This window comes from Melanostigma gelatinosum (assembly GCF_949748355.1).
Source record: "Melanostigma gelatinosum genome assembly, chromosome: 14".
Taxonomy (NCBI): domain Eukaryota; kingdom Metazoa; phylum Chordata; class Actinopteri; order Perciformes; family Zoarcidae; genus Melanostigma; species Melanostigma gelatinosum.
Window position 1 is genome coordinate 8,895,390 of NC_136647.1, and position 63,718 is coordinate 8,959,107.

The following is a 63,718-nucleotide window of genomic DNA, read 5'->3' on the forward strand; positions in this document are numbered from 1 at the left end:
AGCTTGGAGGATTCAAAGATATAAAATGCGATCACAGTTTCACGTTTTTGAATGAAATGTTACAAATAGGTTTAGTAGGTTCAGAAGGTTCCTGAGACATTTATGTCCTTTCAGAATATAACAACCTTTTTTTTCCACGTTGCTCTCTCTCATTGCTGTTTGGCATATTGCACATGCCATTTTTAGTTTCAGTTTTTTGCCATTTGCAGGCAAGCCTTATACTGTACTGTATGTTTGTGGGAGAAAGGGCAGTGGCACTCTGTGCACAGCAGAGGGAGCCACACATTAACCGTAAGAGGTTAAGTTAACACTGTCTGCCGCAATGAACAGAAATCCATATAAGTCGAATATTTGGATTTTTTTTTATTGTGTTGCCGGTAAATATTGCCATTCTTCAGGTTATGATATACCTACAAGCTTGGTGGTTTTTACCTCCACTGGCAATTTATGTCCTTTGACCCTGACGCCTCTTACACATGAGAGTCGATGCCCAATTCCCCCACAACGATCATTCAAGTTGAATCTTATCTGACAGCCTTGTTGTTTACGTGCAGCTTGAGATTGTAAAGGGAAAGCAACGAGCAGCGTGAAAAAAAGAAACGGGTCATTTAGATACTTATAACCACTTGGAGGCAAAATGAGATTACAAATTTAAAGTGTTGGCACCAGAGAACAACCCACGGAGCATTCAAATGTCTTTAAGTGGTTTGTTTAATAACAAGGAAACAAAACTAACTGAAAATATATTGGAATAAAAAAGAATAAATCGAGTTTGAGGACTGAGTGGCTGCGAGATAAAAGGTGTTGAGATGGCTTATTATTCTGTCCCCTGTGGACGAATTCGTTTTCTCTGTAACCTTCTCCAGCCTAGTTACTGTGCCAAATTTAGGAGGGGGGGGGAAAGACACCTTAAATTGTACCGCTATTGTTAAATTAGATGTGAGAACGAAAGCAGGCAAACGGAAATTGAAAATTGTTTTATATTTTTAAAAATCAGCAAAACTGATAATATATATTACGACAAAACATGCATCATACCAAAAGCAAGTGATTGTCTATATTTTGAATCTTTAAATCCTCCATAATGCATAGTTTTCAAGTAAATAGGAGAAAACAGCTATGATTAACAAATGCACATTTTGAAGGCTTAGTTTCATATACATTGAATGTTCAAATGATGCATTCATAACAGTATCGGCAATGTGATAAAGCTGTCATCCAGCCGTCACACAAACAGCATCTGTTCACATTTTACCGTCAAAACATCCAGATTCTGTCTTCATTTTGAGCTTCACACAGAAACGGCGAAGCAGCTGTTCACATTTTAAAGCACGACACAGCTAAACTAAGCTAACAAAACATCTACAGTATATAAACTATGACGCTTTCTCCGAACATGCAGTTATCACACTACCCTGATGAGGTTTTTAAGAGATATCATCATCAGGTAACTAACCATCCATCAGTCCAAATGAAGCATGCAGTCCTGTCTACGCAGCTTTTTTTCCTGTAGGGGAGAACTTTGTTTTTGATGGAGCACAAGCTACATTTTGAATGTCCCTCGATAACAGGCTTTCTGTGTCTTTTTTCATTTTTCACAATGAGGAGGAGACTAAGGCACGATTTAGCCTCAGAAGACGAAACATTAAGCCTCTTTGTGTTCTCAGTCGCTGTAGTCTTTCTTTCTTTTTTTTTTGGCTTGGTCCACCTCGACAAGACGATTCGTTTTAAAGTGCGTCAACGAAAAACATGCATTCCTGTTCAAGTCCAGAGCATTCCTACTCGTAGTCTGGCATTCATTTTCCACACTTAACTATCCTAACAACAGGGAGGACTTCCAGCACTTAATGGTTTTACACATCTGTTGAGTATTTGATCATGCAGCAGCAAACATTGCCCATTACATCAAAGTTTAGTAGAATGCATATTTCCCTCAAGTCGTTCAATCTATTCTCGCTGTAAATTCAACACAAGTCTCGTTCGCCTTGAGCACAGCTAAAGCTTGTGTGGGCCGGTTCTATCGACAACATGCACTATGCTATCACTCTGTTTCTCTATGTAGGTCTATCCGTCATAGTGCAGAGACATAAAATACAACAACAACAACAAAAAGATGTTGGTCACTGTCCCAGCCAGCACATAGTCTGTCCTAATGGACATTCAGACTTTGAACTTTGAGCGCTGTAATGTCCCTAAAGGAGGCTGGTGGTTTGTAAAGCGGGGCCATGCTAATCATTAGAAGTCAAATGAAAGAAAAAAACTGTACTAGACAATGTTTGTTTTCATAAACCAAAGAAGGGTTAAAAGAATTTAAGTTTGATGGAGAAAGTAACATTTCTTTTCAGTGTGTGTGTGCACGTGCGTGTGTGTGTGTGTGTGTGTGGGGTTCCTAAGCGATTGGGTTAGTTTGCTGTAGTTGTTTTTTTCTTTGTTTTTCTTGTCATTGCCGGGTGCTTGTGAAAATGCATCTTTGTTTTTGTCACTTGTTCAGTTGTTTATAGTTTTGTGGTTGTGTTCCTTTGCCTATTGTAGACCAAAATAGATTTTTTTTTTTTTATGAGAAATGCAACAAAACATAAAAATGAATCTGACACAGTAGCTGTGATGTAAACTATCGCACGTTAAAACATGTGTAAGATTGTAAGTGTTGCATCGTTCCTCTGACAAAACATAATAATCATTAGTTATGTCTTCTATACACACATTTAGCCAATCAGTGTAGACCTGTTTTCACCTTCACATTGGATTATTATCGAAATAGTTTTGTGATAGCAGTTTTCTTCAAATATTGGCACTGTCTAATATTTCAAGGCTGTCCCTAAAATACTAATCTGACATTGTGACTTTGAGTACATTTGTAGTACAAGTTGTTAAGTTTGCACATATTTGTAGGTTGTTTATGAAGCCAAAAAAAAGAAAGGAAAGAGAACAATGATACCTTCAGTCAAATCTAGCTGAGGTGTTCATGATCTCCAAGCAAATATTACAGTCGTTCATGTTCACTGAAAAAAAGCATCAGAGCCAGCCATCACTACATGGAAAAAAAATTAATTCAAAACCAAACTGTAAAACGCATTTTAATATCACAACGTGGTCCAAATATTAATGAAAGTGATGAGATATATTTTTGTAAGGACAACGCATCACTTGCGAGCGGAATGTAAACCATTTGGCTAAAATCTGACGATATTTTATTACTGTAAGGTCGAATTCAAGGTGAATCTGCTGTATATTTTTCATCTTGTGTGTTCAAAATAGAAAAACTTAATTACTGTAATTCGGGCGATTTTTTGTACCCGGGGTGGGGGTGGGGGGGGGGGGGGGGGGCGAAGACAGAACTTCTCAAACATTGGCATTAGAGATCAGAGATGACATGCGCCCTATTAAAAAAGCAGCGTAGGTTTGTTCCTTCATCCGGCTTTCAGGCTTTTTGCTGCCACATCTTGTTTGTAGATGCTTTTTGTAAACATGCACTTGAGTTGAACTATAAGATGTGCTTATAAATATGTGTATATTTTTTTAGGCTTTCCTTTGCCTAAGTTAGCTTGATATTTTATTATTTCCCTAAAAAAAAAAAAAAATTCTTCTCCTGTATAGTTATGAACTTGGCAGAAGTGGAGCTGTGTAGTAAAGGTAGTTAACATCACAACTAAGCAACCCTGAAATATATGCTGCAGTAATGTGTTTTCAGTTTGTTTTTGATAATTTATGCTCCAAGTTGGTTTGTGTTTTGTTTTTATTGTTATGAAACAAGCTTGTTTGAAATGTATTGACTGCTGTTTTGAAAGAGGGGATAAAGTTTGTTTGTTTTTTAATGTATGTGCAAGGACGTTTTTATCGTATGATTTGTCAAACACTGGACTGGAGTGAGTTTTCCAACATTTCCAAGTTGAGAGATGTATTTGACAGACATAACTGCACAGACAACACCCGTTAGCACAGATGTGAGCTGACAGAGAAGCACATCCTCCCAGCTGTACAGGGCAGGGGGACTTAACATGGCCGCCATCCTCCCGTTCAAAATAGGAGTCATTCAGATGTAAGAAGTTATGACATTTCCTTCGTGCTACTTAATTGCATTCATTGGGTGATGGGTTATATATAATAGGAAATATGTATTAGGGGTTTCCTTCCAAATTGCTGCACGGCATCAACTGGTGACAGTTTTTTTTGTTTTGTTTCCTTCTGAAAAAGAAAGAGTTGCTCTCTTAAGTATTCAGAAAAATCGTAAAGGGATTCCACTTGACAGCTATGGAGTTATCAGAATCACCCGGTATGTTCTTGCTGTGGTGGAGCAGATATGACAGCTGAGTCTCATTAACCCAAACGCCACTTCTCAAACCAGAAAAGAGATTTGCACTAGACTTATTTTGGTCGTCTTCTATCTAAAGCAATATAAATCACTCAACACATTTTTGAACCATAGTTGTCGCCCATGCTGAGTAAATGATGATATTTGACACGTTTTGATTTGTTTTTGTTTTCGAAGGTACAGAAATCAGTCGCTTTTTAAAGAAATGCACATCCACATGTTGTTGGTAGAAGGGTTTCACTTCTCCCCCGAGTATTGGTGTCCAGATTTGAGCGGCATTACAACTTGTTGTTTCCTCCTGTGATTGTTTTGGACAAATCAAGCAGCTTTGAAAGCCAGAGAAGGAAGCATTTTCCACCAGTCAAATGTTGATTGTTTTCATCACGTTTGAAGATAAACACAAATACCAAAAGTTAAACCCAGCTGTCCACTGTCGTGCACACCTTTCCCGTAAAAAAACCACTCGTCTTCTCTGCATATTTGGTCACTTTGAGTGCTTTTTTTACTGGGATGTTACAAAAAAAAAAAACAATGCTTTAAAGTGAAATAATAATACTTATCAGACGGAAGAAGAAAAAAAAATCCAAATGCACCTTTTTGTCCTATCAAACACAGCATCATTGGCTTCGTATGTAGAGAATCTGTGGCCACCAAAATGTACCATACTTCATCCTTTTTCAACGAGGTCATTCACAACAGCAGTAACCATTGACCTGAACGTCATTGTTTTGTTGATGGATACGTGTACATTTTTTGAATAATTCACAAACAGCAAAACTTCACCATTTTATCTGGATGTAGTCGCTTTCCTGTTTTCACCGCTTTGTGGTGTTGTTGAAAGACGTGGCGGTTTGTCTAAATATGTTGCGTGTTAGAGGAAGCATAAGTATGTGCCTTCTTGTAATCTCCTTGGTGAGCTTGTTATTATTGAGAAGCTGAAGCCAGCCAATTGTGTTTGCACTAAAACCAAATTGCTTTTGTGATGTAGACTATTTAAGCAAGCTTGTTGCGTCACTTTAACCGTACAGTATGCATGAGGGTGAAATTGGTAAGTCTACGGCTAGAGCTCTCATCTGTTGACCTGTAAACCAGTGCGGCTTAGAGGATCTTGTGAATATATCTTGGCTTAGTTTTGCATTCAGTTTTCAATTCCATCTCCTTACTCATCAAGTTTGTCACAGTTTCTACAGTTTAAAAAAAATGAAAAAAAAAACAGCAAATAACACATACCATGAATACAATACAGCTTTTACTTTCACATGCCACAGTCAGAGAGTTACACAACTGCAGTAGAGATATTCATTTCTCTGAATCCAGGGGAATGCATGAGTACACGAGGTCGCCTCAAGACTATTGGTCAAATTCATTTAGGTTGTTTTTGAAAACTTGTATTTATTACATATTTTGTCGACATCTAAGAAAGGCCTACATGCTTCGAGTCTTACAAATGCACCTTATTCATGTCAGTCCATGTGGGGGAGGGGGGGGGGGAAAGGCTGGCAATGTAATATCTCTGATTTAGCACCTTACTACACAGCATGTTTTCACTTTATGCCAGTTTAGCTATTCTTCCATATTTATGATTTCAAAAAGAAATCTCAGACTTTGTGAAATTGTTTCATGGGATGTGCCAAAGTTTGGAGGCGATCTCCCAAGTGTTTATGCTTATCATTTTATTTTCCTCCTCCTTCAGTTATAGCAATGGTATGTCAAAACTTTCCTATAACAGTGTGTGGAATCAATTTATCTCAGCAAACAGTATCATTACTTGCCATTTTACAATAAGCCCTGTATTTCACATATATTTACCAGTGATGTGTATTTGTTATTATAAAGAAAATAGCCGTAAAAGCTTCATTATGTTACATAATATTGTGACTTTTTTCGAAAAACTGTGAAGACTTATCTTGCATATACTTTATACAGAAGTATTAAGCCTTAATACAAAAGACTAAAAAAAGTGTGGAAGAATAAACTGATTGTTGCTAAGTAAGGATGATTTTTGTAAATGTTACCAGCACTTTTTTTGTAATTTTCACTCTCTGAGGTATTGTACAAGTTCAAGCTGTTTGTGAAGTTTGATTATGAAGGAATAAAAACTAGTACTTTCCTGTACTTCACAGAAAGGCTTGTTGCTGTTTTATTTTCCTGTTCTTTCTCCTGCTATACTGCCTTTTGTGAAGTTACCTTTTGTCTTTAACAGGTTAACGTTTGAAAGATGGGTGGATGTTGTCATTGAAGTCAATATAGTCAAATAAAATAGCTGCATTCGCTAAAATTAAGCCTGTGGATAATATTAGCCTGCTGGTGTGTTGATTCCAAATACAGTTGGAAGTGACAACAACAGGCTGGATTGTCTCCCAGAATGCACTGGGCAGAAGGCAGGAAACACCCTGAACAAGCTGCCAGTCCATTACAAATCTAACAATGATTAATAAACAATCACAGTCACACTTCACACCCTACAGGCAATTCAACAGTGAAGTCCACTTCAATCACAAGTGTTTGGACTGTGGGAGGAAACTGATGCAGCAAACGCGTAAAACTCAAACACGCACAGAATACATTTTCCAGGCAGCAAAGACTTGGTTGTCCTGCTGTGAGGTGTCTGTGTTAACATCTGAGCTGCTGCACAGAGCTACACACAGTATATGTGTGTCGCCCAAATGGTTTTCACACTCTGATCAGCCGGCTGTGTCTTATCTACCAGCACGCAGTCAGTATTAGCTTTTTACTGATACCGGTACTCAGATTGTGAGTGTGCGCTGCAAGATTAGCCAACCACAGAGTGTTTAACTGCACTGTTACTTCTACAAATAAAAAATAATGATCACCATCATGACAAAAAGAGATAAAAAGTATTAGAATTCATTATGCATATCAAAGTCAAACTCATTTCTCATTACCTTACGAGTGAGAATAAATGAATATCCTTCAGTGTTGGCAAGACATACTCACCGTCATCAAATGTTAATATTAAATAGTTTGTGTTAATGTTACAGTTATGGCTCCTCATACTTGGGTTGTAAGGCAGGAAGCAGATAAATGAGATGTATTGTATTCCAACACCAGATTCAGATTGGTTTGAAAGATGTATCTGCTGCAATAAATGGTACATGTTTAGGAATTCAGAATGAGCCTCTCTGAGAAAAAAAGATGGCTTTTTATTTCCTGATTATTTATTTGACTCTGGAGCGTTTCATTTTTCTTAGCTTTCTAATTTGGCTAAAACCACAATATAAATGACAAAATGCAGTGGCAGCCCAAATAACAAGATGATTTGTCATTTCAATAAAATACATAATACATATTTCGTTGTATGTAAACTTAATCAGTCTGTTACCTGAACATTAATTGGGGCCATACCAGTAACAAAAATAAAGTATGCTCTTTGAATAATGTCTGTGACACTCAAGTGTGATCATGTGATCCTGTACCCATGTATATTAGCTGCATTACAGCTACTTTAACAACCAGTTTGCTTATTCATTCATGCTGTTTATGACTACATGTTCCTTTATCTTGAGATACATTGCTGGATTTCATTAAATGTATATTTACATAAAACACCTTTATAATGTACAATACAGACTAATGCAACACACCAACATAATATATATTACTATATGTATTAACATATGTCATTCATAAAGTTAGCTCTTCCTACAGTATTTAAGTGAACTGTGTAGCAGTTTACTGCCCAGGTGACTGTACTGTGTCCACCTTTATACTCTGTCACAGTATCCTGATAACCTCATGGAGTAACATGGGCACGCGGGAGGTTCACTTACTTGCCACGGCCGCCCCCTGCTGTCGGTCTGTGATATCACACACTAAGTAGAGGATTTAAACGACGGAGTAGCGTACTTTGAAACTTCCGCTTGTATGTCACCGCCTAAAATGTTTTACCGACGGTTCCTCCTCCGTAGGATGTTTGTCTTTCACTGGACTATAAACGCTGAGGCCTGTAGGAAGTAATAAACACGCGGTGTCCCCGTGAGGCGGAAGCTGTTTCTCTACATGACAGCCGATAGGGGCTGCTAAAGTACCAAGTATGAAGGGAGTACGATCGGCTAAATTGTAATAATGGCTGCAGATTTGACTTGTAGAAGACTTTTAGCCAAACCTTCACTAATTACTGGTATCTTGTATTATACAAATTTCCCCCTGGGGATGAATAAAGTACATATCTATGTTTCACACCATGTAATCACATTTCTTCCAATATATTTGAAGTGAACCATGGCTAAGTTCATTAATCATTTACTAAACTACTAGATGTATCTTATTTATTCTACACTGCAGGGCCTGGTACATTTTAATCCTTAACTGCACTAATTTTTATTGACACATTTGGATGGTTATGTAACACTATGTTCCTACACAGCATTAAAATATAGCATGGATATATCCCAAGAGCTGGTCTGCTTCCCTGATGTTTGCATTAATGACTGAAACTCTGGAAAGTCATTTCAATTTCACAGGAAAGATTTCCTTCAAGCAACCCAAACCTCAGAAGGTAACTTTTTGCACCACAAAACTAACTTTCATAAATGCATCGCCTGGTGCAGACTGTCAGGAGCCCGTCGAGTCTCTCAGGAGGAGTTTACGGGTCAGGTGTTTTCTACAATCCGAGTAGTGACCACGGTCAGACCAGGAAGGCTCGGGAAGAGATAAGCGCGAGTAAATATAGCGTTAGGTGTAATCCACTTTGTGCATTTCATTATCCAGTGAGTGCTCATCTCATGCAGTGGAAAGTTGAAGAGACATTTGACATCAAGTGTTTAGTTTGTTCCCCAGAATACATTTATTCAACTTGGGACCAGACAAACCTAGTGAATGACAGAAGGCGGTATCAGATTTCTTTAACAGGAATGACATTGGTAAAGGAGGATGTGGAACGTTTAAAATCTTAAAGATGCACAAAGTACAGCCATCGCCCAAAACTAAGGGTGAGACACTATAGTTTGTTCCCATAAATAAGGCAGAATGCAGAGTCCATAGAAATGGAGTTATTACATTTAGCCAAATTGGACAGTGGTGTGACAATATGACAAATTACATGACTTTCTTCAGCTCATCGTACAACACCAGCACAAAGGCACCACCCATGCCTCTGAGCACATTGGACAGGGCCCCCTTGAAGAAAGCCTTTCCACCTTCATCGCGTGCGATCTTACGCCAGCAGTCTATGGTGCCGCTGTACATGATGTCGGCTGAGGAAGGCAAGAAAAGAGCAGGCGTTAAAGAATGCGAGTAGAAGTGAACCTATGGCATCCAAAAATATAGTTCCATGTTCTAATGTAGTTACAGCAGTAAAACTGTAAAGACTTCCGTTAATTCAAATAAACTCACCTCCTTTGCGACCGGACTGCATCATCATACGTCTACGGACAGTGTCGAAGGGATATGAGGTCAGACCAGCAACGGCTGTCACACTCTGTGCAATCATCCAGCTTATCAATATGCTGGTGTTCTTGGAGTCTGGAAGCATACCTGTAAACACGTAAAAAGGAAAGAAATTACAGATCTAGAAGACTAACTACTAAGGAGGTCGTATTGCATGCGTTTGCCACTGTAAAATATACACACCTTTAGCTGTGTCATAGATTCCAAAGTATGCAGCCCTGTAGATGATGATGCCCTGCACGGACACATTGAAGCCCTGGTACAGACCCCTCAGGCCGTCAGACTTGAAGATCTTTGTCAGGCAGTCTCCTAGACCACTGAACTCTCTTCCAGCTCCAGCCTTTCCCACATCAGCAGCCAGACGGGTACGGGCGAAGTCGAGGGGGTACACAAAGCAGAGAGACGTGGCTCCGGCGGCACCACCGGAGGCCAGGTTACCGGCGAAGTACCTCCAGAACTGGGTGCGCTTGTCGACGCCATCAAGGAAGACCTTCTTGTACTTATCCTTGAAGGCGAAGTTGAGGGCCTGGGTGGGGAAATATCTGATGACATTGGCAAGGTTACCTCTCCAGAAGGAAAGGAACCCCTGCTCCTTGGGGATACGGACAAAGCAGTCCACGATACCCTTGTACCGCATATCCACGGTGATCTGCTTACTGGCATACTGGACCTGGAATAATGAAAAAGAAAGAAGTGTTAAGTTTAAAACCAGGAAAGCTAATCCAACTGCTGAGCTCGAGTAAATCACAAGGTCTCCTTGTTGTGACCTTGGTGCACGTTAAATCGATAAAATAAAAGCTGCATAGTCGAAAAGAAAGTGCACTTTGACAGCAGTGTTGACTAGAAATCGAATGATTATGGCAGCTATATGTTGCGTCTTCATTCATTATTTGATTTCAGATAAAACAGCTTTCATAATTATCATTATCATAGTATAGTAAGACAACTGCTAAATACAGGCAGGTTTAGAAATAATGTCTTAGTGCACGTTTCACAGAAAAAGGATGTAAAACGTGATGACCCGGCTGTCAATCACTCCGCCGGGCCTCAGTGAAGCCATCTCGAGTAACTCTAGCTAACGTTATTAACGCTACATAAGACACCGGAATTATTTCATCGACAATTAAAGCTCAAATATAACCGTAATGTTATGTTGTTTGACTACACTATGAACTAGTATATATATATATTTATGTGAATGAAACAGATGTGTTGTCGTCTATTAGTACATATTTTCCTAACATCAGTAAGTTTGTCCTTTGTTAGCTAACGTTCCGCCGGCTAAGGTTAACGTAGGAAGCTAACGTTAGCAGCCAGGCTCGTGTAGGTCATTTCCCGTCCAATGGTGACCGTACATCCTTAAACCAGTCAGTCTTAAGAGTTTCATTCATTTCCACATCACCACATGCTAGTGAGCATATGTTAAACTCTTGAGTCTTGTGGATACGTGATGACAACCGGCAGAGACAAGTGCTTAACTTTGTCTCAACGGCAGTTAGCAAGAACGCACACAAGCTAGCCGGCTAACGATCGGAAGTCTAACGGAAGACGTTTTTTTTTTACCTGAAGGAGAAGCTTCACTCTCTCGATGGGAGCAACGGCTGTTTTGGAGATGGCGGCGGAGATGCCACCAGCCAAGAAGTCCTTGGCGAACGATATAGCTGTCTCATTCATGTTTCGATATTCTTGATGTGCCTTTCAGATAAACCAGGAAACGAGATACACCCCACTGCCCTCTACAAACGATGGCCTACTCCGACGAAATGGCCGATTGTATGAACTCGTTGCGGATTTATATAACACAATAGCTCGCGATACAACACGAGAACTGTGATTTGGGCTGTTGGCCAATCCCCTGACGTCACACAGCTCTCCGCCAATCAAAACGCAGAGATAGCAATGCCGACATAATGCGTATTTTGCTGCGCACTAAGCGAGTAAATTCTGGTAATTACCAAATACAGGTGAAGAAACTAATTTCAGACGTAAACCCCGATGAGTTAATGTACGGACCGTGCTCTTTTTGGCTTCTTGCTCACTGTCACGCCCACAGACCAATGAAGACACCGCTAGGGTGTTACATACATGTGCTCTTACAGGAAAGTCACAGGGTCATAGGGCGTTCAAGGACTTCACAGAGGCCTTTAGGTTAATTACTAACAACATATTTCAACTACTATTAAATAACTCTCAGCTAACGTGACGACCGTGAGAAATAATACATAATATTTCATGGTTGCTTTTTTAGTGAGGTGCATTCCTCTGAATTATCATGTCTTACATAACCTAGCCTATTAATAGTGTAGCAGGTGAAACTTCTCTTTCTTTATACATCCATGAGGTTTCGGCTTCTGGACGTCGTTCCAATAGGCTAACACTTGAGTCTATTTTGTACTCTTTGCAAAATCCTCATGTTATTCAATGTCAGATGTCACCTTCTTGAGAAACACGGTGTCACGTGTCTGCACCTGTTTGTTTTTTACAGTCTATGGTCTGTAGCTCCACTGCTGGCCCCACAAGACCTCACCTGTTGAAAAACATTGTGGTTTTCTGACGAAAGCTAAGTCCTGTTACTGTGTATTATAGATGCTGACAAGTGATTCATAATTGCTAAAATTCCAAAATATAAAATCTCATTCATCCAGTTCAGGCTTGACCACTAGAGGGCGGCAAGAGACTTAATGTCGATCTCTTTATTTAGTCGATGAACATAACTCCATAGACTTACTGCATGCAGAGGGACATCCGTTTCAAATAATATTATCATCAAATATCATCAACTGAATTATGTATCGATCTATATATCTATATACAGTGTATGTGCCATTCAATATATTTTCATGATCAAACAGGCCAATGAAGCTTGATATATTGCTGACTTCCTGTTGCACTCAAGGTCTCAATGTTGTGACAATATGTTCTAGGTGATGATATATTCCTGTGAGTTAAAACTACTTTTAACTACTTGTGTTTTATTTCAAGACTCATCAAGCAACAGAACTGAAAGAAAAAGATGTTCCTCATTAAATGCCAGCTGTTGAATAGTTGTCTCTGGGGCCTTGTTTATAACCTAATGTACGTTTAGTGTTTAGTGTGACACAGATATGACTGTTCTGGTTAGAACACTGGCTGTACAGTAAACACCTCACAGTAATAATCCAACACTGACATTATTGGAGTCTTTGTAAGTTACAGGAGGAACCTGCATGTCAAGGCTGCATCTGCACATGGTTGACCACATGGAGGAGCTGCTGTGATGCCATGCAGTCAAACCTCCTCTGAGAAATCCTGCCATAGACCAACTACTGAAGCTCGAGTAGGAGAAGACCAAGGTAACAACCTACTGATCTGAAAACACACACTTGTGAAATATGATTCACTCACTCATTCTGCAATTGTTTGTTTTATTAAAAGCAGGCTGCTTTGTCTTGGTGCAGTGAAAGGTCTCCTTGTGCTGCCATGGTTGCTGTTGATAACAATGCATTTTTACAAGCCTTGCTTTGCTGTCCTTGTTTGGTTGAATGTCTTTTAATGACTGTCCACTTGTATTTCTAACTGCCACTTGAGCATCCAGTTGAACAGGAGGTGCAAATGTATCAGTGAGGACTTTTTGCACATTGCTTTTTTTCTTTCAGTGAGAGTGCAGTATTCTTTACTGGGAATTGGATCATTCTAAAGAAATGGTTCAGACAAACATTAATTACCTTAAGGTGAAAAAAAAGCGTTGTGTGACTTTTATTTTAAAAAATAGATCCGATCTGCATTTAATTTGATGAAGGGATTTAGTAGCACTGTTAGCTGCTAGCTGGCTCAACCCTCTCCATGTTGCTCAATGTCCATGAGGCAATAGATGAATTCTGTATCGATCACCTCCAAAATCTCCAGAGGGTGCGAGTGAATATGACAGCTGCTATGTGATCAAACTCACAAATGTCTTTAGTTTTGTGATTACATCCTTGGAGAGAATAATAAAGAGGGTTGAAGCCTTTATCGTACAGTATCAATCCGTATGGACACAAACTGCACAATCAATCAGTTTGTTTGGATGAAACAAAAACAAAGGTATACCTCACTATCACAGGTGTGTTCCCGAGCTTTCAGTGTTTCTCACTGCATGTCGTCCCCTACAGACCGACCCTTTCCACACACAAGTCAGCTGCAGCAGTGGAACAAGTAAAGATTTCACGGTCCTAGTCCTGCTGTAAGCTGATATGAATGGAGAAGGCGGTTGGGCTGCAGACTGGTCTCAAAGCAGAAGGGGGAAACATATTTCATTTGACATGTAAGCTCACCACTAAATGCACCTGTGGGGGGGGGGGGGGGGGGACAAACCAGTACTTACAACCAGAAACATGGTCCAAATCAGAAGACAGTGTTGCTCTTCTTCAGCTCAAAATGTAGCTCTAATGCGTTCATTCAACAGATATCTGCTTTAAGCACACATTCAGCCCTTTAAACCATTAAAACACAATTAAAAAAAACATTTCGGTTAATTATAGCTTAGTGAGTGATACTTCTGTTGCTATATGCTACAAATATGTAACCCCCCTCAACACAATTGAGTTTTCTAAGCAGTAAATAGTAGACCCCTTGTGTTGCCCATCATACTGATGCCTCAACTAATGTCTGAAACAGACCAGCTGTTCTCCCACAGGAAACATTCTCACACCCCATGGCATATTCAGTCCTTACAGGGACCAATCACATTGCGCCTTTAACAGAGAGATGCGCCATGCAGTCCAAGCGCACTGATCTCAACTCTGACAACTGTGGAGCTGCGATGCAACCACGCGCAAGTCCAAATGCGACACACAACTCGCGCTTGGAGTCGGACTGGAACTGATGCAGATGAACTTTTTTGGATGAATGTTTTGGAAATCTGCGTCACCTAGAGACCGATAGCCTTGTAATTGGGATTCCGAAAAAAAAATAAATGGGACAACAAAAATCGCGAGAACTTGAATCGGTCCAGTGTGCGTGCACGGTTCAGTTTAGACAACTTTGTGCAGTATAGCCCGTCCGATCTGCCACAGTCCGCGCGGGCGCAGCAGCAGTAGCAGCAGAGCAGGCGGCTGGATGTGGCAGGAGACGGGTCACTGAGCTGCAGCGAGACGGTTGCGAGTTTCCTTAGTCCCCAACTCTCCAATGTCACCGGACAGGATGATGATCGTTGGACTTCTGCTCAGTGTCTTCTCTTGTGGTAAGTAGCTACATCTCTAATTTATACCAGCTGGTATCTCTGTTTTACATGTGGAATATATTCAGCCACCTTTGAGATTGTATCATCCACAGTCTGTTCAGTCTGAAGTGTGGATTCCCTTTGTCTTGTCTTCCAGTATCCAGAACTTGAACACTAACGCACGCTTTAATTCCATTCCCCCCCCCCCCCCCCATGTAAATGGCTGATGAATTTAGCAACAATTAGGCTAGAGCTGCATATTTTTACCAAGCTTCCAGCTCAGATGCACACAAGGAAACTGAATTTCTGTTTGTATTAATTATAATGTTTCCTTATTATTCAGATTCTCCACACTTTGATACGAACTTAATCATGAAATGGTAACTTTCGTAAATTATTTTGTTAATATTTGGGTTTAGCTCATTACATCAAAGGGCAGCTGGCTCATTATTTAACGAGAAAAAAAGGGACAAAGTGGAAAAGACTGTTTAAGCCTGAGACATATACGATTTACTATTCCAGGTTTGAGTGGAACTTTTGAGGAGCCGCTCAAAAATAAAACATTAAGAGATCCATACAATCTGTTTCATTGTTCCAACAGCCCCAAAGGTTTATACATCTGGATGACATCATGGGTTCAGGTCTGTTATTTCTGCCTTGGTCTCCTTCCAAAGAGCCGTTCATCTTCCCAAATATTGATTGGACTGTCTCGGGTCACAGCAATATCACACATGAATTGTTAAAAGGATGTCCTCCTTTACATGAAAGCATTTGGGCTGCCACATCTGTAAATCATTGACATTTTACATAAGTTGTGCATTAGAGGTTGTGAGGATGAAGGTTTAAATGTGTAAGAAAGAAAATGAACAACTACATTGCCGCATCACAATGGATCAGTTTCAAGTGTCGCTGCTTTATTAAGTCTTTGTCTTTGGTTGTCATCAAACGGGCGGAAGAATGTGACAGTTATTGCAGCAGCTGCTCTTGGATTCCTCTGCTACCACACACGCACAAGCTCCTGCAAAATGAGTTATAATCATTCAAGTCAATAACGTGACTGTGGCTGGATAAGACATCTCCCAGTGGAGCCTAAAGCTTGTTGATCTGTGGTTATTGATATTGATTTGTGTAATTTTGGATCAGAAGTGTTTTTCAATGCTCAAGCAGGAGCAGGAGTTTCTTTTCATTATTCATGTGTCCTGATGCATTGGTAAGAAATACCATATGAAACACAGCCCCCCCCCCCCCCCCCCCCCGTGCTCCGAACTGCAGAATACAATACAAATACTGTTGATAGGATTATTTCAGTACAGGAGCTGCAGGCTCCACTGCATCCAGGAAATTTCCAATGCTTCTCATTAGAGATTAGTATATCGTAAAATGATGAATGCTATCTTGTGAATGTCAAACCTCTCAGGCACTCAGTTTATCATCCGATGTGTCAACCCCACCTGCCAGGCACTTAGGTGGAATCACACCAAGAAAAACATGCAAGAGCTATTTAATTCATCGGAGTCATTACAGACGCAGACATTCTTTCATGATGTTGATTTCTATCATTATACGTGATTGCAACATAAATTATTGGATTCAAATTTTGTTAATTGACATCATTAAAGAATGGTGAAATCCGGACAGAACTCCAGAGACTTTACAAATCTGTTGGAGAGCTGCTTTGTTTCTACATGGTACTTTTGGTCAGTCAAATGGACTGTCCCTGTCTAGGTGGATATTTTATAAATAGCCGCTCTCAACTGTATTCTATTTCATATATTACTATTTTTACTTTGTAATATATCTGGCCTTGTACAACCTAAACAATGGCAGTGGGAACTTTAGAGGTAGACAACAGCCTTCTCAAAATGTCAGTCACTACTGGCGCCCCGCAGAGTTCAGGGCTAACCAACGGCATCATTAATGTGTCTTCACATGACTGAAACATCCAAAATGAAAGAGGAGAATTGCACCTGCTTGTAGAGATTATAGATTTTCTAACTGCTCTGTGACCGAAAACAGAGTCCCACATCTGCTTGATGACTTCGTACTTTGCAACGAAGAAAACACAAGACGGATCCTGTGTGAGGAAAACACATTTCATAATTCATGAACTGTTGTCTTCTCCGTTATGTGTCACTGATTTCACCGAATACTCAAATGACTCTCTCTCTGTTAATTGTTTGCATGCGTTGTTGCAATCAGCCGTGTCTTTTTCCAAATGAATAACATCGGAATGGCAAGGCATCTGACAAATAATGAATGCGATCCCTTTGAATGAGGCCGTGCGGTACCTTTGTCAGATAAATCAATGGAAAGCAGGCTGTTGTTGAATGTCATTAAACCCGACTTTGACCCTTTGCTGCCAGTCCTCTGTGGGTTAGTGCTTAAATCCCAGTACAGACTGCAACTGATGATTGAGTGCTGCTATTTTGCTGCTACTTCATTTAGTGGACGCGATTGAGCCGTAACACGGTTGTCATGAATTTATTAGAGCTCATTTTCCGGCTGTGTAAAGTTACACAGGCCTGAGGTTGACTGATATCCACATGCTGGAGCTGTCGCTGTTCAGGGTTTGACTATTTGATGTACACACTGTGTACTACACACTGTGTAGGGGGTTGAGCGCCCTCGTGCATACAGGTTTATCCAAACCTCGGCTTCTTTATCTTCCCCACTGTACCGTTGACTCTTCTTCTTCTCTCTCTTTCTGCTGAGGCATTGTCTTTATGCACTCTGTGTCTGTAATTCAGTTTCGTTTAGGACGAGAGCACACAAAGATTAAATTGGCTCCTTTCTGGCCAAGATATTTTTTGGAACATAGTAATGTTGGACTGCACCAGGTTGCGAGAGGCAGAAGCCTGAAATATTCACACACCCCAACTGGCTGATGCAAGTATGTATTTCACCTGCACAGAGGAGGGATGTTGTCTGCGTGATGTGGCTGCACAATCCAGCTGTGCAGCTCATTAGACGAGGCCTCGTCCGTGTACTGGACACACTGGGCGACAGTTGATTCAGAACATGAAACAAAGTACGCATTAGTGGAGTTGTCACCTTTGGATGCTTGGACCTCATGTCAGAACACCTAGATTATACTGAACAGGCTTACTTAATTCATTTTATCATATTTTGTTTCTGCAGCTCTCATTCATTGCAACCTGCTCTGCTATAACGAAAAAACCTGTGTGTTAGGTTTTTTATGAATTATTCCTATTTGATTGAACTGTCCCCATCTTTGCTGTACGCCATCATAATGAGTCACAGTCAGCGAGTACTGAAGCAGGGATTGAACCCAAATTCAGCCAGTTGAGAAGGCAGCAGGATGAATTCAGTGATGTATTGTTACACAGTCCAAATGAAGCTGTGGGTCCAGCCAACAGAACACAGCATTGTGTTCGCAATGATGAACCGACAGAGGAACAAACGATCTAGGACGGCAATTATGGAGCTATATTTATTCAGAAGTAGGTGCGTGATTGGGTGATGCAGGTGAGGAGGTGGGTGGCGAAGGCCAGGTAGAGCAGATTAGGGAAGTGGGAAAAGATGTGTAGATGGGTGTGGCAGTGACGGGACCTTGGCAATTGTCTCGAATGTGGCTGAAAAGGGAACAGGGGCAGAATGTGACAGAAAAGTCTTATCTTGAGCAGCTTATTCCTCACTGCAAGTGTGCCTCTTGTGCCACTTTTCAACTCCCCAGTAATGTTAGTGTAAGAAGAGATTTATTTTTGCATATATATATATATATATGTGTGTATATGGGATAGCCTATCTGATGCAACAAAATCAGACTGAACCGCAGTTAAGGCCAAACTGAAAGCTGATTTTGGACGGAGCGCTTATCCGTCTACAATTTCAAGTTATGCCAACGCACACAATCGCCTGCCTGGCGAGCCCTCCCTGTCGTTTGCTGCTGATATTTGCAGACTGTCAAAGAAAGCTTTTTCAACATATGGACAAAATTGTAAAGATGGAGACAGATGCTTCATTGCTGGAATTGAGCCATAATTGCGTAATTGTCTCTCAGGCATTTGTTTCTCCTGCTGTCCCTCCCACCCAAATTCCTGCATCTTCCACGTCTCCCTGTGTCCACTCTGCCAGCGGAGTAGACATTTCAGTTATTAGTGTCACGGGGAGTGGTGGTGGACCCAAACACAGACATGACCAGGGATGCAGAGTGAAAACAAAAGGGTTTTATTTCGAGGTGAACACAAAGGGAAACTTGACAGAGAACAACAGGGAAATCCAAGGATAGTCTTGGATCTGCACACGTGTAGAAATCCAAGAGGACACTGGCAGGTTGAAATGGATTCCCTCGAATCAAAACAGCATTCACAAAAGGTGACAGTCTCTACAAAGGGATGTCAACGGTTAACCGCTAATCTGTCACTGCATGCCGGTCTATAGTGTGGCAGCCGGAGGGGCAACCTCAGAGGAGAAGTGGTAGAGGGACGATATTGCCTGACATGGAGGCGGAGCCCCCATGTCAGGGAGTGGAAAAGAGCGCCAAACCACCATCAGCCCAACAAGCAACACCTGAGGAGGAGAGACGAGGGAGCGACCACACCCTATCAGAGGAGGAGGAGGGGACTATAAAAGGGCCCCGGACACAGGAAACTAAGAGAGAGTAGGAGTGGAAGGAGACGGAGAAAAAGCAAACCCATTGGAGACAACTGCCTTACCCCTTGATCACCCTGGAACGTCTGACTACCCGCCCGGCTCCCGACCCCTGCCTGTACGACTACCCTGCTCCTGCCCGCGCCCTGGACCGTATGAGGAATACCCGTTGTGCACCGAACCGTGGAAGTGAACACCGACCATCCCTCTGGAAAGCGGACAGTGTATTGTTGAGTGTCTATCCTACCTCTATCCACTCTCTATATTCAGTAAAACCCTCACTTGCACCATTTATCTACCGACTGGTTGTGTTTATTGGTCCGTGTTGTCGTGAAACCCCCTTGCCACCCCGGGGGCTGTCACAATTTGGTGGAGAACGTGGGCACAGTCCGGTTCTGGCAACACTGACCGATAGACCGACCGACCCAGTAAGCATGGCCACCCCGGTGCCATTTCAAGAGCTGCTAGCGGGGCTAATCGCTAGCAACCAGGAAACCCAAAAACGCCACGAACAAGCCATGCAAGTACAAATGCAAATCCTCCAAGCACAGCAGCAACAACAATACCAACAGCAAGTACACATGGAGAAGTATATGGAGGTACAAACCGAACGCGCGGAGGCGATGCAAAGCGAAATCAAGGGCATGTTACAGACACAACAGGAGCAACGTACCGTGGAGAAAGCCAACCCAGCGCGCTTCCTTCTCAAGCAGACGGCAGCTGACGATGTTGAAGTGTTTTTTCAGATATTCCAGACAACGGCACTCCGGGAAAAATGGCCAGAAGAGCACTGGGCTGAGTTGATAGCCCCCTTTTTGATCAACGAAACGCAAGTAACGTATCAGGACTTAGAGCGCGCTGGAAAAGTTGACTTCCGGGTGTTGAAAGCGGAAGCGTTACAGCGATGCGGGGTCACGCTGTTAATAAAGGCACAACGATTTCATGAATGGACATATGACACCTCCCTTTCTCCGCGAGCCCAGATGCATGAGATCAAGAGGATTACGACGGCCTGGCTGCACGCAGAGCCAACCGAGGTGTCGCCCACCGATCGTGTCGTCATGGACAAATTCCTTAGATCCCTCCCGTATGAGGCAAAAAAATTGGCCGGCCAGAGAAACCCCCGCAACCTCGAGGAACTGGTAGAGATCATGGAGGGTTACCACGCAGCACAAGCGTTAGTGCGTGGGGGAAGAAACCCGAAAGTGGAGGGGTCCACCCGCAAAGAAAAGATGAGAACGGAGGAAACTACCTATGTGTCTCCCTCCTTTCCCCCAGGCTTTCCCCGACGTCGGCCGGCGTTTGGACCGGAAGAGAGGAGGTGCTACCACTGCGGCGAGATCGGGCACATCGCCTGGGAATGTCCTCACCGCCAGGACGCACCCATGCCCACGGCCAGTGAGGGGAGTCGCCCATGCGGACTGATTACCGGATGCTGGGCCACTCACGAGGACCACATGCCCCTCACCCCGGTCAAAGTAAACGGCCGCGACGCCTCCGCGATGGTGGACTCCGGGAGCGCTATTACCTTGGTGAGACCTACGTTTGCTCAGTACCCGCTCCTAACCGGCACCCGAGCGGTCACGTGCATCCATGGGGAGACCCGCGAATACCCCACCACCGCCCTCGAGATATACACGACGAGGGGTAGATACGTCGGCACGGCAGGAGTAGTGGAAGGACTCCCCGTAGAGGTGCTGGTCGGCCGAGACCTGCCCGTGTTCCAGGAGCTGTGGCGCAGCCTGGTGGTGAAACCAGGTACGACCCCTCACCGAAAGTACAAGAAGAAAGCCATCTGTGGGCTGGGGGAGGAGATCTCCACCGATCCCCTATCGGAAGGAGTCGCCAGTGCCGTGGCCCGGGCGTTGGTGGAGGCCACCCAACCCAACCCCGAGGACGTATATGCCACAGCCGTCGAGAACGACGGACCCTCCAGCCCCAGTGAGCCCGAAGGAGAGGCGCCGCCCATCCCCGAGGAGGCAGATACCCCCTCCCTCGAAGAAGAGGAGCTGGCCGGGCTGTTTCCCCAGGACCCGGAGGAGCCCATCTTACCCGGGCCCCTCACAGGGAGGTTTGGGACGGCCCAGTTGGAGGACCCCAACCTAGCCCACGCCCTTCGGCAGGTGGCCGCCGTAGACGGACGACCACTGGACGGGGTAAGAGACCTCCCTCCCACACATTTCTCCATTTATAACGGGCTCCTCTACCAGGTAGTAATAAGGGACGGGGCCCCCCTCAGGTTGTTACTGGTACCCCGTCCTTTCATACCCTCTGTCCTCCAGTTAGCCCACTCCCATATCCTAGGTGCCCATCTAGGAGTGGAGAAAACCCTGGAAAGGGTGAGGGCCAGGTTCCACTGGCCCGGAATAAAAAAGGCCGTGGAGGATTACTGCCGGAGCTGCCCCGAATGTCAACAAGTGGCCCCACAACCCCATCACAGAAACCCGCTGGTGCCCCTGCCGATCATCACCGTCCCCTTCAGCAGGATCGGGATGGACCTAGTGGGGCCACTACCCAAGACCAACCGGGGACACAGGTACATCCTGGTGATAGTGGATTACGCCACCCGGTATCCCGAAGCCATTCCCCTACGCTCTATGGCCACCAAGGGCATTGCAAGGGAGCTGGTGATGTTGTTTTCCAGGGTCGGAATACCGGAGGAGATTCTCACCGACCAAGGAACCCCGTTCATGTCTAGGATCATGAAGGATCTGTGTGGCATGCTGAAGGTGACCCAACTGAGGACGTCGGTGTATCACCCCCAAACGGACGGACTAGTAGAACGATTCAACCAGACACTGAAAAAAATGTTGAAAAAAACCATGGACCAGGACGGGAAGAATTGGGACCAACTGCTACCCTTCCTGATGTTCTCCATCAGAGAGGTGCCCCAGGCATCTACCGGATTCTCGCCCTTCGAGCTCCTGTACGGTCGACGACCCCGGGGGCTACTCGACCTGGCCAAAGAAGCCTGGGAACACCAACCCTCCCCCTACCGCACCATGGTGGACCACGTCGAGGAGATGAGGGTGAGGATGGCATCCCTCTGGCCCATCGTCCGAGAACACATGGCCGAGGCACAGGCGGCCCAAGCCCGCGTGTACAACCGGGGAACCCAACCCCGAGTGTTTAACCCAGGGGATCGGGTGTTGGTCCTGGTACCCACGGCGGAATGTAAGTTTCTAGCCCGATGGAGGGGGCCGTATGAAGTGATGGAGAAATTGGGGCCGGTAAACTACCGAGTCCGGCAACCAGGTCGGAGGCACCCGACGAAGGTTTATCATGTGAACCTGCTCAAGAAATGGGTGCGTAGGGATGCCATGCTCTGTTTCTCTCTCTCTACCCTCCCAGGAAAAACGGAGCCAGTCGAGGTACCCGTGGGAGAAGAGTTGACCCCCCGGCAGAAGCAGGACGTCCGGGAAATGGTGGATCGGTTCCGGGACGTGTTCTCCCCGGACCCCGGATACACCACACTGGTGCAACACCGGATAATCACCGAGCCCGGGAAGAAGGTGAAGCTAAGGCCGTACCGCATCCCCGAAGCCCGCCGGGGGGCGATAGAGAGGGAGGTACAGAGTATGCTGGAGGCCGACATCATCGAACCCTCGACGAGCGAGTGGTGCAGCCCTATAGTGTTGGTTCCGAAACCCGATGGCTCAGTCAGGTTCTGCAATGACTTTAGGCAGCTCAACGCCATCTCAAAATTCGATGCCTACCCGATGCCCCGGGTGGACGAGATGATAGAGCGCATCGGGAGGGCCAGATACATAACCACCCTCGACTTGACTAAAGGCTACTGGCAAGTGGCAGTAGCCCCCGAAGACAGGGAAAAAACGGCCTTCACTACTCCCATGGGACTGTACCACTATAAGAGGCTGCCGTTCGGTCTCCACGGAGCCCCCCCCACGTACCAGAGACTGATGGACCAGGTACTACGTCCCCATCGAGAATACGCGGCAGCCTATCTGGACGACATCGTCGTGCACGGGGAGGAATGGGGGGCTCACCTCCAAAGACTGGAAGCCGTCCTGAAAGCTCTGCGAGGGGCGGGGCTGACAGCCAACCCCAAGAAATGTCGCCTCGGCCTCCGGGAAGCTGACTACCTGGGGTACACCATCGGCCGCGGCTGCGTCAAGCCCCAGGTAGGGAAAGTCGAGGCGATCCGGGAATGGCCCCGCCCCCGCACAAAGAAACAGGTACGAGCATTCATTGGGCTAGCTAGCTACTATCGACGGTTTGTTCCCCAGTTCTCTGCTCTTGCAGCACCCCTGACGGACCTAACAAAAAACCGGCTGCCAGATCGGATCGTATGGACGGCAGAGACCGAGGACGCCTTCGAGAAGCTGAAGGAAGTACTCTGTTCTGAACCAGTGCTGGTGACCCCGGACTTTACGCAACCGTTGGTGGTACAGACGGATGCCTCCGAGACCGGGGTGGGTGCCGTCCTGTCCCAGCTGAGGGATGGAGAGGAGCACCCGATCACATACGTAAGCAGAAAATTATTACCGAGAGAAACGAGATACGCCACGGTCGAGAAGGAATGTTTGGCCATCAAATGGGCTCTGGGGGAGTTGAGATATTATCTGCTGGGACGACACTTTACCCTGGTCACGGACCACGCCCCCCTGGTATGGATGTCCCGTTCAAAAGACAATAACGCCCGGGTCACCCGCTGGTTTTTATCCCTTCAACCGTATGCTTTCTCTGTTGTCCACAGATCCGGGGCCGCTCATGGAAACGCGGACGCCCTGTCAAGACGGGACGCCCTAGGTTCCTGGAGCAGTCCTCCCCCCAGGTCGGATTTAAGGGGGGGGGTATGTGGCAGCCGGAGGGGCAACCTCAGAGGAGAAGTGGTAGAGGGACGATATTGCCTGACATGGAGGCGGAGCCCCCATGTCAGGGAGTGGAAAAGAGCGCCAAACCACCATCAGCCCAACAAGCAACACCTGAGGAGGAGAGACGAGGGAGCGACCACACCCTATCAGAGGAGGAGGAGGGGACTATAAAAGGGCCCCGGACACAGGAAACTAAGAGAGAGTAGGAGTGGAAGGAGACGGAGAAAAAGCAAACCCATTGGAGACAACTGCCTTACCCCTTGATCACCCTGGAACGTCTGACTACCCGCCCGGCTCCCGACCCCTGCCTGTACGACTACCCTGCTCCTGCCCGCGCCCTGGACCGTATGAGGAATACCCGTTGTGCACCGAACCGTGGAAGTGAACACCGACCATCCCTCTGGAAAGCGGACAGTGTATTGTTGAGTGTCTATCCTACCTCTATCCACTCTCTATATTCAGTAAAACCCTCACTTGCACCATTTATCTACCGACTGGTTGTGTTTATTGGTCCGTGTTGTCGTGAAACCCCCTTGCCACCCCGGGGGCTGTCACAATTGGTTAATTTACGGTTTATAAGGTTAATTTACAATTATTAATAACCACTAAACCAATTGAGCTGTTCAGACAGGACGTGCGATTTTGGTATTCAGGTGTGTGAAACTCATCTACAACCTTTGGATGGAAGGCAGCTAGTCATCTGTCTCAGCCGGTGTTGCACGATGAATTAAAATTGCAGCGTCATGGGAAGACAGGGTATGAAGTTTGTACAGAAGATGGATCTTTACGGCGCTTGACCTGGTTATTGAGTGAGACTGTACAGTCTGTGTGCTCTTCACTTAAGCGTGAAATGTTATTGCTGCCGTCATTGCGGACCTAATGTGAAGAAGAGCGTGGGAGCCACTAGTGGAAAGATGAGGAGAGACTGGATGATTTGAGGGGAAAGTTGGAGGCAGAGAATAATGAAATCCAGGAGGTGCAGCAGCATGGAGAAGTTGAGGAGGAAGGACATTTTCAAAAATGAGATTAACAAGGGAGGAGCCCTCGTTAATCCTAGGTATGCTGAAGTATGAAAGTTGAGGGTTCAGTCAAAACACCTGATAGAAAAAGATGAGTTCAGGGGTCGTTACACCCAGAAAAATAGGGGAAACATCTGATGACAAGACAGAACAAGCTCATTTGGTTAATAACAATGTGTAATATGTATGACATTTTGTGACAGCTGAGGTATTTGGAAGCAGTTTTGTACAATGAACAGCTGCTGCGCAGGTTTTCCGTTCATGTGAAAATGTACTGTACAATGCTGAACAGGTCTGAAGAGAATACAATTTGCCTTGAAACAGCATGTAAAGAAGAGGGAACTCACGAGTATTGAGAAAATAAGTTAGTTTTTATAAATTAAACAGAACTCATCCTGTTTCTTTAAAAAGAGCTGCTCGACCGAGATGCCTAGGGCAGTGTCTGTACTTTTTCCATAACAAAGAGAATATGTGCAAACTGTTGTGTTATGTAAACGCATATGTTTGATGTTAATAGAAAGTTTAATGTTGGAAGACAATGAGCTGATTGGTGGAAAGTGACCCATAGAGCTCAGCAGAAATGACTGTCAATAAGGGCCCACACAAGCTTTAATGTGCACAGCTGTGTCTGTCCTGGGGAAACCCCTCTGTCCAGCTTGTTCCAACACACATTATGATTCAATCAAACCCAGGAAACTAAAATGTCTTTTAAAAACACTGAATCAGTGCAGAGATCATCTAAACACTAATGGCACAAGATGGTTCAGTGTTTTTAATCAAACTTTACTGTGAGAAATGAAGGTATTAACATTTTTGGAATGAGATGGGGTCAATCACCTTTTGAGTTTGGTGTTTTGTTTATATTTAGAATTGGAACAAATCTACTGGTTGCTGTTGCAAATGTTTAAAAAGACCCCCTTTCATTTGCCATCTGCTTTCTCCAATTTTTAATAAACACACATTTATTGAATGTGGTAGCTTAAATCAAAATTGGAAAAGGGCATTTTGGCAGGACAACCATTGTTTCGACTTACAAACATGTGCTCTATTGTCCTGCCTGTTCGTTCCCATTTGTTTTGTCCAATGCTTTCTTTCCAGTGTAGTCAGGTAGTCAGGTAATCAGCTTTCACATTAGCACTCCGTTAACTGCAGAGTATATTGGGGATAGTCATAGATATTTACATGCATTTACACCAACCAGCATACGATTATACATATTAAAGCTCAAATATGCTGGTTTTAGGTCTGTTCTGGTATGCAAACGTTGTATCTCATGTTCATATTGCATCATCAAAGTAATCTGCCACCGATGATCCCAATAGGGCTCAAATAAGTTCAGAGTTTGTCATTCCAGCCATAAAAAAACAGTTCAATTTGATTCATTGATTGACAGTTTGGTCTCTAAATTGTCTGAAAATAATGTACCGGTAGTGCACAAATCCCATCGCAATTTCCCAAAATCAAGTTGACGCCTGGAAACTCCTTGTGTGGTTTGACTTAAGTCGGATTGTCACCATATTCCACTTCATGTGGAACATCAATGTGCACAGTCTTTTTTTTTATGCAGTCGATTCAGGAATCCCACCGGTTTGACTGCAGGGCAGATGAATGAAAGCAAATAGTAACAAGTGGCGGCAGCCATGGGCATGTTTTCTCCGTTCTGTCGCCTTGCTGCTGTTTCCCCCTTGAGCCTACGACGTCCTTCCAAGATGTCTCTTCTGTCACGATCCCCGGGAACACATTTCACATCAGAGTCTCCCATCACGCTCTCCTCTCAAGTAAAATGACTGCCGAACAATGTAGATGCTCTGCTACCTACAGTATCTCATGTGCGCGAAAGGATGGAAGAGATATTTTGTCAACTCAGTTCACTCCCCGTGAATGTCGGTATGTGTGGTTTGTCATTTATGCCGTTAACCTTCATCAGCTTTGCCTCACAAATTCTATTAATCACCCCAGTGAGGAATCAATAGGGTGTACTACGGCGTACACATCACAGTAATTCATCTCGCTTCTCTCTGCTTTTCTTTTTTCTTTCTAACACACAGTCCATGCTCGGACCAACAATTCCCTTAACCCAGACTTTTACCGAAGCAATTTGTTGCATCTCCAACAGCACAATGTGAACACTCTGCCACTTAATCATCATGACGTTAAATAATGTTCAAGCTATAAAAATAATTCTGACCTGTCTACTCGACAAGGTTTAACAGAGCTGCTCTGTACTCTGTGAAGCTTTTGGTTATCCGATTTTGTGTGTATGTGTGTGTATGTGTGTGTGTGTGTGTGTGTCGCTTACAAAGACAAGCTCCGGGATACTAAATATGCTGATAGTCTCTCTTTATCAGTGGTAAACCAGAGGGAGAAAACATCGAGAGGGAATAATGAATAAGCCATTTACCCACACCGATTACATGACGCTTTTTTACATGAATCTAAACATGGCAGAAGTTAATATTTTACGATAATTATCAAGGTATCATGATACACAGGTAGGCAGGTAATCACACCTTGACATGCCTTGGGGATCTGTGACTGTGAATATTGCCTTGTGTGTTAGTGGTGTTTCTTCTTCCCCACCTCTCCCTGTGGAGTCACTGCAGTGGCCTTGGCAGGTTTCCTGCAGCGGCGATGAAGCGTAGCCTCTGTTCATGATATGTCCCATGCCAAAGTGAGACATGGACCTCATGTGGCGTCTGAGATTGCGAAACATGCGGCACCGGAATTGGATTGCAGCCGCGCTTTGTGCCGCCAGTCAGCAGGAGTTTAATCGAAGTGTGTGACCGATCTAACACAATGCGTCTGTGTGTGTGCGTGTGTGCATGATGTATATGTTAATGTACTGGAGCATTCGTCCATGTGAGGATAAAATAGGTGCAGATATTTGTTTACAAAGATCAAACATACCTCCATTTATTTCTAGTTGGACAACATATTAAATTCTTTTCTTTTTTTGCAGTTAAGAAGTGACAGGATATAGCAAATTAGCAAACACTTTGTGTATATTGCCTACCCGGGCTACTTTCCTTTTCTAGAATCGCTGTGTATAAAGTAATTATGTAATTATGCCACATTTGAGAAATTGATTTCCTGAATTGCTCCATCAGAATGCATTTTTATGAAGAGGGCTTTCTTTTTTTCTCTCGTGTCCCTTGGGCTGCCTCTGGCCTTCCTGCATTGTGTTTCTCCTGCAGCAACAATCAGTGCTATGCAATGATTTATCATTTTTCACTTTCACTCATTCGAGACAGAACAGTGCCAATCACAACATTCCTAATGCTTCATCGCTGTGGAATAACATGGTTGTTATTCTACTGAATGACATATTTGTTTGAGAGGAAATGTGGTTGGTGATATGAAACACAATCGTACTTAAGGACCCTTGTTTAACTTAATGCTGTGAATCCTTTAAAATACATATACTGCTGATTGTTTTCTACAATGTAGGTGCGATGGACTATTTGTCTGAAGGAACTTCAGGGGGGAAACATCCTCATAGTGGACATTTGAGTTAGGTCACTGACTTAATGTGATATGCAGATGGAGTCTCCATTGTAAGCAAAATTTAAAGCAAAGGTATCAGTTTGGTGGGAAATATATGAACTGTGCTCGAGACAGTGTCTCACACTGGTGGCACCCTCCTGCAGAAAGTTTGGTCCCCAGGCTGTTCATGTGTCTTTTTTCAATAATAACAGCAGTTCTTTTCCACAATACTTCCAGTACAATAAGTGCTCCAGTATCGATTTCGGTACAATTTGTAGGATGAGTTGAGAGCATTTCTCTTAGTTTTATAACAATAAAAGGAAAGTTGGGCTTTGTTGTCGCTTCAATTAAAAACCTTTTTTTGATTGTTTCATGGCGGTTACGCTCTAAAGCACAACTCAATAACGATCAAGCGCTCGTGCATCAATATGCAGAAGTAATTTGTTTTTTTGGATGAAATGGGCAGGCACACTGATACTGCAAGCTGCAGAGTGTGTCTACCACTGCGTCCACCAGCAGCCCTCGTCCCATGTCATGTCGTTTTTATATACGTCAGCGGACTAATTTGCCGAATCTTTTTTACCTCTATGGAAATGCAGATAACAATGGGCTGGACTAACATTTGAGTTAACATGGCTAGTGACATATGCAAGGGGCCATTTTAGAAATGATCCCTTGTTAGTGGTTCAAGTACTTACAGGTAGATCCAAGAAGCATCCAAGACTTGAGAAAAGTTTACAGCATCCCCATTGAGTCGTTTAGTTTTCTGACTAGCTTTTAAATGTAATGCTGTTTGGCAGCTCACCCTTCAAATGTACTCGTCCTCCCAATCCTCATCTTAGCTCATTTGTTCCATTGTACCAGAAATCAAGAGATTGAGAGAGTTTTAGGACATGGCAATGCAGGGAGGAGGATAGGAAGGGCAGCTTTGAAACTATACACGAGAGCACCATAGACTGATCAAATGTATGGTTGCGTGTGTTAGGCTCACTGATCCGGGAGCATTGTGGCATGTGATAAGAACAATGAGGCTAACGCAAAGCTTCCAAAAGCTTTGATTGGCATATGATTCTCATCAGGACTCACATTGAGACACTGTGCTGAAAAAACACGTGGTGCATCAATATAAAGGCAAAGGTGTACTGTAAGACTGTACATAAACACATCAGAAGATAATTTAACTAGGAGTCCCAATGAGAAGATGAAGAAACAATTATGGAATAATTACAGCCATAACATAACCCTGTAGTGTTAAAATATCCAAGAGACTCCTGTTGTTTTTTATGAGAAACATTGAGGTTTCGCCCACGTTGCTACTCTATTACTCTTGTGTGCTTTCAATTTAATCCTCTTCCTTGGATATTATAGTAAGCTTTAGTGCAGTGAAGGGCCTATGGAGTGCACTCACCTTGCTCTGTTGTCTTAATTACAGCCTATTTAGCATAAGACTAATGCTGGATAATGGGCCTATAAACCCAGCCGCTTTGCACAATACAGCTGAGCACACATTGGTGGCAATGTTGGGGACCAGCACTGACGATATCAACCTCTCCTCCAGGTAGTGTGCCAGTATGTGCATCCTTAGACTGTCTGGTGGCGGAGCAGGGCTGCATCCAGGAGCAGTCCTGCATGGTGCTCTATCGGCTGCTGGAGTACTGTGCGGCTGAGGAGGCCGTGTCGCCCCTCGGCCGAGATGCCCGCTTGGAGTGCCTTGAGGCCCAGAACTCCTTGCAGCATTACCACCCCCTTCAAGTCTGCAAATGTCAGCGTGGCTCTCGCAGAGAGGAACACTGCCTCAGGGTCTACTGGACTGTGAGATTTGCAGGTGGGTTTGAAGCATTATCATCTGCGTGCTTGAATTTCTCAGCTGCGTAATCCGTGTAATACTGTTGTTTCAGCATATGATCAGTATGACGTGTCTCCATATGAAGAACTGGAGAGAAATATTGAGATGTCTCGTATGGCCTCCATCATGTCAGGTACCGCTCTTATCGCTAATGATTCAATTTGTGACACACAAATGGCTGTAGGCTGTAGATTTTTATTTCCTAATATATGTTTCACTGTTTTCCTCCTGATGAACTCCAGCTTCCTCTCTTTCTGTGGACGGCCAAAACCAGTGTCTGAAGGCAGCGCAGGACTGTGGCCTGTATGAGAAATGTGGCTCCCTGCGGTCAGAATACGTTGTAGCCTGCACCAAGCGATCGACAGTGTCCGACAGCGCTTGTAACCGGCAGAAATGCCACAAAGCCCTGCGGCGCTTCCTAGAGCGCGTGCCGGAGGAGTACAGCTTCGCTCTGCTCTTCTGTCCTTGCTCTGACACTCTGTGTGGGGAGCGCCGGAGGAAAACCATCGTCCCGTCATGTTCCTATGAGGAGAACGGGAGAGGGGAGGAGAGAGTGAGCAAGCCGAGCTGCCTCAGCCTGCAGAACTACTGCTCCAGAGACGAGCTGTGTAGGTAAGACAGTTGTTTGGGTGTAACAATACGGTACATTAAGTGCCCTTAATAAGGTTTTAGCATGAAACCACACAGAACAGAAAAAAAATGCAGATTTCACAATGTGTACTGCAAAGCACCACAATACAAAGGATCAGAAGATATGCCACAAACGGGTGTCACACCAAATTCTGCACTGTACATACGCAGTCTCTGTGGGCCACCCATTCATTTATTTATGCGCTTGTGTGCGCTTGCAAAGGGAGGTTGTTAAAACAGTGTTAGCAGGTTGTGTGCACCGGATTGATGTGGCCTCTTAACCTGCTCATGATTTACCATGTTGACCCTGATTATGAGATTGAGATGAGAGTTTTCATTCTCCAGGCACCCTTTTCGAAAAAGATTTTTTTGAGCCTCATATCTTGTTTTTGTAAAGAAAATAATTAAATCGGACCAAAATGTAACAGGAACACATTGAAAATTCTTCATATTCTTCAAATTTGGTACAAGCGTTTTACCTGGACGGAAGGTTGAACTGCTTCGATTTTGGAGATCAGAGGTCAGTGTGACCTCACAAAACACGTCTTTGGCCATAACTCAAGAATTTCATACTCTGATTATAACAATTTCACACAAATGTCCAATACAATAAAATAATTGAGTGATGACATTTTGGACAGACATGTAAATCTCTACTTGACTGGTTGGTGAAGACATACAACCACCAAGCAGTAATTAAGTTTCTAAAGAGAAGTAGGTGGTTTTACTGAGCGACTGACTATTTCTCTGTTTTGTATTTTGCGCTCTCACGAAATGTTGCTGTTTGTGTTGTTTTTCTTCGCTTGACTCCGAATCCCAAAATTACACCGTCAAATTGTTGTGTTTGTGTGTGCGTGCTTCAGATCCCGCTTCGCTGATTTCCAACATAACTGCCAGGCCTCCCCTCTGTCTGCCTCTGGCTGTATGCGAGACAGCAGAGCCATGTGCCTGAAGGCCTACGCTGGACTCATAGGTGAGATAGAAAAAACAAATGACAGAGGTAGAAGAGGCTGAAAGAGGGAATCGTTCGAAAAAATATATACCAAAAGCTGCTTAAAGGACTTGTTGTTGGAAATCATCAGCAGGTGTCTAACGGTGATATTTGGCTTCTATTATATTCGTGATCCAGGTAATCTTTTTTCCTTTAGTTTCTGTCTACCTGCAATTATCAATATCAAGAGCTGGAAAACTGGTGACACCGTGTCCCCAGCGCACTAATATTGTTGTTAGACTGCATCTTACCTTCCATGGAGGTGTGTGGTGAAAATGAAAATCCTCTGCCCAAGGGAAATATCATGTACTAAGTTTTAAAAGGTTCACCTGTAATATGACTTTTGCCCTCTTTCTTTAGGCACCATCATGACTCCTAACTATGTGAGCAACAGCAGCACAGAAGTGTCTCAGTGGTGCACATGTGACGGCAGCGGGAACGAATGGCAGGGCTGTCAGCGCATCCTGCACTTGTTCAGCAGCAACACGTGTCTGCGTGAGTAGAATGTGACGATGGTTACGGCATGCGGTACACTAAACCTGCAGGGCTGCTGGTCCATAGTGAGACAAAAACACTGAAGTAATAATAATAAATGAGTTAAGCTCTGGGAGTTTCCTCCATGAAATATGTGTAGCTTCCAGGATAGAAACAGTTTGTGTCCACAGGTGTGTTTCAAGCTAAAATGATTAACTTTCTCTGTAAACTACGGCAAAGATGATCGCACATTTAGTCTCGTGCGTGTTTCATCTTGCTGTTTTTAGTCTGCAGTGAAATGAACCCAAATATACTGTGTAGTCAAGTTAAGAAGTTAGATTGAATTTAAATTGTATTGCTTTTTTATTATTGCATCATTGCATAAAACCTGCCCTACAAGACGCCATAAATGCACACCAGCCAGGACCAGAGTGATGCGTTCAATATTCCACATAACAGAGAAAGTCCAAAAATATAGAAGCAACTTAAGCATCTTTCACAGTCCAATCTTCAGACCATTATTATCATTTTTCCTTAAAAAAAAGTAAATATCAAGTGACATTGTCTGGTTGGCTGCCCTAATGTGAATGCGATCTCTAGGTTCTTTGAAGTCAATGAATCCTTTTTCCAAATGTGACAAACATAAAGTGGCTTCTTGTTGAAGTTTTGCCAAACCAGCAGGGGTGGAAAAGAGCATCACCAGAGACTCAAGAAGCACTGCTTATGCATAAAAGTAACGCTTACCGTAAAATCTGCTCACATTAACAACAATAGGTATGTAAAGACTAAGGGTCGGAGGAAAGTCTGGACGATAAAGTGGCTGTAAAACGCACCACAATTACTCATGTCAATATAAGAATGGGATTTATTGAGTCCAGTAACATTTGGTCTAGATTCAAGGTCTAGAAGAGCTGTATGATTACATCATTTCATCCCATCCATGTTATTCTTGATGCACTGACATGCCCTCAACCTGGCCCGGCTGCAGAAGGACTGTGGCATGCATGGTGGCTTTTCTTGGTGTAAGCTCCCAGTGAGCAACTTCCATAATGACAATGCTAACATAGATGAAAAGTCAGAGGATCCCCCGAGGTATTACAATTCATCCTGCGGGGGAAAGTGATGTATGTACCAAAAGGAATGGCAATCCATCAAATATTTATTGAAATAAATCAGCCTGAACCAAAGTGGTGGACCGACCCACCAAAACCAGCATCCCAAGAGACATGGCACTCATTTTCTAACCAATATAGTTAAATGTATTTTGCCCAATATTCCGCAGTATTTACTGATTTAGTGGCTCTATACACTTTTAAAAGTCACTGATAATATTGCTGCGATGCGTCGAGGAGGAATGACAATGTGAACGTAATGAAGATGGCCCCTGTTGTTTGTGTTTCAGGCAGCGGCATCACCTCCATGGGGATCTCTGCACCTCCTCCTGTGGAAAGCACTCCTGTGCCAGCTTCTCAGCCCTCCCCGCGCGTCTACCAGGAGAGGGTCCACGTCCGCGTTCACGCTCTCCCTGAATTCAACAGTGTAAGCACTCTCTACTTCTTCGCTGTCTCACCATATGCTAGTGTTAGACACTTGCTACACACTGAATTGAAATAGTTGACTGTGTATCAGGCGGTAACACCTAAGTATCAGCAGCAGACTGTTGGGCCCAGCAGCTCCCTCCTCCCTCATTTACCCCTCTTGTGTGGCTGAGGATTAGCTCTAGGTGTTTGTAGTATTAGACTCAATCCTTACTGTTGATATTCATGTATGCACGCCCATCTGCTCCATATTCAACATTTTCTCACCATTGTAATCCTCCTCAATCCGCATTTCCTCTTCCTCCTCTCCTGTCCCACAATCCCTTACAGCACCGACACCCTGTGGGGCTGCATATTACACATCCAGATATACAGTTTATTTAAAGACGATGCATTTGAGTTTCCTAATTTTGATGTATCACTGAAGTTGAGATGATGCAACAAAGGGAATGCATCTTGTAATATATGAGTTTTTTCTATGACCTTAAAATTATAAATTGGATTTGGGAAAAAACTGAAATTAAGAATAGTTACTGAAAAATGCCTTGTTACGCTAGACGAGTAACAGAAAGGAGAAACAACAAGTGTTCTCTTCAAGTTTGAATGCCAGTTGAGAAAGAATATGTGGACTATAAAACCCTTCAACAGTGGGGGGGTTGCTGAATTGTGATACTTTCACTCAGTCAAAGTGCAGACGCCAAGGAAAGAAAGAAACACTCGAATAAAATCAAGCTCTGTAAACTATTATTTAGATTATTCACTTAAACCTTGACATTATCTCACTATTTACACATTTAAACAAAACAACAGTGTGAGAGTGAAAGAGCAACTGCTATCAGTGTTTCCTGAGGAAAGAATCTACAGTAATAACATTTTACAGAAATTGAAGTCATTTATATTGACGGCATCCATAAATGTGGTTTTCAAAATCTCATCAACTGGAAGTTGTTTTTGCATTAATATTAATAACGAGCATAATGTCAGATTGTGGGTATAATGTAATGTTTTGGAGGGCGATAAGCTTGCTGCAAGAGTTTGTTTCTCATGTTAACCATTTTTGCATTTGAAAAGCACTGCATTGCATTGTTGAAACCACAATTTGTCAATTTAGACCACACCAAATCAGATGGCAAAGGCCACTCCTGTTTGATGCACACAGGAAATGTCTTCATATTATTGTGTTCGGTCAGCAGCCAAACCTCAGACACTTATTTTGGTGGACAGATTGGTTTTGAGCCAAGTAATCATCAGATAGACTTTGGAGTTGATCCGGATCTGGGATTTCTGCCAATAGATGGTTGTTGTTTTCTTAACCACTATGACACATGATTGCCTTTATAGATGCCTCCAAATCAGGCTCACTGTATGATACTATATAGGAAATGTAAGGCATCATCTTGCTGCATTTGCACTGATATTAGCATCTCTTGAACACATGATTTTATTGTCTGACACAGGCAAAATGCAGAGGGTGAACACAATAAAAGAAACACCTGAGAAACATAATTCAAAACAACCTGAGTTAGTTATCAAGGTGCTGAGTCAGCACTTCTCAGACGCAGTAAAATGTAACACAAGTGGTATGTGTTTCATTTGTCAGTTGGTCTGCTTGTTCAAATTGTTAACATAATAGCTGCCTGGTTGCTTTGGCTGCAGCTTTAGTATATTTTGCTGTATAGTTTTAAATTCTGCGTTGATGTGGACTTTCTCTTCCTCCGCGCTCCACCACTTCTGTTAATTGGAAGAATCGCTCTTTCCCCCCCCCCCCCCCCCCCTTTTTACAGATGGAGGACAGCGAGGAAGAGGAGCGGGAGGAGGAAGGAAGCGAGGAATTCAACATCATCCCACCGTATTCTGAGAAGGACTCTAACACTGAATCAGGGGCTAGGGGGAGTAAAAATGGAGCAGCTAGCCGAGCAGTACCGGTGTTAACATTACTGCTGCTGCCTACGCTCTTCCTGGACTGGGAGCGTTGGAGCTGCTGAAGCCTCCATCCTCATTCTCCGCTCATATTCTATACTCGCTACCACTTTCAAATCCATCACAGCACTCAGAATGAGCCACAGAGGACATTCATGAGGAGGAAATACTGAATTTCTTTATCTTTCTTTTTTCATTTTTAAAATACCCTGACTTTATGTTATAATTCCGTTTCTGATATCGCTGCCTCCCCAAGAGTTAAAAGATATCAGCAGTCCTGCAGTATCTGCCGCGTCTTTGCTCAAGTCCTCTCAGGCAACAACATGAGCAGATATATGAGTGCATGGGTGAATTGAGCAATGCTGTCCGGGCAAATACTCTTATCTAGAACCTGCTTCACACACAAAGTACATCCCCTCTTTTCACAAGAAGCACATCGCCGAAGGCCACATCCACTATACACTCTCCCAAAAACCATAACCAGTCTAGTCCACTGCAACCAGGCTGGAGCACGGCTTTTGATTTCTATTTCATGACTCGTGTCACATCCGTTTCTCTGTAGGCCCCTTTGGCTCTTCCTCTCGAAGCTTCATACTATGGTTGAGTAGGATAATCCACTTTACAACCAGCTAATAAGAAACTGCACCACACTTAAACTGCTTTGTACCATTGAAGAAGAAAGAAAACCTTTTTTTTTTTAAGTGCAGCATTCAAAAAGAGATGAGACACAAACCAAATGTGTTGTCACATGATGTGTGCGACGTCTTATGCCGCCTTCTCACTTTGTGCGCCAAAAAGCAGAGTGCAACAGTCGTTCTGATCTGCTTCTTTCGTTAACATGCCACTTAGTATTATTCCTGCCAGGGTGAGTGACTGAGAATTCAACCATGGGCAAAAGTAATGAGATTAAATTCTATTGTAGAAATGACGAGCATGAGAAAAGCAACATGGGCAATTACAGCACAATTCAAATTGCTCAGCATGCAGGGAAAGTCTGGAGTAAGGCTCAGGGGAGGAAATAGCCAATTTACCGCTGTCATACCCTCTCGCCTTTTTCTTATCCTTAGGAAGTGTGTTTTACTGCTCTTCGCCCATCATGTGCTTTAGATGTTGTGAGAGCGAGATGCGGAGAAAGGGATGGACACAGGAGGCTGTAGAGCCTGCTGGCTGCTCCGATCATTGAGCAGCACATTGAGCCATTCTCTCTGCCTGAAATAGCTTCTGCTGATGTTCATGTTTTTCTTTCTCTTATGGCTCATTTTCTTGTGAAATTATGCAGCTGCAGGGATGTAGGTTAAAAAAAAGTATAGTGAAGTTTTTGTAGAGGAATCAACTCATTTAATTTGAGGACGAGTTTCAAGAAATAACCTGCCTGAGCTGAGCAAGGACATTTTATTATATCGCTTCATGCGGTTGCTCACGACACAAACTACGAAATCATCATGAGATCGTCATGTGTGAGGGTGTGTGAGTGAGGGGCTGTCTGTGCATCTCTGTGTCTGTCCATAGCTAATTTCGCAAACTGCTTCACCAAACGGCACAGTTTTGGGTGTTCATTTATGGCTGGATGCTCAAGAACCTGTCGTGGTTGCGGTGACTCACACGTTGTCAAAAATACCTTTCATCGCCTGTTCGATACCGTCATTGATTGACCGGCCACTCTTTCACTATTCTTAACTGGCCCCCCCAGCCGGTAGGGGCCGCAAGTGATCACACAGCTGAGTGTGCATCGCCACGGCTCTGCGGTCATAGTGGGTGAAAACCGTTGAGCTCAGTAGACTTGAAGCCGAAAGAAATACTTCAAATGACAGCGTATTCTTTGTGGGAGACTTATGTGAAAAATGTCTGATGCACTTGCAGTAGATGGGGGGGGGGGTTACCCAATTGTGGGTTGTGTTCATTCAAACATTACAGCAGTGGTTGTTGCAGACACACCTGGTGGAGATCTGCCCTCTACTGAGTGCACTTTTCTCGTTGTGGTTTTTCATTAATTGTGTTGTATGTAACAGATCAAAGACATATCTCAAAAGAATCCTTCTCTGATGTTTGAATATCACTTGAGGACTTGTTTGTACGATGGTTATTTGACATGAAGACTAAACTTTTAATAAAAAAACAGACCGTATAAAGGCAGAAATGCACATGAAGCGTATGAGCTATGCCTTTGCAAATTCTGGTCCATGACAACTTCAAAAAGTTTAAAAGTCAAAGTAGGACTTAAATGGATGTTGTAAGGTTTGCAGACCTGTAGTGATGTTACCCATCTCGGGGGAAAATTACATCATGCAGGTTTTGTTGCGAGGCTACAGGAAGCTAAGAAGTGGATGAGGAAAAGAGCCAGTTAACAAAGCTCTGAAGTGTGACTTCAAGCTTAGTGGGTACAAGAAAATGACATATTTGGACAGAGTATTTGAAAAAGAAAAAGTCTGGTTGGACAACCAGCTGGTATCCACATATATGAAGTAGAACCGGACCAGTGAAGAGATGTGTTTCAATTGGTTTGTTTATATTTGTAAAGTATGTAAAGTAAACATTTTCACGAAACATGGCTTGCACTTTTTAAAGAGTTGAGTTTCATAAAAAGAGCTTATTGTCCATCCATAAATTGTTTAATTCTTTAAAATTCTTTGAGAAAATATGTGAATATTTCCCCAATTAGACAAATGTTTTTAGATTGTATCTTCCAGTCGAAAGTGTACAGCGCTATGTTTCACATGCTAACTTTCTTTTAAAGACATATCAAACATGCCAAATTATTCTGACTGTCAAGTGTAACAACTGTGCTTTTTGTGACATAACAGAACAGTGTGCCAATTTGGTGAAAGAAGAATAAAAGTCACATTGGAAATTTCCACATCTGACAAAAAAAAATTGCCTTTCAATGACCAAGAAATGACTGTTGTGTGTGAACATCCATCATTTGAGCATTTCATTCTTCTGAACACTTTTCTTTATAAGTGTTACAGGAAAAGACTGATGCAACCTAATGGGTTTGGGAGTGTTGCAGACAAATTTAATGTCAATTCCAGTCCAAATTGGTGAGTTAATAACCTTTGTCAATTTTTAAATACATGCTGAAATATACAGCTGGACTTTAATTTGCTTTAATTAAAAGGTGAATGGTGTAACAACTGTAAATATATGATACACGGCCGTGGTTTTCTCTGGCCCACAGCTACTTTGGACAAACTGAGCCAAGGACTCATGTTTATATTTTACTTCAGACTGATCGAGGTGATTACAGGGTCTTGGCTTCTACACCCATAATGACACTATTGTGGCAGGAACAAGCTACAGTTGAACGATTATGAGAACAGTAGAGAGGCTGTAATGGAAACTGGCATCAGACTTCACTTTAATTATAAAAAAAAAACAGCATGAAGGCACAGGGCATTCGTTTTTTATGTCCAAATTCAGCCAACTGTCTACAAAGTGAAGTTATACTTTATGAATCCGCCTCAGGAAAAAGATGTTCCGCATTTATCCGTCCTAACTATTCAGGAGCGGTGGGACGAAGTTTTAGCTTTTTGCTTTGTCTCAAGATGTGTTGTAAACGTATTGAGCACCATTGCTGCACTGACAGCTTTTCCAACAGATGATGCATTCAGGTCTGGGACAGACAGTTTCCATGAAGCCAAGTTGTTTTCGTCGCTCAGTCAAATTTGAGACGGTATGGTGACTCTGGGTTGAGGGCTAAGATAACTGAGCTTTTTGAGGCTTGTTCACAGTAACAAATCTTCCCATCGCTGCTGGGAAAGTCATTTATTTCTGGCTGATGATTTTTGTCAAAATTAAATTATTGTAATTAATGCGGTTTCAAGACTAATTGAATTTGAAACTACTGAAATTAATGGAAATCACCAGTTGTCTGGAGCAGCAAATACTAAAAGTATATTTCATGCATTTGAGATCAGCGTCCATTTTTTTTGGGGGGGGGATAAAACTTGCAAACACACAGATATGATCCCCCAACGGCAACAGCAGCAGTAGCCTATACAACTGTCTGACCATTTAAAATTTCGGGTGAGAAGAAAAAAAGGAGCAAACACGGAAGAAGAACTGCTGCACTCCAAGTACAGCTCTGTTTGAGTTCAAACCCAGGACCTTCTCTCCGTGAGGCGACAGTAATCACAACTGAGCCACTGTGCCGCCCCAGGAGGCTCTTGAGCTGCCTAATATCCCTGCACCGTCCTCATCTTATATATAAAAGATAAGCAGTTATGTTCATGTAGTTATTAATTAAGTAAATCAGCGCATTCATTTGCAGATAATCCTATGTCAACATACAGTACTTGTCTTCACATAGTACATGGACTGTATTAATATGAGCTCAGCCATGAACTCAGAATCTTAAGCACTGAGGTAAATTAGGTTTTCTTATTAATATGATAGTTTGTGGAGCTATAAACTCCAGTCTTTTCAGATCATCCTCCTTAGTTTCTCTCCAGTTTCTAATGTGTGCTGTTTTTTTTGTGTTTTCCCAAGAATTTGTCTCCACACAGATATGCAGGCGTGTGTGTGTGTGTGTGTGTGTGTGTGTCGCTGAATACACAAACCAGATTTACAAAAACAAAAAAACAAAAGTATAAATCTTGAAGACATCTTTTGGTGGAACTAGATCCAATCATTTTAACCTGCTTGCTAAAATGATGCTGTGAGAACTGGAAGACACACAAACAGCTCAACAGTGAATTGCAGATGATAACGATGAGAATTATCTCAAAGCATCTATTGGGGACGTCCGGCATACGGTAAAAAAAAAAGGGATTTAGGTAAAATAGAGAGTGGCAGAGTTCACACTGAGGTACAAATCTGCCTGTGAGAAGAAACATCATGCAGGCAGCTTAAGAGACAGCTGGAGAAGAACTAATTCCAGCCTCCTACAGTTCAGTCTAAAGACTCAACTTCCCAGATGGTAACAGTGTGAAGTCCTTTAGGCATGTTAGGATTCTTTTTTGTTTTTTTGTCTTTGGGACAGTGCTGTGAACAACTCCAAACTTAAATTAAAAAATTGAATTGTCTGTAATTTTGGGAAGATTAATGCTAACTATGAATACACTGTATGCAATGACCAATGTTGTGATTTGTGTCCTGTTCTTTTGTTGTATTGTTACATACAGTACAATATGGAGCTCAGCAGTAAAACAGAGAGGAATATAGGTAGCTGTTCGGCAGACTCGCAGTACGGACGGCAACCACACGGCCATTGGAAATCTCTTTTAGCGGAAAATGTTTTCAATGCTGAAGTGAGTATTTGAAGTTTCCCACATAGACTAGTCTTGTGGACGATTAACTAAGCACAGCTGCAGAATGCTTTACATGTCTTACAGTTTTCTAACGTAATCAAATGCTTGATTTTTTAACAGTATTGTTTTCTTTGTCCAATATACATACCAACTGATCATCTAGTCCCTCGAATTCCATTTGAAATTTTATACTGCGATCTGGCACTAAAAATGTTTTGAACTAGCTCTGATCAAGCATAAGCAGACCTTCAGGCATCAAATGCATTTAGGTTCAGGTGAGGAAGTATTTCACTGCAGCTAGATTGTTGCGAGATTACGCGATAATCAAGGCGGGATCACATACACGATACATGCCCCGTTCAACCAGTGCACGGACCAATCGGCGTCCAGGGATTAGCGACTGGCAGCTATGGGTGTGGCTCAGGTGTGTTCGAGACGTCACAGGTTCTAAACGGAAATAAACAACAATGGCGGCGCCTGAACTGGAGAGTATTTCTTCATGGAAAGATGACACTGAAGACTTTTCTCCAAGATGTTTTCCTTCTTCTCCCTTCTGACTTTGGTAAGAGTCTTATTCACCCAATCACCGAGTATTATTTGAACATTGCCTTGTTTCTTATGAGTTTTAAAGGCTGGCTTCTGTGTAACAAACCATCTGGAGTGTCAGGTTGGGAAAGATTATGGTTTTGGTTCAATGGTATTAAACACACTGTGCCTCAAATCACTGTGGACCTTTTCTGCATTAAACCAGACCATGATCTTTCCCTAACCTTAGCCGAGTCCTGTGACAGCTTAAACGACAACATAACATGGTTCATTGGTTTTGGATGGAAATTTAGAAGAAACAGAGCAAGCAATTGCCATCTTACTGCTCTATTGACATTACAGTAATGGCTCCAATTAATCTGAGCTACAATCCAGTCCATCGCTCTTGTACTTGTACAGTTTTACAGGATTACCAACAACTGTGTGGTAACCAGAGTTAATGCTGGTTTCCAACCAAAAATAGAACAAGTTTATTTTAGCATTTTCAAATAGCAGTGGCAAAAATGATGAGAAAAAAAAAATCAATTTTACAGAGAGAGAGATCACTGTTGTGGCGAAAAATAACTTTTTAGGTATAAAATATGAAATGCATGTTTCTGCAGTGTTGTCCTTTCCCTCAAGTTAAGAGGTCTTAATTGTCTGATAAGAAAGGTTGTAAGACGTTGTGTCTCAGTTTCTTGATGCAGGCTGGAGACGGGCTTTGTGTTGTATGGACTAGATAACTAAGAAGAGCTCGGAAGTTTGTTTCTTGAAGAAAACTCCATGTCACCACTGTTGTGTGTTGGTCTGTTTCCTGGTAGCAATGTATTCATTGTTAGACAGCGGAGACTAATGAGAGTGTTTTTTTATTCACCAAAATAGAGGTTGACCTGAAAGTACCATTTTTATTCATCAATTGGAATAAGAAATCTTTCTCGACTAACTGGACAGATTTCAAACATGGTCTTTAATGTAAAATAAAAATGAATTATGCAAAGATAAAGCAGGATCGACACCAATGTGCCCTGTGCTGGTCGTCTACAGGCTTTCATCATCATAAAACACAACAGAGGATGATTTCACTGATTAGTACACCTCGAACCAGAAAGGGTAAACTAATCATCGAAATGTGTAGCAATGAATTTGTTGTTAAAAATCTCATCTCAGCTGAGTTTTTGTTGCAATCATATTGTAGGATATTTTTAGCTGTGATAGAACAGACTGTACTTTACAAGATGTGGATGTTCCTATGATGGACATTTTCTTGTTACCATGATGTGCTGCAAAGGAGTTTGTTTCCACAGGGGCATTGCATTGCTTTTACATTGAAGTGCATGTCGTGATGGTGGTCTGAGGGCAACAACTGCATTTTGTTTTGTTTTTTATTTCCTTTTTGAAAGTGCCTCCTAAGGTTATTTAAATTGATATGAATATGAAGCAACTGCCAGCTGCTGGTTAGCTTAGCTACTAACTGTTTGCTTCTCTGCTGCATTTGGGAATTATTTGCTCGGCTGAGTAAAACAAGATATTTGTAGATATGATCCCATCAAATCAAACTTCATATTGTTGATTTCTTTTCTCTCTCTTATCTTAATTTTTAGATTGGATAATTGTCTCGTGGGTATTTAATTAGCATTGTTAAGAGTGAAGGTGAACAGTGAGGTCGCCATACCTGCAGGTTTTTTCTTTGTCCATCATTATTTTCTCTTCTAGGTTGCATCATAAGTCGCTATTGCAGTGATTTTCTGAACTGGAAAGTCTCACCTCCCACAAGTTCAGAATGGAATTCAACTCCTCTTTGGTGATTCAGGAAAATTAGATATGTGGGGACAACACTTGTTAACATTACTAGGATTAGCCTACATTATGATGATGGATTTCGCTAATTATTCACGATTGTATCGGCAAATACTCAATCGTTACTTGTAAAAACTTACAAAACCCAGAGAAAAAGAGTGCAATGACATTTTGGCCTCAAAACATTCTGCAGAAATAACGACAGTCGCCACACCTGTAGGCTTCATACAATACCTGTGAAGCAGATTTCTGTCAGACAAATAAAGAAGGACAGAGTGCAATTACTTCCATTCATATGTGGGAGACCTTGATGTGCTCTGACATTGTTCAGAGGAAGTATAGGCTTACTCACACTTTATACTGATTGCATGTGAGAAAGAGGTTCTCCTGATGAAAATCTGTAGCTAGATGTGATCTAACACTGTGAGGTGAGAAATAAGCATCACTAATCAATATAAGAATCTGCAGGTGCCTGCTCACTGCAATTATTTAAATGCTTTCAGTTTTAAGTAGTCTATCATTTTAAAAGTAGACTGCACAGTCTTGCATAATAAGATCGTTTGAGTGTCATGTTATTTACAGTTATTTTAGCTTTCACGTCACCAGCAAAGGTGGAAAAGCGTGCGCTTGTGTGTGTGGTTCAAATGGTGAGATATTCCTTATTTTAGTGTATTATATTCTGCCAGAGCTAAACATAATTGATAAGACATCATAAAATCTAAATGAAGCAAATAAAAAAGTACCACACAAACTATAAACTCCCGGATCTTGGGAAATGGTATGTATGCATTGTCATAAATTGTACTTTCAAAGTCATTTTAAGTATTTATTGTAAGTCAAATTGCTGGGGAGTATGAACTTCCCCTTCATCAACAACATAGTTTTACTGTCCTTTACTGCCTACTGTAAAACATATCTTAAAAAGATCAGAAACAAGAGACCAATTTTAATTATCTGCAACTTTTGTTTCTTTTGTAGGCTTCTCTTCAGACATATGCCGTGGATTTTTACTGCTATTGTTCTGTTGGCCTATTGTCTAGAGAAGACGTTATTCAATAAAGCATTTTAAAAACTGCAGTAAAATGAAAAACAATTATGAAGAGGAAACAAAGCAAAATAACTGCATTGTTACAAATGTGTGTTTTGAAATGGGGTTAATTTGCTTCTGACTGCAGGTCCATTTCTACTTTTGCATTTGATGTAACAACTAGAAAATAGCTATTGTTCTACCAACGTTATGTTTCAGCTGCACACAATCCGTATTTTCCATTTGGTGATCCTCATCTCTGTCAACAAAATGTGGTTATCTCATCCTTTTCTTTTCATTATCCAGGCGTCTACCAAGTCTCTCTAACTGCATTTTTACGGAGCATTTGATCTTATTTAACCAGTGAATGAAGCTGCAGGGCCGTTATGGCAGTAATGTTCAGATCATTAATCTAAGGCTTGTGTTGTGTGATGATTTTAGGCTAATGAGGTCAATCAAATCGTGTTTGTTGTTTGGCATTGACACTTTCACTCCTTCATTCTTAGAGCGTCTCGACATGATAAAGTCTGGTGCTACCGAAGGAACAAAAGCCTTCCGGTGTCACGGTTTCCTTTCTGAATTGTGCACAAGTCTCTCTTTTTAAAAAGTGCACAAGTGCATTTCCAGCGGAAACTTCCCGCATTCAACCCATTGTTTCAGGGCTCAGACTTGGTTTTCGGTTTCAATGATGATATGGTGAAGGTTTAAAGAGTTGGGGTCAGGGATGAAATGGTGAGGATTTTGGGTAAATGGTAAACATCGCAAGATTGAATACAAGTCAATAGAATCTCAACATCTGTGTGTTTTCAGAGGTCAGAGCTTGTATTCCACCTGTGTGTTCAAAACGTGTCTGTTCAGAACTGGTCCGATGCCTGGCCTGTGGTGTTGCTGCTTCGAGCTTTCCTTGAGAAATGCAAGAAAACTTCGCGCTCGACACTGTGCAGCCCCGGGTGCTGAGCATTACACCTGCCACGACGCAGTCGCATCCCCGAGCAAAGCTCGAGCAAACGAGAGGATGGAGAGCCTCTCGGTACACAACACAGTGTGTACATAACGCACTTCTAATGAATATGTCCCGTAGATCTCAAGAGCTATACCCGACACTGCACTTCATTGGGTTCTCATCAATACAGCCGCCACGCGCGAAGTCGACCGGATCAACGGTCGTCAACTAAATCGAATGACATACAGACAGAGACTCCGTCCATTTTAATTAGATGGATGAATAGCATTATCAAAACTTTTAATTGTTTTTAGGTTAGTTTTGCTTTTTAATTTCCAAAATCAGACAGGTTGATGATGTTTTTCTACTCTTTCTTTTCATGATATTGTGGCTTTATTCATTACTTCCTGGATGGACATCTTTGGACTTCTTAACACGCTTCCAACAGTCACTCTTTCAATTGTCACTCGCTGACCTTTTTGTGTAGATGGATTATTTTACAAAAATGAGCTGAAAGCTTAAATTTAACCAGTACAGGAAATGAAATGTAAAAACAACAAGTTGAGGATTTATGTGTGTGACTGTTTTGGGAAAACATTTCACCCATGTGTGTCTTTGCAGTCCACAGTTCATTTTATATGAAAGATAAATCAGCATCCTAGCTGTTGACTGTAGCTGTTATTCGTACCTGAGACTCTTCAACTCTGCACTGATATTTTTTTGACAAACACAATCTCAATTGCCACTGTTTGCAAACACAAACAGACCTCACTGCGAACACAAACATATGCGAATGCTCACAATCGCAATGCCTCATTGAATGCACCTCAGACTGCTGATTGCCAAAACATTTGAAAAATAAATTTGCACAATTTCTTCCACATGGACAATTGTAGCCCTCACTGTGGTGGCTGTGCATATAAACACTGCCCTACAGTGCTACACATCCAGAATACCAATTCTGCAACTCGAGGCCTGCCAGGCTGAGAAACACTGCCACTAAACTCAACACATTTTGTGAAATGAGTTTTCCTGAGAACTCTGAAATGCAAGATCTTGTTTTGTGCACACACATTTACGTGAACATTGTGCTCATCTACCATGGAAGGATGATGTGACGATGTCATAAATCTGACTTGTGATAATAGCACGTTTATAAGCTGAGGGCCAATCTCATTTTATTAACCATGTAGGCTATCGCTGCAATGACACGGGTCATTGAATCTGTGCTGTACCGGATAGTTTTCAGTGATGTCAGCATGAAATTGGCTGCTGTGTGTGGAAGGCTTTGGCAAAGGATCCAGGATGTTTTGATATCTCTCTTAATGGGAAATAACAGGGTGACTATTAGGTCTTAAGAGCAGATTTAAAGAGCTGATCATGAACACTTGTGTTGAATTAAGGGCTTTCAGGAAGATGTTGCAGCAATTGTAAAAAGACTGACCTGAGAAGAGGTTTAGTTTCATCCAGATGCATCGTTCTCTGCAGCCCCATCCAGCTGAGTTTCTTCGTGTCCTCACAGTTCAGCCTGTGACCCTGCTCTGCTTAAGAGTTTCCCTTGACAAGCCTCGCTGCCTCCTCCTGTATTTGTTCCGTAACCATTTATTTCCCCCCCCGGTGGCCCTGTGGCCCATGTTGCACCTGCCCTACAATATCCCATCATGTCTGAGCTCCTGACTGGCCGTTGGTTGTGTCTCTTCCGTTTCATATATGCATCCTGCTGAAACAGTCCTGCAGCTCGAGCTAAATCTTACATTTTTCCTTCGTACACTTAAACTATTCAATTAGTTTGGATTGGTTTATCTCCTCTGCCGTTACAGAGCCACACTAGTGAGGCTTTAACTTCTGAATCTGCTGTTTGGCATAAACTCTTGTTGGCTTTCAACAGAGAAATACATCCAGATAGTGGCAATCTAAATCTATTTAGGCCTCCTAGGGTAGACACTTCATTTATATACTGAGTGAGCATGCAGTAAAACTTCCATTTGATTGTATTATTGATTTTGAATTTACAATTGGTTCCCCCTGTGCTGAGTAGGACTGGCGATCAGAAAACCGGACTATGATGGTCATACCCGGTATCGAAAATCTTTGAGGAAAAACGGTGCCAAATTTCGTAGCTATACGTTAATTTTGCTCTTGCCGTAGAAGCAGAGAAAACAAGACCTTCCTTCACCTGCAGGCAATCAGAATATTGTGAACATACGATCAAAGGTATGGCCGGTGTTTCCCCTGTATCTCTGTCTGACCGCCCACCGCTGGAGGCGATGCAATAACGTCGCTGGCTAGCGAAGTAGAAATTACAACAATAAATTTGTCATATCTGTGTTTTTTAACAACGTTTTAAAATCACAGTTTTGGCAAGTTTTTAAAAAATATATATTTAGACACCATGCCAAAACGTGCATGCTTCATGTCCTCTTTAAAGCCTTTTCCGTCCATATTTAAGCTGAATGGAAGGTGCACAGGTTGATATATAGTGTAGATAATACGATAGGTCCTTTTTAGAAATGTACACTCCTTTTCTAGCTTATGCAGGTATATTTGTATGAACTAGACCAAGGTATGGATCGGTCACCTCAGCAGCACAGGTGCATTTGTCAGACTTTACACCATCACCTATACTTTATCAAACACAGAGATACGGGTGAAAAAACAGTGGAGCATTCCTGTAATGAGAATCTGACCATATGTAACATAACACATCTATCAAACCTGATATCCCAGGTGACGTTTCAGACACCACCGCTTTGATTTTGATGAGGGATGACGCACCATTATATTCTGTTGTGTCCTCGTCAGGCCACTATAATTAAGGGAACCGGCCTCCAACCCTATGACACACACACACAATCACACCTAGACACACACACTCAACCCTGAATAACCATTTTGTTACGACAGCGCCCCTTATTCTCCTTTGTTGTTTATTTTGTGTGTAAAGCTTTTCACTCAATCAACTGCTGCAATAATGAACACAAATGATTTACAACAAAAAACGAAATTATTATCACATGTTCTATGAAAATGAGCTCTTGCTCCTACAAAAGTGGCATAAACTGTTTTGAATGAATACAGTTTCATGTTGAAGAACATATCTTCATCTAACAACACAAAGGAAAAAAAGAATAAAAATCTGAAGATTGGTCAGATTTATTTAATTTATTTTGGTCTGAAACTATCTTTAAAAAACTAAGTGATGAAAGAGTGTTTGGAGTGTTATCATATATAATCATGAGTTATGTTGGAAACCATTGAAATTATCTTCAAAGCAAAAATAATTCTGCTAATAATTCAATTATTAAAGGCTCTAAAATTTTGATACTTGGTAGATATTACAACCGCACAAATCATGTTTAAGGAGAAAAAACAATTTGCAACCTGAAATATACTAAAAATACCACCTGAAAGTATCAAAAAGATGTTACAATGATAGGTCTGCATGGTTTGAGAGAAGTATGCATGTTTAAATTGTTGTTAATGGACTGAAAAAGTTTAAAACATGTTTGAGAATAACTTAATGGAAAAACTAAATAGGTATTTGTTTTGATTTGCACTATTTTCATATTGCAACATTGACACAGAAAGAGAAGTTTCAGGTTGTTTATCATTATATTATACAGTTGAAACAACTCCACCTATTCTGGGATGTATTCTCATTGTACCACTCTTTTAGGGAATCACAAAAGAATAGGCTTGTGAAGCAGATATTATCGCTCAGTTATGTTTGGCACATTAGACAACTTGACGAAGACTGAAAGTAAACTAAGCTAAGAATTGACCAGCTGCATTGACCACAACAAATGTTTGGATGCAGATATAACAGATAGGGAATATAAAGCACAGTCAGCGAGAGAGACAGACAGAGAGAGAGAGAGAGAGAGGCAGCGAGGGGGAGATGAGCTTCAGCCAAAACACAGCTACTGGCTGAAGAAGTAAAGCCACCTCGAGGAAGAACACAATCAGAGGAAGCAATTCCCAGAGACGCTATCAAAACAGGAGCATGGGAGGATGTGTGAAAGCCGCATATGCTTTTTTTGCACAAGTGAGAAGCAATTGCATGCACACAAACCTTTAAGGAACTGTGTGTACGGTGGGAGTAAAAAAGGACCAATGCCTTTGTTTACTTTCGACAAATGCAGGTCAGCAATTTTGCGGATATTCCGCTTGGCAAAAAGCAGTAAGGAGGGGGTGGTGGAGGAAATATTTTTGTGAGAGAGAACAGAGTGAGAGACATGAGGCAACAGAGAGAAGAGGCCCAGGGAGAGAAGGCTGGGGGGGGGGGGGGGGGTGAAGCCCTGCGTCCAATGAATAACTATCAGAACCTTATTGAGAAGCAATAATGGGCTTCAAAGTTTGTCCTTACACAATATATTGACATATATGAGTCTATTAAGCTTGAGGTGGGGATTTTGCATGTGTGCTAATAAAAAATAATGCCAATTTTGAATCAATATTTCAACAGTAATGGTTATTCTTTACCTGTGATTGCATTTGCATGTAGTGCTGAGCCTCAGTCATTACGCCTCATAATGTGTGCCAAATTGCACACTCCACAACAATGTACAGCCATAATGTGTCCACTTGAAAAGAGGGGGAATGGAAAGGGGGAGGGAGGGAGGGAGGGGGAGGAGGAAAATGAAGATGAAGTGTTTGATGTATGTCTTGAGAACAAGAATGGCCTTAATGATAAAACACTGCCAATGAATAAGTCTGCCAGTGGACAGGGCAGGCCTGTCAGCGTAAGCATAAAAGGTGATGAGTGAGAGCGCTGCACTGTTAAACCTTCATGCTCCAAGATGCACAGTGTTGAAGCCACAGAGGAGGCACGGGAATATAACACATAGCCATAATTGAGTGCTGGCATAAAAGTGGCAGCACCCACTGTGTTTAGCAACAAATACAATAAAAACAAATTAAAACATGAAGTGGTCCAGAATCAGAAAACTAAATTTCACTAATTAATTTGCAGCAGGCAGAATTTGATTCGAATTAAAGCTTTGTTTACAATTTCATCCAATGACTCTCGGGTTTAAAGCGTGTTTTATCTCCTTTTCCTTATTTCATAATATATGAATACATATTTCACCAAATGTATGAAATAACAATTATTTTGTCAGGAAGACAGCCTCAAGTGTAACAGATATAACTCAGCTGTAATTGAGCCACTTAGCTGTATGAAGGTAGACGGGGAAAACTGCTGGTTTATTCAGCGTACATGTCGGGTCTCCAACTTTATATGACATATGTATAAATCAAAAGCAGAGGTGGCTGATTTGAAGTGGTGTGTGTGTGTGTGTGTTTTATGCATTACCTACATTATGGGGACAAAAGCCTCTTCACACTGTCACATTGTGGGGACTAGACTCCCAGCTGAGGACTTAATGTTTGAAAAGAAACCGACCCGATTTTATACACCTGTTTACAGGTCTTGGAGAGTACTACCTCATACGTAAACAGTTGTATAAAGCCTTTTATTGCTCCAGAGGGAGCTGTGTGGAGTCTGATCAATTGCCTCAAGTGAATTTCCCTGGTAGCTTGAGGCTAGCAGTCCGAGGTTACATTAACCGCTGCTAGTATAACACCATAATCTCTGACTGAGACCTGTCATTAGTCGAGTTGCATTGTGGGTAATGTGGGGATGAGGCTTTGACAATGAAGAAAATGGTATAGATGGTATAGATAAGACAAGGTTTTGCTGGATCTATTTTTGATCCTTTTTAAAAACTGTCCATCATGAGTCGGACAATGTTACAGGAATGTAATCAAATCGTTGTCCAGTAGGAATTACGGTTCAGTTAGGTTAGCCTTCAGGGAATGAATGAAAGGTTACATTGTTGAGTACCAGATTTTTTGGGTGGTAACTAGAGTATGTCAATGACAATTTACACTGTCATTGACATACTCCAGTTTTCCGATTCATTTTCACAACCACAGTCCAATCAACATTAACCACGCTGAATAATGCTTCAAGCCACAATGTCATAAACTCTTACGATCAGAAGCTGAACCACGAACATTGAATAAGAAGCTCTATCCAGAACATTTCTTGGCGAACAGAATTTCACACTCGAATGATTTTTATGCTGCACCACTGTTGCCGTATTTGCAAGTTATAAAAACAAGTCGTCCCTTTAGCCAACAGCTTATCAGATACTAAAAAACCTGCTCTGAATAGACAACCATGCAAGATGAAATAGTTGTTTAAAATTCTTGTTTTTCCTTTAGTCTGGAATTGATCTTCACTGCCTTGTAAACACCTGTTGGCTGAGAAACTTCAAAAGAGGCTCTGGGCATGTGTTCATGTAAATATGTTGGTCGGTTGGTACTGGAGGCATGGCACAATATACGTATGCTTCCTCGACGTTGAACACTGCTGACGTTAGTGATCCCCTGACTTTTCCTCTTGCAACACCATGAGGTTTACATTTGTGGTTTTGAGTGAAATGACAACAATTGGCTGGATCGCCGATAAATGTGTCACATTCATGACCTGCCGGGATTAATTGAAATCACTTTGGTAATCTCTGACCAGGAGCTGGCAGTAGAGGGTAGAGTGGGGGCTCAACATTACCGATTGCCCGGGGTAAGTGAACTCTGTGTTGGGGCAAGTAGAATGCCTCATACAGTTGTCCGATCGGTCAAATGGAAAATAAATCTCATCTTTTTTAGGGGCCGATATCCGTTAAAAATATGCGATTGGGAGACCGGTATTAATGTCTTTTCGTCACCGATCCCTAAAAAGTAAAAAGATTATTCAGCGAAGGTAAATATCCACTTCATCATGATGTGTTCAAATGTCATTTTGTAAAATTTAGTTTTTGGTGAGGAAATACATTTGTTTGAAGGCCGATTGAAAATAGGAAAACAAATCGAAACAAAATAAATAAATATAAGAAAGGGAAAATAAATAAAAAAATGGAAAGATAAATACGGAAACTCGGGCCTGACCCAGCTGTACTGACCCATCCAGGTCCCATCCCTGCTCCTCCTCTTCCTCAGGGCCCATACAGAAAGGACCCTTTCTCTCTCTCTCTCTCTCTCTCTCTCTCTCTCTCTCTCTCTCTCTCTCTCTCTCTCTCTCCCTCTCTTGCTGTCTATCCTTACACACACAAAGCCCAAAGACACACATACTCATGAGTGTAGTACAATAACAAAGTCTAAATGTATCTATAACATTTTAGCCAGGTACCATCCTGTTCAGGCTGCTGCCTTGTCTGTACATGTACACATCTGACATAGTGATTATATGTCTTTGTTATTGTCGTTGTTGTTGATTGTCTCTCTTGCCTTGTCATGTCTCATATGTGTCGTCCTGTTAATCACGTCTCACACTATTGATAAACCCCATAAGAAATATCCCACAAGAAGATTCCCCTGTATACACTGTCCTCTGTCAAATAAAGGTGAAAATGTATGGATGTATGTATTAATGGACACAAACGGACACACTGCTAAAGTTACCCACCGCATACACACAAGTTAAGACTGTTATGAGGTTATAAATACCACCCAGAGTGTGTCTCTGATGATGTCACTGCACTTACTTATTTTTAGACTGACATGACGGCCCTTTGTTCTCACAAACATATTGACACACACACACCGAAAGATTAACAATATTATACCGTAAATAACCATAACAAAGACTTACCAACACACCCAAAAGAAAATACCAGGAAGATACGGTTTTAAAGCGTGAAGGCCTTTTCATGTGTTGTTGGTTGTAAAAGTCATATTTGAGCCCTTTCGAGTACACCAGGACCAGTGGTCAGACCTAAAAAGCCTACGGTCTGGTAGGGTGAGGTTTACATAAAAGCTCTTCCTCTCCATTGAAACACGCACCATGGACGAGGCTTTTGCTCTGCGGGTAAATTATGCAACTTAATGGATTCATCGCTGGTCCTCTCTGCTCAGATAGATAGGCTGGAGAGAACACAGCGGAATGTCTGGGAATGTGCAGAATTACGGAGGATGAAGGGATATAAGAATGGGAGAGGCGATACCTCAGAGGTAAAGATATCGCAATGGGGCTTTAAAGCTGTAAATCCTCCTTTCTTGAAGAGAAGGTTTTGTTTTTGTAAAGTTCGGTGATTTCCTCTCTCTTACTTCGTATGTACTTAAATGTGATAATGTGCGGCTGGCAGCCAATAGCTTATTGATGATGACAGCTGACAACTCTGTGACTAATAGTCGTCTCGATGGTCGAGATGAACATAAAAATTTTAGCAGAGGTGATAACTTTTATAGTAATGAAATAGTTAATTAAGACGAGACAGGCAATCAAATTTAATGGAAGTGGTCGAGATGTGCACGTAAATAAAGGGACATGGTGACTGTGCAGTTTGGTTTATGTATCTGTACGTTCAAATTTACTGTGAGTACTTCTAATTTGTAAAACATATGTTGGTGGCAGTGTGTGAGGGATAAGATATTTACTATACTTTAAGTTGTAGCACAGGAAATCCTTTTAAGGTAAAAATGGCCAGAAAGTCACAGCAAAAGTGGGACTGAATGAAGTTTGGTTTATCCTTGTCGCGAGTGTCCACGCGGCTACAGTGACATCACACCGTCGGACGCGGCCTTTCGCAGGTTTTCCGCGTGGCAGGTTTTCGCCTGTGCATGCACATTCAACATCTTCTAACTACGTGGACGCGAAGGCGACCGTCCTTGCAGAAAGTATAACGGAGGCTTAAGAGTGGCGTTAATTCTGACCCGTAATCTCTCTGCCTCTGTAATTGAGGTCGCACATCGGGGGAGGCTGAGTTTGGAGAGAGAATGACTTTCTGCTCTTTAAGCTTTAAGGAGCACGCAAACAGACACAGAAATGAACTGAGGGGATGCAATCCTCCCCGGACCTTCTGGCGGTAGAGTTTGTGTTTAGAGACAAAGTACAGGGAGACAGACGGGGACGCACAGAGGACGACCTCAGTAAAGTTCTACAGATGTAATGTCTAGTTAAGTGAAACACAAGACTAAAGGGAGGTTTGGTCAGAGTGAAGTCTTACTTGAGACCAACTATTCTGAAAATGTGATGGTCATGAACATTTTTTTAAATATCGTACAGAAAGATCAAGAGAAAAAGTGCTCTTTTGTGTAAAGTGAGATGAACACAAGACTGCGAGCTGCCAGTGACTCAACAGGTTTCAATATTAATGAATTAAAAGTAGGCTACGTCTAGTGGGAATCAGTGCTAACATTAGCTAACGAACTTGACTGACTGACTTCCATTTACTTTCTGAGTGGAGGACAAACTTAATAGCATCAAATGTTGTAACTGATGTCTTATGCTTCATAACCAATGCTCTGTGTACTTGTTGAAAGTTTGTAGACTCTTCGGGTCAGTGACATGCTTGCAGTGCGCCACAGAAGTTGATGGCTCAGATGTCAGTCAACCGCTTCCATGAAAAACGTCAACCCAGACGGCTGAAAGTCGGATGCTTTGATGTTTCCTCAAATATGTCGGGAAAAAATGTCCTGAGACAAAAATTGAGTATCATCAAAATTTCTGTTTGACTTTATCATTGACCAAAACTTATAAACATAAAAGTAAAAATCTAAGACGGCACCAAAAACATTTCAGTCCTGGACTTCAAATCTTGCTGGTCTCTGAGATCCAGACGCTGCAATGACACTTTGCAGTAGCTCCTCCTTGCGTGTCACCTCCCATAATAAAGACTTCAGCCCCCCCACCCATCTCATCTCAGGATACTGAAACTGTCTACCTCTCTCACAGCAATACCAAACTCAGCTTAGCGGGTCCCAATCCATCGAGTCTCCTCACTTCCTCTGCTCTTAGTTTCTCAGCCAGGGAAACTTCACTCCTCTATTCGCTCTGTTGTTCTGCATCTGTCTCAGATCAATATTGTAATAATAGGAGAGGAGAAAGCCTCATCATAATCAATAAGGGCAACGTATAGCTAGGCAGAGGTAAGACGGAGAGAAATCAATCTGCCCAACAGCGGAGCTGAATGTTTCTGACGCCTCATTCATTACACTATTGAATCATCCATCGGCTCTGTCACAACCTCCGAAGAACAGAATAAGCTCCAGTGCGAGCTCATCTGCTGGCGCTCGCAGCGGGAGGAAGACCTGGAGAACTTCATATTTTCTTTTGATTGCACGGAAGATTCACACGAGTTTAAGAACATATTAATATATCCACAGGAGTGGACAGGAGTCACGTCAAGTATCACGACTGTCAGAGCAAAGTCTAGTAGTCACAAGTCGAAACTGTTTCTCACGTTGCATTGCTCAGCTAACGTTAATTGACCTTCCACAGCAGTTAATGTTCGTGTACATAATTGAGACAGATTACTGTATTGTGTTTTATATTGTTTGGGATTTTACTAATACCAAACAACAATACCAACAAATGACAAAACATGTCTAGAATACTAGAATGTAAGTGTGTGTGTGTGTTTATATATATAATTATATCAGTAGATTCTAATGAGGACCCCCTTGAAAACAAGAGTGTGCATCTCATGGGGTTTATCCTCAAATTTGAAATGTATACAATACTCAATACGCTTCTACAAAATCTCCCACATCTCTGCAGATACTTGCCGTCGTTCATAATTTCAGTCACCTCTCACAGCCTGAGATGGCGACGACATGCAGGGGTTTTCAACTTTTGGGGGTTTATAAAAGAGCTATTTAATTCTTTACGAGTTCATCCATTGACAACGATCTCATTTTACACCCTGAGGTATGAAAGAAAATCCATGCTCTTTGGTGGCTTATCGCTTTCCTCCAAAAACTGAAATGTGGTTGAAGTTTCTGGGAACACGTACTGATGATGAAATGTTATCAAAGGGACAATTTGTGCTTGATCTTAGGTTTGGCCTTGCTTGCTTCCAAATTTCTGCAGCTGCTATACACGCAGCTGACTCCCACCTGCACTGAAATCATCACACCCTGAACGCAGGCGCCGAGGTGGGAGGGGAAAGACTCAGACATGAAATTCAAAGTCAGCTCAGATCCACATGTGTCTGACAGACAGAATGAAACTCTTCTTTAGAATTGCTCTCGCAGGGTCTGGAGGGCCTGTCAGTTGACTTTGGTGCGCTTTAGACTCGGGGCTAATAAGGATGTGCTGTTGGGAATTAGTGTGCATGACAGCAAAGCGTAAAAAGAGACTTTGATTAGCTAACGGGGCCCGTGCAAAGAGACCAGTTGTAAACTTCAACCGAAAAAGGTTGAAATATTGCAGAGGTTTGCAACGGTTTAAGGAAATTAAAGCATGCAAGCAGCATCTTCTCTGACAAGATGCGGTGCACTAAGAGATGAAATGGGCAAACAATCAAGGTCAAAGACGTCTTGACAATAACAACAGAAATGTTTCGGTTGACCATCAATCATTGTGAGATAATACAGACATGACTCATGCATGGCTAACATGTCTGTGACAACGGCAGTGCGATCATATCAAACAATGCATTCGGCCTTTGTGGCATTTCAGCCAATCACAACATGTGAAATTGAAGCTCATCATGCAGAACTAAGAGTAACGAAACATGAACATTAAGGATTAAAGACGGCAACATAAAGTCAGAGGAAGCAAAGGCTTTATTGGGCTTTATTAGAAACAACCTTAACTTCATGGATTCTGACAGAGAATGATTCGAAAACATCAGGGGTCTCCGTAGGGGCCCCGGTCTAGTTGGAGGGATGTTGTTTTCAGTCTATTTCGCACTATGAGGGACTCGTTAAGTGGTTCAGATTCATTTTGAGGGAGGTTTATGAAAAATTATACTGTGACTTTGGGACATAAAAAGAAAATGTCAAAACAGCAGCAATAACAGCATCTACCATCCGACTTGCACACCAACATTGATAAATTAACAATTTTCATCTCATGAAAATGACTGTTGTGTTCGCACTTTGTCACCTCTTAGCTTGTTATTGATCAGTTGACGTCGTCGTTGCAGATTTATGCACAAATACTCTTTAATCTATTTGATGCTAATATGACAACACTCATATTTCAGAGTGGTATAAACACGCAGGAGAAACCAATGCAACGTTTCAGTTATTTATTTGTGTCTTCCTAAGCATAATATGTTCAGCATGTCTCATTTAAATTGTTACATTTTTCTTCAATTTCCTTCTTTTTGTCATCGTAAGTTCCCCATATATACAGAATGTACATAATAAGGGATATTTTAGCATCATTCAGGGGCTAGTTCTGTCATTGTTTGTTGCAAAAGCTGGTTTCCATTTGCGATTGACTTACATGATCAAAGTGGGTCTGAAGTGAGTTCATACAGTACAGATATACACATTTTTAGAAAATTTGATTCCTACACTAACAATGACTTAATGTATAAATAAATGGGTCTGTAATGTAAGAGAAACAGGGCTCTACCTCCGTTGACATCCAGCTGAACCTCTTCTTCAGCAGGGTCGACATGATTGATCTCAAGGGAGATTGGCCTTCCAATCACAGCAGAGAAGCAGAGGATGGTCTTCATCGTGTCACACTCACTGGCCGGGAGCTCTGGGAATGTGCAGCCCAATGGGGGTAAGTGTTGACACAGCCACTCCAGCTGTTTTTAGACCATACTTTATAGTGACATAGGGATTTTGAAGATCCTGAAAAGCCTTTTTTCTTCAAAAGCTTTTTACTATGAGCGGTGGAGTCCGACTTGAACGTGGAAACATCTTCTGCCAACTTTTACTAACTTTAAGTTTGATCGTTTGATTTATTCATTAATGCCATGGAGAAATATTAAAGTATTAGCCTCTTGCCCAATTTGCCTGCAACGTCATAATATTCAGCTTCTAATGCAGAACCCAATGCCAAAGTTCCCAAGGAACTTCACATCTTGTTTTATGGATTCGGAATTTCCAGACACTAAAAGCACATATTAATGAATGGCTATAATTCTTAGAATGTTATGTTGATATTTATATAGCCTCCTAAAAGTCTACAAGGACGTTTTACAAACAATGTTTCTCCCACAATGACTTTGAATCCTACAGCAAAATAATATGTAGCTCCAAGATGAGGCTGCAGCTTTTATGCCTTATGAGTGTGTAGGAGGAAAGAGTGAAGAAAGGTGGGAGACAATTGAGTGGGATGTGCTACAAAGGTCATGTTTTGGATTTAAATCAATAGTTTGCACCTGGTTGATTTCTTCTTCCTCTGCTGCTTCTTCTTCTTCTTCCACACATCTGTGTCAATTAATCTTACTTAAGAAAAGTTCATTTATTTCCCCTCATGCTTCCATGTTAGCGTGACTTTAAAAGCTGCTGACAGAGCCAGGGACAAAATGACAGCGTGTGGAAGGAGTGGAAAGGCAGTGAGGGATTCTTGTGGACAGCTTCGTATTACTTGTTATTCTTTTCAATGCACAATTATTCTGAAGCTGTTTACTCCCTGAAGTTGAATTGGCACAGCTCATGTATATGTGCAATGATTTACAATAAGCATCAAGAATGCAAATAAAGTAAAATGGGGGCATGTTTGCGAAAGCCAATGTGTTCCCCTGACTCCATTCAGCCTAGCACGCAATTTCCAATTTTATAACACTGCTTTTCTCCCATAACTGTAATGCAGAACTGTCTCTTTTGACATGGAAAATGTAATATTTTCAATCAGCAGTCAATCAAAACTTCTTTCAGGTGTCAAGAGACGCCCTGCTGCGGGTCTGTTACCTTTAAAAACAGCTGAAGAACCTCTATGTCCTACAGAGACCAAATACACTACAGAGAAAGATGGAAGCCGAAGAAGGAGACGGATGGACGGAGGGTGAAATAAACTAGAAATCCTTGGTGAAAAATGCTGGATGACGAGCAGCCATTCTCATTCACAGAAGACAGAGTCATGGAGCAATAGAAGAAGAGAGGTTGAAGCAGAGAAGTGGGCGGCTGGCCGTCAGTGCACAAAGCCTGAAGAGATGAAACATTGCGCCCGGATAATGAAGATGGTTCTGCTCGGTCACACTCCACATTAGCCCGGAGTCAGGCCGACCCCAAAGTGTCAACAAGTTAATAGACTGGGTATCAGTGACTCTTTCACACGGCTGCTCTCCACCAAAAACAGCAATTATTTACAGGAATTTTCTAGATAAATACACGGAGATACCTCCACATGGAAATGAATAACGGCCACAGCCTGAGGTACAGCCGAGAGTGAGAGTATTTGGTGTGTAGAGTTGCACACCAATTGCATGACACATGCAATAAAAAAAAATAGCTTCTTATTTCTATTTATTGTCTTTTGATAGAGGATGTTGCAGCAGGGCATGTTGTAGGGAGTGATTATTCAAAAATGAATACCAGCGGGGTGTCATGTAGTGGGAGAGGGAAGCAATGAAACTGTCTGACATATAGCACAAGTACCGGTATACATCTTCTATAAAGCAACTAGATAATAAATAACTATCTTTATATACAGTCTTAGGCTGTACTTAGGCCATCAGTGCTTTGAGTTTAACGCTATCATCAGCAGGCTAACTGCTGATGTTTAACAAGTAATGTTCACCGTCTCCGGTTTCTAATTAGCCCCAAACGTAAAGTAAAGCTGAGGCTGATGGGAATGTAATTAATTTGTGAAGTATTTGGTCATGAACAAAAGCATTGGAGAAAGTGAAATTCTGACCTGATGATTGCGCTCGATGAAAAGTCAGTAAATCAAAAAGGTTTTTAAAATGTGCAAAATCTGTAGCAATTTTCTTGCAAATTCATTCAATAATTGTCAAGGCATTTCACTTCAAACCACAACTGCCATCCTCATGTCCATGCATCATCTTATCCCCAAAGGATTTCTCTTCTGGCAACCTGGAATATATGTACAAAATGTCACAGAAAACCATCGACTGGTTGCTGGCCAAAAACATCGAGTATGCATTCTGAATCCCAGTATTTAGGTGTTCACAAAGTGCTAAGTTTGAACTCTTTCAGCTATTTTACACTGACAAATCTCCCAAGATCCCTTGCTCATACACAATGAAAGTGATCTAGTGTGATGCATTTCGATAACATTATAACGACTATGCAGCTCAGCTCTTTCAGGCACATTCAACCCAAAGACCTGAATTTGAATTTAAATCACTGATCAAATACCATTCTTTTGGCTTCAATACTTTAGATGCCACACAACAAACACATGAACAATTTGTGATCTTGTGTAGAGTTGAGAACTACGCAACAGCCACATGGCACGTAAATCCCGAATTGATCCTGATGTTGGCTCAGAAAGTGTTTCTACAATGTTTAAGTGACGTTTGCCAGTTGTGAAATAAGGTCTGTCAGCTTACGGTACCAAAATCCAATCCTTCTCAAACTACAATTGCAAGATGTACAAGAGACTCTAAATCTCTCCGTTTATTTAGATTCCACTGCAGTAAACATTTGAAGGAGGCAGCCATGAACAAACCAAGCATCTCCAAGTTTTATTTGAGCAAAATTGAATCGAGGGGGAGCTCTTTAAGTCGATTTGCAACCCTCCATCTCAAGCAATTAGGTGAAGATGGGATTGACGGGAGCGGGGATCAGATGCAGAGATGTGACAGGCAGCCAGGCGCTCTCCAGTGTGCTACACCCAGTGCTATTAATGCTTGGGCTTGTAGATAATTTCACAGATCAGCTGTCATTATGTTGCTTTTTAATTCAATCAGTCGGCTTCGGCTGGCTGATCTTTTATTCGTGCAGTCTTTTACTAATTCACTCCACAAAGGCAGATGTGACTGATGCAAGCAAAGGAAGAGCAAAAGAGGGAGAAACAGTGGGAGAGAAGACCGAGAAGACCTTTGGCAAACTCGAGTCTTTAAAAAAAGGGGTTTGAGGATGAAAAATGTATCCATAGATCTATTTAATCAAAAGCTGACTCAAGAGTACCTTTGGCTGCAGACAAGACTGAAATAAAAATGGAGACTAGGTCTTAGATTTTCCCTTTTGACATTCATACTGGTGTCACATTAATTGACCACAGAGGCCTGGACAGCTATCTAAAGATTCAGCATCACTGTGTCATGAACAGACCAAACACGCCCTCTGAAAGCCATCAGAGGCTATCTGAATATTACTTTTCTTTGGGTATAAGAGAAAGTAGTAAGAATATTTACCTCAATTAATCACAATATCGCACTTAAAGGTGCTTAATATGAAATTCACAGCATATCTAGTGCCTCCACACGGCTCTCAACACGGTGACAGCTGAGCAGATGGCTGGCAGCTAACTAGCTAGCCAATGGGGCACGCTCACATGCACTAAGAACACGCTCACATGCACTAAAAGCACGCTCAGCCGGCCCGGCTATGTCGACAAAGAACAAAAAAGCTCTGATGACAACACACACAGTGGGAGGGTAACTTCATTATCTACTCAGGTAGACATTACTCCACTATGTCCTTACAAAGAAAATAGTTGTTTGCTAATGTTCAGAATGTCATACAGAGAACCTTTAAAGGCATCCTACAGCTTAAAAACATAATTCAATCATAATCATATCACATGATAAAGTTGCATGAGGCTGTTATAGTGAGTACGGTTCAAGGCTTTTAGAAAGATCAATGTAGAGGGTTGTATGTTTATTTTGCTTCTGACAGCAAGAGTTGCATTATGCATTAGTTGCAATCGTGTGGCCCTGTTGTGGTGAGTGCTTGTGTGTGTGTGTGTGTGTGTGTGTGTGTGTGTGTGTGTGTGTGTGTGTGTGTGTGTGTGTGTCCATTTGTACTGTAAGGCACTGCTGTGCATATTCATTTGTGTTTCTTTTTGCAATTGTAAAACCAAATCATGAATTGTCAGAACAATATAAAATGTGCACTCACTTCCCAGTGTTGACACATGACAAATTCATTTCTTGTCCCTCTCCCCTCTCTCTCTGTGTCTGTCTGTGTGTGTCTCTCTCTCTCTCTCTGTGTCTGTCTGTGTGTCTCTCTCTCTCTGTCTGTTTGTCTCTCTGTCTGTCTGTCTCTCTCTGTGAGTGTGTGCACTAAAGCCCAAGATCTTATTCAAGAACACATCGTATCAAATAAAGCATGATGGCTTATGATGTTCTGACGTAACAGTCAAGACATAAAATGCACTCACACTTAAATAAAATATGAGCCGGAATGACTTATCCTTGGATTTGGACATTTTCTCACGTGTGGAAGTTTTATATCGATCAATTGTATGACTTCCATGAAACATTGGGAAGAAGCTCTTTGTTTTTGCTCAAGTGAGTACATTTTTGCTGTGACTGGAGATCATTCAGATATGCTGCTCCATACATGGAATAATTTACAACAGATGCTGAAGCTCAAAAATCTGGTGTCTCCAGATAGTTTCGGAGACCTCATTAAGCTCAACACCAACAAAACATCACACTCAAGCAACTTCATTTTCTTCGCCATTGTCTCTATTTTTTAGATTGATTTATTTCACACTTACTTTTCCGGGATAGTCCCATTGAGATGTTGAATCTCTTTTCCGAGGGAGTCCTGGCAGCAAAAAGGTTTCACACATTCAAGCACAAATTACAAACAAAAAGTTAAAAACAACATAAGACATTTCACTGAAACAAGACAAGTTAAAACAAAAAGCAAATCGCATCAACCAATGAATTAGCTGTGACGTTCAGTTACGGGACATTCACGGTTCTAATAGTCCTTAATTCTGACTTAAACAGATGTTTGTGCACACGCAAACATCTTCAATACTGCAGCGTTGTCTGGTTTGGGTTCGGACTGTAACATTAATATTAAAATATTACTGATATATTATTTACTTTGTATTATTTAATTTGGGATGCACATTTGCTGTGTTTTGTGTCGCTCACTCATTTGAATGCCAGCTGCTGTAAAAAATAATATAACAATTGTATTTGGCACTTCCCTCTCTGCACACCACCAGAGCCTGTAATTAATGTAAAATAATTAAATCTGAATTTAAACAAAGGCTCGGTCACATGCTATCAATTGTGCTTGATTAACAAAAACAT

The 63,718-nt window shown here is 42.1% G+C and overlaps 2 protein-coding genes across 2 annotated transcripts; one reads left to right on the forward strand and one right to left on the reverse strand.

Moving 5' to 3' along the window:
* Window positions 1–9,095: 9,095 nt before the first annotated feature.
* Window positions 9,096–11,500, reverse strand: LOC306788261 (ADP/ATP translocase 2). Its single transcript, XM_079283703.1, has 4 exons — window positions 11,285–11,500; window positions 9,905–10,391; window positions 9,668–9,808; window positions 9,096–9,528 (listed from the first exon to the last, which is right to left on the reverse strand). The coding sequence occupies exons 1-4, from the start codon at window positions 11,393–11,395 to the stop codon at window positions 9,371–9,373; spliced, it is 897 nt and encodes a 298-aa protein (XP_079139829.1). The 5' UTR covers window positions 11,396–11,500; the 3' UTR covers window positions 9,096–9,370.
* Window positions 11,501–28,076: 16,576 nt separating this feature from the next.
* On the forward strand, window positions 28,077–39,053 carry LOC306787985 (GDNF family receptor alpha-4-like; the record flags this gene model as incomplete). The annotated part of the gene is made up of 8 exons (XM_079283314.1): window positions 28,077–28,140; window positions 30,407–30,673; window positions 30,747–30,827; window positions 30,937–31,306; window positions 32,188–32,297; window positions 32,676–32,810; window positions 34,192–34,328; window positions 36,112–39,053. The coding sequence occupies 8 exons, from the start codon at window positions 28,077–28,079 to the stop codon at window positions 36,310–36,312; spliced, it is 1,365 nt and encodes a 454-aa protein (XP_079139440.1). The 3' UTR covers window positions 36,313–39,053.
* Window positions 39,054–63,718: the final 24,665 nt, after the last annotated feature.

Excerpts from the sequence above, each read along its gene's own strand:
- LOC306788261 (XM_079283703.1), bottom strand. The coding sequence starts at position 11,395 with ATGAATGAGACAGCTATATCGTTCGCCAAGGACTTCTTGGCTGGTGGC. Across the intron at positions 10,392-11,284 it reads GAGTGAAGCTTCTCCTTCAG|GTCCAGTATGCCAGTAAGCA; the intron begins GTAAAAAAAAAA and ends TCATTATTCCAG. Across the intron at positions 9,809-9,904 it reads AATCTATGACACAGCTAAAG|GTATGCTTCCAGACTCCAAG; the intron begins GTGTGTATATTT and ends ACGTGTTTACAG.